The following is a 63,971-nucleotide window of genomic DNA, read 5'->3' as shown; positions in this document are numbered from 1 at the left end:
GCTGCCATAATTGAGGCAAGTCCAAAGAAAGCTGTCAGAGGCGAGGCGGGGCCGACCATCTCATCTTCAGTTCCATTGAGAATACAGGACTTAAAAGCGAAGTTGGAGGCTCAGCAACCTAAGAAGCCAAGCAACTTTAGGATTGTGAATGGGAAATCCAATGATAGGAGTCCTCAGGGAATCAGAGATGCACGAACGTTAAGGAGAGATGTGGAGTCGGATAAAGGTAATAGTTTCCAAAGTTCGAGTGGTAAGACGAGATTGTTCGTGCCCACAGAGCAAGCAAAGCCCAATACGCAGAGGAGAGAAGGAAAGGGTCTGACATCTAACAGGAATCTTCCGAGTGACAGAGAGCTCAAGAATTCGCAGAGAAGAACTCCTACAAACGGGGTGAGGGATAATGTCCTCAAACAGAACAACCAGAAGCAGAACTCATCGTATGAAAGATTTGGTTCGGTTTCAAAGGCTTCATCAAGTCCAAAAGTTGGCCCAAATAAGACAAGGACCGTAAACAAGGTTCCTGCAAGGGCTGAATCTACATCCTCAAAGACAGTGAGGACAAACACTCTTAGGAATCTTTCTTCTTCATCTTCTTGTAGCACAAAGAGTCTCAGTCAAAGGAAAGGTGCTGCTGGCAGAGAGATTAGCCCAATGCGGAGCATTGCTACAAATGTTCTCATAAGTAATGATGAGAGGTCCGTGAAGAGCAAAGTCGTTGATGACGTTATTTCTTTTACATTTACCTCCCCCATAAAAAAGTCTTCAGAGGCTCAGTCTCCTGTACGAACAGTTACAAGGATCAATAAATTTGCCAGAGGCGAGAGCTTGACCTTTTTGTCTCCTGCTGAGAGTGTGATTGGTGAGAGTTCCTTGAGCATCCTTTTGGAACAAAAGCTTCAGGAATTAAAGGATAGGGTCGAATCATACGAAGCAGAGAGGTCGTATACCTCCACAGTGAGCTTGAAAGAAGATGAGGATAGTCTGTCCACTTGTACATCTAGTGTTCGAGATTCAGTATGCACTGTAAGTGCACAAGTTGGAGCCGATGTGGATGAGATGAGTAGCCTAAGTGACTTTGATTCCTCTTCCACAGTCGATGGGAGGCAGAATTGCCAGGTTTGTCTCTTTACTTAAAGAAATTATTGGACTTATTCTTTCTTACTTCTTGAGAGAATTTTTTGATACTTGATGAGAGAAGGCTTGGAAAAATAGAAAAACAAAAGGAAGATGAATTGTGAACGGTTACCCTTAGAAAAAAATGAACAGGTAGGTGTCTTGAGGCATAAAACAATGAGCAAAACATCGAAGTGAAGATTTCCCTGTAAGACTAGCAGTATCAATTATTTTGAGAACTGATAATTACATATATTGGTGTTCTACAATAAAAACTCGAGGGATCACCTGTCAATGGCAAAAATGATAGCCGGTGGGGTACAAGTAAAAAGGCCTTTGTGTGTAAAGTATCTCTGGCAATGAGGAAGAGCTGCCTGTGCTCAAGCAAAATAGGAGAAATTCCTTGTCTAACAATGAGATAAAAATGAGGACGTTGTTATTGCTTTCCGAATTTCTGGTGCAAGAAAATGATCTATGAAAGGTGGGGCAAGGTTGCTGTTGTGGAAACTTAATGTCAATATCCGATTTCTCCAAACTGCAAGAGAAAACACAGTAGTCTTGTTTTCCTTAAAATTTGTGGTCTGCTGCTCGTTATTCTGTTATTCTTATATTGGTTCTACTTCTGGTCCCTTCCCCTTCCTCTCCTTCCTCTCCCCTCCCCCCCCCCCCCCCCACACACCACACACCACACACACACAAATAATGATTGTCAATGCTCTTCAATAATCTTTTGATAGGCTCAAGTCGCAGAAGCAAAGGAAGAGCACAGCATGATTACTACAAGTGGCAGAACTGGAAAAGAGGTTGATCATCAACTTCCAAATGATTCAAATCTCGAACCATTATTAGCTGCTGGAAGTAGCCATGACAATACAGTTACTTGTAGTGGTAAGTCTATACTTCGTATCTCCCCCATTGTTCTGTTGCGTTTGTATGTTAGTAAGAATGACATATCCTAAAGTAAGTCAAATGGCTGAAGACTAGAAGAATCTGGGTTTCGGGCTTTGTTTGATAATGGAGAGGTGTTCCAGGTTATAATTTCCTTAAAAAACAAAGAGAACAGGAGAAACTTAGTGGTTTTTTGGATTGCGGGCTATGGCAGGCCCCTCCATAACCCACAACCCAAACAATCTATTAAGGTAATCAGTGTCCTGCTTGCACTTGAGAAGTTACATTCTTTGGTTAGACGCGTATTAATCATGCACCAGGAAAAGGAAAGTACGAAATGCTCTCTTGTTTATGAGATTCTTTTGGTCTATCCTGTTTGAGAAGTTGTTCAAAAGATTTTGGCTAATCTGATTTGTGTGAGCGATGTGATTTTTAAACTCTTATCACATTTTATACGAATGTTATTTTTATCCTTCTATTGGTTTATGAATTATTGAGTGAAGCACTTTGTCTCCTTTTCTTTGAGCAATGACGATTCGCTTGATTTGCTCTCTGCAGTAGAATTTCTTGAAGTGGAAGATAATAGACCCAAACTATCCGAGACGACATCCTGCTCATCCGTTGCTTACATGAGAGAGAAATATGCTGCCCCAGCACTGTTAAGTGACATTAATTTGATCCGACCAAGCAATTGGGAAATTGAATACATCAGAGACATAATCTTTGAAGCCGAGTCAACTCTAGAAGACTGCTTATCGACTCACCCTGGTGAAATCATACCCCCATCCCTCTTTGATGAGTTGGAGAGTCGTGGAAACGTAGAGAGGAGCAACTCCGAAGAAGAATCCAGCAAGCTGAGACGGAAGATCCTGTTTGATTTCGTGAGCGAATGCCTAGCATTGAAGTGTCAAGATTTCTTGGTTGGCACCCCAAAAGGATGGGCTAGATTCACAGCACTGTTTAGGAGGAAAAGCTTGTTGGCGGACGAAATCTATAGGGAAGTGTCCCGTGGAAACTGCATCGGGGACATGATGGTGGATGTTCTCGTGGATGAGGACATGAGCTCTAAGTACGGGAGATGGGTTGACTTTAGGGTTGAGATGTTCGAAGAGGCCGTGGACATCGGACAGGCCATTCTTTCTTCGTTAGTTGATGAATTGGTTTCAGAATTCATCGTGCTCTCACGTTAGAAAAAGTAACTCTAATGTAATATATATCGATTTGGATTACTTTTAATTTCGAATGGCGCGGTCAATTGCGCCGTCAGAATGCTCAGCCAATGGATCCGTTATTTTTGTTCTATCTGCCTTTTTTTTGGCAGGTACATGGCATAAGCTTCAGGATTTTCAACTTGTAACTTATATTTCACTATCAAGTCTTTCCGTTTGGCTGGCATGGTTTAAGGAGTGAATGCATTGTTCAAACCGTGCTGCTGTTGGGCACGTCTCTTATGTTATTGCGGCCCGATCAACGGGATTTTAACTGCAGCTTAGCCCGTGTCCTCTGGTCTATCGCTTACCTTGCAACTTACCATACGTCTCAACATTGGGATCGTTCGTCCAACCCCATGAACTAACACTTTGAGGCTTGATGGTCCATATGTTTCTCCCTTAATTTGCCTCTCATGTATTCAACATCGATTCTTTATATCTTAACTACTTACAAGGAGAAGTTTTGTGAGGTGTTCGCGCATATGACTAGGGCAGATGGAGATAGACAAAAGAAATGGAAAATCACGCTCTCCACCCTTGAGATATCACTAAATGCGGAAAATTTTCTCTCAAGTCACGGGAGATTCGGCTACGACCTCCCTCCCATTGGATCTTCCAAAAAGTTGAGGAAGGAGGTCCAACATTGAAGATTCAGTGATTAGGAGATGTGACTTTACCTCCTATGATTTGACCGAAATATTTTCTCACTAAATGACGCTCTATCACATCCTTAAAAAAGAAATACACTCCAAATCCAAAGCACCATCCCATCACCTACGTTGACATATAGTTTTTTTGGTCCTCATCAATCTTTAATTACTTTTTACAGTTTCATCCTAATTCATATTTTTGTTCAATATAGTTCTCAACGTGTCACATAATTCACTACGGCTCTTGTCCAACCAATTGACGTGCAAACTATTTAGGGACGAGAGACTTTTTTTAAATTAACAAAATGTAATATAAGAGGATGACTGCAGGTACTCCGTCTAAGGCTGCTTTAAAGCCTTTGTAGCCACACCACCACCCGAGGTAATTAGCCACCAAACGGGTCGTCCGCAACTCTTCGGAGTGATGGTAGCTATTTGTACGGAACCATAAGTTTTTTCTTCAATAAATTTGCTAAAATAGATTTTTTTATAAATAAAAAATAAATTTTAAAACATAATAAATAAGAAAGGGGAACTACAGTAAGAAGTAAGAGAAGGGATGGCGTGCTACCTTAATTACGGTGGGTCTTAGTTAACAGTTGTAGTTGTCGACATTGAGCAGACTGCTTAAAATTGTTATCTTTTTCGTTATTACAAAAGTTTTATGTTTACAAAAATATTACATGGCGGTGTGTCTCTATCAATATCAAGATCTTAGAGGGGTAGCAGTTTGGATATGGTCGAGAGCTTCATCTCTTGTCAGCGCCTTGTACCATTTTAGGATTTTTTATCCTTAAAATGTGGCATGTCAATAGATTTACGAAAAATTGAAATGGTAAGATTAGAGTGGAGAAACCTTGGAAACATCGAGAATAAGGTAAAAAAAAAAAAGGATGAAAAAAGTGAAAGTACTTCAATGTTGGCGACCAAAAGAGCTTTTTTTCTTTCTTTTTTCTTTTTTCTTGTTAAGCCAACATGATTAATGGGGAAGTATCACGGTGCGTTTAAATTCAGAGTTAAAGTATTTTTTATTTTGATTGTGAAAAATGATAAATGAGTTAGGATTATAACTTTGACTTGGGAAACGTGTGCTTTTGTTGTATAGTATATTGAGTTAAAGTTAAAGTTAAAATCAAAGTAATTTTAACTCCCAAAACAAACATGAGATTGTCATTTAGTAAAATCTCAAGCAAGTGAGTTTGCTTTACCCTAAAATATATGAACTCTAGCCCAGTTATTCCAAGTTGGGGTTTGGGTAGGACTTCTACTATATAGGTAGGATAAAGCTACTACTTCTGTACCGTCGAGCTACATTTGTTGCACCAACTAGCTAATAAGGTCTAATCAATATATACGGAATAAAGTAGAATTGGAGTATTTAATGAAGTGCATTATTAAAAATAAAAATATAGATAAACGTACATAAAAGTTTACGATTCATATGTACAATGTTTTACCTATAAGTTATAATAATTATTATTATTATTAATGGTCAATGTACAAGAATATAGTATGAAGTATTATAATTAATATTGGTGATTTAAAAAAATACTAAAAATCATTTTTATAAATTATATGAAACTTTACTCTTTACTAAAAATTAACAAATTATATAATTTTTTCTTGCTATATATAGTATTTTATTTAAAACAATAATTAAATAAAAATGGTCACAACTTAGTAAATCAACTTATTTAACAAATTACTACTATAGAATGAGGTATAAGTTACACGAATGGACTAAAATTTTTATTGGATTAAAGTCATATATTCTTATAATTAATATTACGTAATTGCATGTTTTATCTTTATAGAAGTTGATAGGATAATGTATAAAAATATATAACATCAAAATAGTGGAATCCAGATATTGTTGTATTTAGCATTAAAACGTAAAATCCGTGTATCGCACTAGCCATTAAACTAGTGAAATAGCACAGGAGATTATATATCAACTAATTAATTAATTTGAATTCTCAAAGAAATTAATTTTACTAAGTCCGTAAATTTTTGTCTACTTTTATCATTAGTCCCTCTTCTATTTAAATATGGAGGTGTTACTCATCTTAACAATCAAAAATAGGTACTGTTCCGTCCAAAATCATCAACTCTTGGTTTCAAGACCTTAGCCCCTCTTCCCTTTGATTCCCATTAGGTGTTTATAAAAATACTTTTACTCCAATTCAAACACTAGTTGTAATTTCAACAATTTTAAATTTTACCTCCCGAACACTTTAACTTATTCTAATATCAAGACTTATTTGTAGTAATATATTTTAGCCCTCTTACATCAGCAATAACACTCCCAAATAAAACCTTGAATTCTATCAAAATGCTTAATTACAATATAGTCCCTCTTTGTTTTTTCTTTAAATTCATAATGTATATGTTGTATCTGTAGTCTCATCATATAATCGCCATCCATAACAAAGGAAAAAAAAATTGGAAGGATTTGATGAAAATTAAAATAAGGAGAGGACAAGGAGGAGTTAGAGAAATCGAGAATAGAACCTCGAGAGTAGGGTTTTTTTTTATGATTGACGTAGAAAGTCATATAAACTAGCAGCCTATTTATTGACCAAATGAGACAATGAAAATAGAAGCAAAAAAAAAAAAACTAAATCCAAATCTATCTCGAATTGGATCTAAATCAAATACAAAATTATAAGTGGATCCGGAAAATATTAGCGGTGTCCCAATATTGAGATATGATATTATTTATTTTTCTAAAATATAAATAATCTCTAAGAGGATTAATTATGTGATACGATATTATTGTATGCCATGTCTGACCTCAAGAGCCCGACCATCAAGGTTTCCCAAACGTTGAGCTCAATTATTGCTTGTAGCTGAGATAGACCATCCTCCACGATGGAGATGGCGCATCATTCGATCCAGTTCATGAGCTATTCATGAACCGCTCGGGTTGTGGATTAGCATGAAACTCATAATCTAACGGTTTCTAAAGAGTTTATGAACAGTTTATAAATTGAACCGTAGATTTTTCCTTTGTAGAAATATACATTTATACGTCTCTCCATGTCCATGTGTCTTTGTTTTTTTTTTTTTTCCGGGGAGGGGGGGGGGGTGGTAAATGGCCATTTGTCCTTATTATGGGTTGAATTTATATTTATAATATATAAAATAATTCACGACAGGCTCAACTCAACGCCAGTAGGCAGGCAGGCAGCAAATAACAGAAAGAAAATGATATGCTCGGCTCAGCTCAACCATTATTTTTGGTTCCTTCCTTCTGACAGACGATATGGGCTTCACTTCATCCTGCCATTATTAGTTATTAGTTTAATAACTCTACAAAGAAAAATAAAATTCAGGAAAAGCAAATATTTTCCTAAACGAAAGGGAAAAGGAAATATATATTATATGCATAGATATACATATTTTGATAGGCAGAAAGGAAAAGATATAGCAGCTATAAGTTTGAAAAAATTCATGCATTATAATCCAAAAGTAAGAATTTACGAACACCATAGCAGGGGTTAGATTAGGTTGGGAAATTGTGTTTTTAGTACAATGATATTTGTTCTCAATACGAAACATATAGATTCTAGATTTAATTTTTAGTAGAAAAGTTTTTCACATATATATATATATATTTTATTTTTCACATTTCTATTAGGTCTGTGAGCTTCCGTCAACTTAACTCCAGAATCCGGTGGCGTGGTAAAAGTTTTGGGATTGATTGTCCGTGTGTGTCTTAATCAGGTTTGAGTCTCCCCACCAGGCCTAGTGCTCCTAAGCAACACAGTCATGCTCGGCTTGAGGGAGTCGTAAGCGGAAAACCAGTCCATGTCTAGCTACCACTAGGACATTGATGTCGGGTTGCTCGCTGCGATGGTAGTTACGTTTGCCGAAACTGCTGAGGTCTAGGCCGGATGGTAACTGCCCACTAATTGTTAGGATGTATCTTAAGGATGATAGAGGCCACCGTAGCCCCTTAACAGTTATAGTTGTTCAATAGGATGTGAAGTAGGCCAAAATTGAATGTTGAGAGCTTATTCTACTTTTCGGGATATATGTAGCATACGACTACACGGGAATGGATTGAGAAAGTTCAAGAGGGCGGTCGCTTCTCTTATAATTTTGAAGTTTTAAAAAAATTTACGATTATTATTTAATTTTCTATGAGTTTAGATTGCCAATGAAAACTGTTTTTTCCACTATGAATATTTTACACAAATATCAGGTGCGTCTCATCTCAATAATAAAAATTCGTGAAATTTTTGTTTAATAAAGATGTTTTTTTTTCCGGTGGGGTTGTTTAACAAAGATGTTAAAAGTCGGGGAGGAGTTGGGCCTTCCCAAGCATTAGAAAACGATTCTGCATTAAAAAAAAAAAAAAGTTGATACCATTAATTTTGAGCTCTCCCTCGAGATGAGATTTTGAGTTAATTAAGGTTGGAAAAGGGGCCTTAACAACCTCGAGAAAGATAAAGATGTTAGAGGCTCAACTGAAAACGAAATAAGCTCCCACATTAACATGCATTACTTTTCACATGCCTCAGTTTCATCATCAATAGATAAATGGGAAACGACCGAACCATCCGTTTATTTTTTCGGTGGAAGTGGAACGGGAGATGATCCAAATCTAGCTGGGACACGGAAAGGGATGCAGATAGTGAAGGCACCTCACATGTGCCACTCCATGAAACACCAAATCTTATTCATGTCGAGAGAGTTTATCCGGTCCCGGATCGAAATCGGTCTAATTGAATATAATCGATTGCAAAATGAATATAGTCGATTGAAGTAAAGTGCGGTCGACAATGTTACATTTACAGTCGACTATATTCAACTGGACCGATTTCGTCCCGGGATTGGAAGAAGGACACTGCATGATTCCACACCAAAAAAAAAATAAAAGATAAGAAAAAGGGGGGAGGACATGGCATGTGATCTCTTCCCCAAGGTGCGTGAGCCCCCACTGCAAGTGTCAGGTGATCCAAAGGCCCAAAAAGCCCAATACTCCGGCTGTTGGAGGGAGTCACCCTTCCATCACGCGCCTCACCGGAGCGTCTCCCCAAACAGAGACCCCACCGGACTGAGACCCAAATATACATACATATATATATATATATATATTCATTTTCTGAAATAAATAAAAAAAGATTCTACCGAAAAATAAATAGAAAAAGAAGTTACATTTTCCTACCCAAAAAAAAGAAGTTGCATTTTTTTTGTAATTTGATGAAACCAAGTTGATTGAGTTAGTCTATTCAATTATAGTAGAGAATCATGAATTTAATATCAAAAACAAAAAGAGAAGTTAGATAAATGGTTGTTGATAATCTCAATATTATTAATTGAACATGGAATCTTTAGATTACGAGGTAAGTATGTGTGCCGATGCATTACTGTTCATTTCTCAAGCTGATTCAGTTAACTAGCGTGAATATACTATAAAAATGAAATAATAATTTACTACACTTTTTTTGTGAAATCACTTGCATCCTTAGCCATATGCCTGAGACTAGTCTTGTTCCAACGTGTGGCCCTAGCCGAGATGCTTCTAGTGGATTTCAAGTCCGCGCACTATAAATATTGTTTGTCTACTGAAAACTCAATTTATGTTGACCAATGTCTTCGTGGTTTTATTTGTTGAGCTTCAATATGCTCTCTTAAACGCAGACATATATTAGAAGGTTAGAGAATTGAGGTTCGATGTACTGAGATTCGTTTTTAATCCAAAACCAAGATATTTTATGATCGATTATTGTCGATGCGACTTTGATTTTCCTTTTCTTCGTAGTCTTTTCGAAGTTAAGGGTCACTGTAACTGAAAAGAAAAAAAAAAGCAAGGAAATTTATAAGTTCCACAAGTATCTATAATTTGGCCACATACTAGCTGCAGGATAGGGGCGAGACAATTTCAATCATGAAAATTATATTTCGATACGGTGTCTCCTCTCATGAATGATAATACGAGCTAAACTCGTGTCATCTAAGTAAGCTTGTTGGATATATCTAAAAAAAAAAAAAGAAATGGCGGTAGAACCTCAACGAAAACGCAGCCATAGGCACACTCACGCGATCACGCTCCGACTCGATAATCGGCTACCGCTTGATTCGATCTTGTCAAGACTAATTACATATTGTAGAATAAAATATTTTGTCATGGCTTTTTTTTTTTTTCCCGAAGCTACAGTTAGGTCAATTTCTCAGCTCCATAACCACCAGCAAACTAAAAGAATGCCAAATATTCTGCTTTCTTGGAATCAGGGGAAGCTGCAAAAGTAACATTGCCACTGCCTCCCTCCTGCCATCAAACTATCTTTTTTTAAAAAAATAAAATAAAATTAAAGCATGATTATCTTAATTTTTAATTGATTACTTAATTAATTATTCTTTTCAACGACTAAAATTTTTATATAATTGGATGCAGAGGCACCCTCCTCCTCTCTTCCTCGTAGCTGCTGCCCAAGAGATGGTATCCTATGGTGGAGCCATTGATCTGGTGCTTCTCACCTTCAGCATCAGCACATGCACGATCCAGTTATAGCCACACGATCTTAAACTCTGTGAAACTTTCATCAGCATTGCTTGTTATCGTCTAGCAACCTGAACGTGCAGATGGTCATCGTGTGGAATTAATTAAATTAGAAGCTAGACAACTGAAAATAATATATTACATCCTGTAACTTTTGAAAGGTCAGAAGATCTTCGAGAATGACCTATTGAGCTTCTTGTTAGAACTTGCTCAATGTAGTTGTTAGCTACGAAGGTGTAGAAAGACCAGATCTAGGGTTGATTCTTTTCGGTATGAAAAGTGAGTTACGAGTTGTAGAGAGAAAGCACGCACGTGTTTTAAAAAAAAAAAAACCGATGGGGTGCACGGTAGCAACGGTGGGCCAGGAATGCAGGGGAGCAAAACCCCGAGAAGGAGAGGAACGTGCCTCCCCCTAATTGGGTTGGTGTATTGAGAGTTCCTAAGTCCATCACCCTTTACCCATTTCCCACCCCTAACTTATACGATCCCGTCCCTCCAATTTTGCTTTACCCTTTTTAATTCTTTTCATGTCACGAGCCCCCACATTTCTTCATTTCATAAGCACATTTTTTGGACTTCCCGAAGAATTGCCCTCCGAAATCCGCAGCTCGTTCGTTACATCGACGCATCGATGCCCTGAGCTCGCTCCGCAAGCTTCCCACGAAATTCTGTAATCGTGTAACGTATATTGCAAACGACTCCATCGCCGGCCACGCCATCTTTGCTATAATCTCTGACAAATCCAGTGTGTTCATTGCATTTTCGATGGATTGTTTTCCCTGATAATAGAAGTTTCAGTTAGGTCGTTGTTGCAAAATTTATTGGTTGCATGTACGTCGTCTCTCATTATTAAGTGTTTGGTAGTTTTGCGATCCGCACGTAGAGCAGTGGTCAGGTCAACTTCATGGTGAATCTAAAGAGCCATATTGAATTCATGCACTAAATGAGGTTCTCGTTTTTGAAAAATTTCCTTCCCTAATAAATGAGGTTTGTTCAATGACATGCAAGTTTTGACATCCACACTATCAGAAATAAATTATATCGTCCTCTTCGAGGGACCAATATCGACATCTTGTAACGGCCGGCCGGATGACTCAAATTAATCCTTTTATATTATATCTTTATAAAAGGTGGCTGTATCTTAGAATTTTTTTGTAAATATATGTTTGCTTCACCATATGGAGTTTCTTTTTTATTTTTTTTTTCTTTTTTGCAAATTGTGATTGTGTACTTCAACTATAGCCTTCTTCAATTTAAAGTTAACATGTTACTTACTGCATAAAATTCATGAGTAGAAAGAAGCATCCTCTTATGATAATCTTGTTTTTTTACTACAAATAAGACACATGAATCTGGTATAAAAAAATAAAAAGAAAAGTTAAAATAAAATGATACAGATAGTCCCATGACGAGAATTGAACAAAAAACTTCTTGATATCTGATGAGAATGTGTGCATTTACGCTATATCATTTCTCAATAATTAATGATAGTCAATGTAAATATTTACTCAAATGGGATTGATTTGTTACAAATGTTTTACACATTATAGTGGCGCATCGATATTATTTTGTTTCTTTTTTAATGATATAGGCATGTTATTCAAAATAACCGAAATAAGAAATGTCAATGCCACAAAAAGGAAAAAGAAATCCTACATGGCAAAATATGGTTTCATTCTTTACCTTCAATGCTGAAAGATTCAATTTTTTGGTGAGATCACGACGTGTATTTTCAATTTATTGAATTATATCAATTCAACTCGAGCATAAGCTTGAAAACATTATATTTCAACTCCAAAATTTTTGTTCACCGGAAAAAAAAAGATTAAACACACTTTTTTTATAGAGGATAATCTAACACTTATTTTTCTTATTTTTTATTTTCATCAAAGTGAAAAGGCAGAGAAAACTGTAAGAGAAAAGGAAAAATATAAACAAACCCTGTATACTTTCTTTCAATTATAAAGGAGACTCAAAACTTAGTATAATAAAAAAAATCATAAATAACTAATAAAAGGACATGAATAGTTTCACTAAGTATCAAACCCGATACCTCTAGGTCAACATGCGAGACATGAGTCACTGCGCTATACCTCTTTTGATAAATCATGTATATTTTGTATAGAATTGTTATTGCAAGCAATTAGAGAATGAATGATTTGGTGGTTGAGTCAACCACAGTAAAAGCATTCAGATTGCAATTATGTGATCTCTAGCGAAGCTAATACTACTCCATTGTTTTTGGAAAAGTGATTCTGGAGCTCCCATTACTTTTTTCAGAATTATTTTTGTGCTTGCTGCAGCCTACAACTATAACAAAGGACCGCTTGAGTAGAGAAAAAGTATGCCCTCAAATATTATTTTCAAAATCTGGTTTTGTATATTTTTAATTTCTACTAATTAAGTTCTTAATTCATTTTCTTTTTGCATCCGCAACTAATTAGACATGCACAATTACGATCATGGGGCTCGATACTAGCCACCATGACGACATATTAGGTCGCATTAGTATTGAAGGTCAAAATCGGGAGAGACAAGTATCAATCCCATTCACCCATGATGGGTGCCGGTAACCTCATTCGAGGTCGCGGTAGCTGGTGTTGTATTGAGCCAATGCTACTAAAATCAAATGACAACATGTTAACGGGAGAGTTAGGCAACTTTAGAAATAATTAAATAAGAATAAGAAAACAAACTTAGAGATCTATTTGAAATAAATAAATACATATATTTTTTTTAAAAAAATAAATAGATATATGTGTATTCAAAAACTATATTTTGACAACCTTTTCGCTGCAACCAAATGAGGCCTTAGATTGTTTTCCCTTTTCAACGAGGAAATAAATGTGCCAGAATGATTATATGCCAAATGGGTGATGTGATCACGTTTGTAACAAAAATAATCACCACGATTATCTTTTTTTTACCTGCTAGATCATGTTACATAAAATCTTGGCCGTAAATGTGTCCAATATTTTTTAACATTAAGATTCACCATTGATAGTTTGACTATAGATATTTTTGACACGAGATATTCTCATTAACAATCGATTTTGCTCGTGAACGAGTCGAAAATTCATATCTCATTTAAAATTTAGACAAGCTGCTCACCGAAAATTATTTAAACCACATAATATTTATATCATGACTATTAGTATATGTTTCTTTAGAATTTGATACTGAGATCAGTTGGCTAGGGATGCTAAGCAGATTCAGAGCTTGAACCCAATTCCTGTGGGGTCCTCGAGTTTGGGATTGGACGGTGCGAGAATGGAGTTGGAGTCTATCCCACCAAGCTCTTTCTTTAAAAAATCTCAACATATAAATATATAATAAGGTGTACGAAGCCAAATATTGACATATAAATGGGAGTCTCCGGGAGGCAAATAGCTCGACCGACGTCGCCGAGAGGGAAGTGGGAGGAGAGGAATGAATTGGCTCAGAGCGTGCTGGCAGCAGAGAAGTGTAAGGGCAGGTGGTCGAGTAATAGTGCCGAGCATCGATGAGATTGAATTTTCTTTCAATTTTAGGGATTTGACAATATTAAATTTGACGTTTTTTAATATTTGTTAATTTTTTAAAGTAATTAAATTGTTTACTATTTGATTGATTGGTACATTCCGTCTCGTTCACGAGAGAAATCGATCATCGACAAGAAGATGTGTGGTCGAAAATGTTGATAGTCAAACTATGAGAGGTGAATTTTAATGTTAAAAGATTTTGGACACGTATACGGCCATGATCTTACATGAGATGAGCTAATGTAAGATCAGCTAACCGTTAAAAGATGAATAACCATGGTGATTGTTTTTGGTAGCAAACCGTGATAGAATCTCCATATGCCAAATAGCAAGCAATTTTACTTCTGTCTTATAATCTCACCATTGTGGCATTATGCAAAGCTATTCCAAGATGGATACCATATAAATGGTATTCCTATATTTGCCAATACTTGATGTGATTGAGTTTGTTAAGCTTTACTTCTTCCTTTTCTTAGTAGAGTAAATGGTTTTGCGCTTTGCCGATCTTCCCTAGCGTCATCCATCGTTATCATATAATGATTTTCCTCTTGATTTCCCTTTTATGCCAAGAATAATGGAAGCCGATCAGATAATCTTAACATAGCTCTAAATGGCTCTCGATATGGGCTAACGTATGTCGTAAAATCATTGATGGCCAATAAGAAATTCAGAATATGATGTGAATGTAAATCTGCATTTCTTCCCATAAATTTTTTTATTGATCAACAATTATCGTTGCAATGATATATTCAGAATCTAAGTGTATTATTGTAGTCACCATTCGATAACTCAAATAAGATCGAATTTCTCAGAACTTCCGTGGAGTTGGTGCAGTCACATCTTGAATATGTTATTGGTAATAAAAGATGTTATCATTAGAATTGCAACCTCAAATTATGAGAGGATTACATCAACAGCAAGTGTATGGGAACTCTAATCTAATATAATGGCAAATGGGCAATTTTTTTCCTGTTTTGCTTGTGAGGGACAGGATCAGAATCTCCCCAACTCACAAGATTTTATTTTATTTTTTTCCTTTTAAACTCTCAACACGCACTAAAAAGAGAAAAATATTAATATCTCGTACGGACAAAAAAAGAACATTGAAATAATGGGAATATTGTTGAATGACAAATTGGGTTTCTAATAAGTAGATTTTGGCTCCGTTTAGAAGTTCAATGGCAGTTTATATGCGTTTTTGTATTATTTTTAAGCAGAAATAATATTTAGTAAATTATTTGATTTTACGGTTAAAAATGTAATTTTTTTTAGCAAATTAGTCTGTGCCTACAATTATTACTATTTATTTTCTATTTTAAGCATTAATTTTAGTTTCAACAATTATTATAAAATTAAGTTAATTAATACTTATATTTCAGCAATTATTTTTCAATAATAGACCGAGGGTACTTCTAGTTTCACTCGAAAGAAAAAAAGGAAAATTGGGATTTTTTTTGCATTAAAAGGATGGATTAATTAACAAAGGAAGCAAAGCAAAGGCATAATCACAATCGTTCAACAAAAGAAAAGGGCCAAATTGGCAGTGTACCCATTTCTTCTTCCTTGTCTTCCCATTTCTTCACAAGAGGAACCCCCCCACTCTGCCCTCAGTGCTCTGCTCTGCCCTGCCCTGCTCTCTCTCTCTCTCTCCCCCCCTCCCTCCACCACACTCTCTCTCTCTCTCTCTCACTCATCAGCGTAGTCGTCATCATCCTCTGCATCAGTCACAGAGCAACAGCAGCAGCAGCAACGAAGAAGAAGAAGTGGAAGAAGTGAGGCAGAGCAGGGCAGGGGAAAAAAATGGATCTTGAAGCTCCGAGCTCCAACAATGGTGAAGAGACCGCCAACGTCAGCGCGGAGACCCACCAGTCCCTCGCATTTGAAGATTTCGACAGCAACTGCTCCACCCCTTACGTCAGCGCCCCTTCCAGCCCCGGCCGCGGACCTCCTTTTGGCGGCGGCGGCGGCGGCGGCTACTACTACAGCGCGCCGGCGAGCCCAATGCACTTCGCTCTGACCTCGGGAGCCGTGAAGCTCTACTCCCAGCCCTCTTCGCCCCATGAGAACGGCAGCATTGCTATGTCTTCCTCGTCCTCCTTCGAGTTCGGGCTGTTCGGCCCGTTGGGGATGGGCCACACCGGGTCGATGAGCTCGGCGGACGAGCTCTTCCTCGACGGCAAGATTCGGCCCATGAAGCTCTCCACCCACCTGGAGCGGCCGCAGGTGCTGGCCCCCTTGCCGGATCTGGACACAGAGGACGAGGACGACCCGAAGGAGTCCGATCCAGGGGCCAAGGGCGGCGGCCGGGGGAGGGATCTGAGGCTGAGGGAGAAGTCCCTGAGGCGTAGGACGAGATCCATGTCCCCATTCCGGAGCATGCCCTTCGAGTGGAACGACGACGGCGACAAGACCCCGCCCCACAGGATCGATCAGGACCAGGTGGCCTCGAAGATCGAAGAGGCTCTGTCGTTGGAGGCTTCGGAGAATCGCTCCGTTGGGACTCCCTCCGTTTCGGCTTCTTCGTCAAGGTCGAGCTCCGCCGGGAGGAGCTCGAAGAGATGGGTCTTCCTTAAGGACTTCTTGCGGAGCAAGAGCGAAGGGAGAAGCAACAACAAGTTCTGGGCCACCATCTCTTTCTCGCCGGCGAAGGAGAAGACGAGGACCAGCACCACCTCAGCCTCCTCCGCCGCCCCGAAAGAGAAACAGCCCTCCCCGCCCGGGGCTCCCAATCCCGACCGGCCGAAGCGGAACCCTGGTAAGAAACCCGGGAAGCCGGTAAACGGGGCGGCCGCTAAAAGGCGGGTCCCGCCCTCACCCCATGAGCTGCATTACACCGCGCACCGCGCACAGGCCGAGGAGCTGAGGAAGAAGACTTTCCTTCCATACCGGCAGGGCCTCCTCGGGTGCCTCGGGTTCAGCTCAAAGGGCTACGGGGCGATGAACGGGTTCGCCCGGGCCCTCAACCCGGTCTCATCGAGGTAAAAACGCCATGTCCGGGCTGTTCTTGGCGGGTCAGATTAGAAGGAAGGAAATAATGAAAACTGTATAGATCTATTTTGGTTGACTTTCTTAAGTAAATCAGATAAAAATTTTTGTTGGTTTGACTATGATCATCAATGCATCATCATCAGCACGATCACCATCACTACCTTCTATGTAATTTTACATGTATCTTCAGAAAGATCTTCTCATTTGTGTTTATTGGAGAAGATTTGATATGCCTCTAATTAATTGTGATGGGCTTATGCTAGAAATTCCCGATCTTCTATTTACTGATTCAGATAGTGGTCTGCTTTGTTGTAAAATTCCAATTTCACGGTCGAGATCGGCGGCTAATGCGACACGGTTACTTTGTTTGTTGTTTTCGACAGTCAATTGCCACGGACTATGTTAGATTGATGTCCAAAAAGGACCGATCCTTACTCCGGAGTGCAATCTCATCGTCCGCTACTTAAGTCGAAATGCAGAGTACCCCGAGCCATGACTCTCAGGACTAAACTTGCCAAGTCGTTGAGTATGCTAAAAGATCATGAATTGGATTACTCCTGACCTCTTTATAAAACCAAACGTCCCATGTGGGCAAGCTGAAAATGATGACCATTGAGACTTACCAGCACGGCATGCTGGATCGATTAACTTTCTTTAACCTGCGCGATCAGTGCGGGATTATGATCTATGAGCACTATGAGTAAACAGTTCCGTTGGTATTATTAGATCCAAATTGACACGATCCACATGGTTTGGGTGACAATTAGTACTCTTGTTAGGTGAGGGAGGACCCATCAAAGCCCAGAATTGCCCAAGGTTTTGCCAACAATTCCTAAAGGAACTTTATGGAGATTTGGTTTTATTCACATTGGCCCCATCCCAATTCTCTACCGCGTACATCGGCTTATGTTTTCATAAGACGGTAGTTGGGATATAAATTAGTGGAATATAAAGCATGACGAGACCGTCTCGTCCTTATATTATCGAGCACATCCCGTGGTTCCTCCGGTGCCGTTTCACAAATGTATCTGATGTGTTATTAGTAATTTGAGTAACGAGCGTGGCCATGAAGATGACATGGGATTTGAGGGAAATCGTGAAGAGTTGCCTTGCGCATCTGATCCCTTCATGAGAAAGTATCTCATCTCATGCATCCATTATATCACGTGATAATACAATATAATTCAACATATCAGTTTTTTAGTGGTGCCTGACATCTCATTATCATTACACCGACTTCATGCAATCTTTTGTGGATGAGGACCACAAGGATAATGTTGATTTGCTGTTGATCTAATTTGCTAGGACATGCCCAAAAAATCTGAATGGAGAAAGATTTGTGATCTTAGGTTATTTGGGGGATAGGGTCATGGTGTCTCCTGAGAAATTGACATGAAAGTGGGGTTTGAGGAGTTTGAGATGGACTCGAATGATTATGATAGTTTTGTAATGAAATGTGATCTAACATCTCCCCATCAATTTGTTTGCTTTGAGCTCTTTTTGGCTGCTTCTATTTGGGGGGCTCTTATCACTTTATTTTTTTATTACCTTTTTGCAGTTATTATAGTTGTTACTGCATAATCATTTTGGCAAATGGCAACGGATCTTAGTTGGGTGGTTGCAGAATCTTTATTGCTTTTTTCTTTCTTTTTTAATTATAAATTTAACAGCATCGTCTACCTTAATTTCTCGATAATTCTAAGACAGAAAGAAATGCAGTGCAGTAGAGTCGTTCTTGATTCAAGTGTGAGTATAACATAATCAAATTCGAGAATTTGAGTGTAAAAGCATCACTTTTTTTTTCCCCCGATCCGTCATGGTATACGTTTCAACAATAAGTCCGAACCTTCCATTAACTAACTCTTTTTTTTTTTTTGGTGGCAAGCCATTAAGTTATTTTACGCATGGAAGCCTAGGAGACAATAATCTCAGTTTGATTCAAAATGTGGAAACCGCAAATATGTTAGAATGTAAATTTAATTTATAATGAAAAAATAACTTCTAAAAAGGATAAGCTTGTTAGATACTATGTGAGAAGTTGAGATGTTACAACCGTCTAAGCTAACGAGTTTAATCTTTTAAATACGACGTGGATTACTTGTTCATTCATTAATATTAGGATTAATAACAAAAAAAATACTAAACTTTTCACATTTTAACGATTTTAGCGTGAATTTTTTTCTTTAGTCAATTAAATCACAAACTACCGATATGATGACAATGTTAGTACATTGTCAATTTCTTCGTTAATTTTAACATGAATTGCTGACGTGTAAATGACGATGTCACGTAATATACTGTGATTGATCGTTTGGGTTCCACATTTTTTAAAAATCCAAAAATATTCTGGAAATAAAAAAATAACAAAAAAAAGGCTGTAAGGCTGCAAGGAGGAGGAGGGGAGGTGGCCGGCAGTGGGGGCCTCGACGCCAGTCACCAACCCCCCATTGGGGTTGGGGGTTTTTCGATTCGGATCGGTGGATCCCTCATCCTCCTTGTGGCCTTTTTTTTGTTATTTTTTTTTTATTTTCAGAATATTTTTGAATTTTTAAAAGTGCGAGACCCACAGGCCAATCACAGTGTGTCACGTGATACCGTCATGTACACGTCAGCAATTCATGTTAAAGTTAATGGAGAAATTGACATTGTACTAACATTGTTATCAAATCGGTAATTTGTGACCAGAAAAAAGTATATATTAAAATCGTTAAAACGTGAAAAGTTTTGGATTTTTTTAGTTATTAACCCTTAATATTATTGTCACCACCTTATGTGACTCAAGAAACATAAGCATATTTGTGAATTTACTCATATGATTGAAATTTATCGAATCATTTTGGAATAAATAAAAAATATTTTTGGTAAGAATAAATAAAAAAAATCTAAGACATATTCGATCTCGTAAAGCCTAGCCATACCAAACTATGCCGGTTGTAGCCAAATTCCATCGAAGCAACTCTACAGGCGCTGGTCGTTTGGGGTACGTTAGGTGATTGCCTATGCATTACATATCTCAATTATACAAAATTTTACGAATAACGAAAAATTCATAATTAAGTCAGCACTTTCGACAATTAAGTAAATTGTCCAGAAACCGGTTGGAGCTGAGACTACTTGTATAAAGGGTGAGTCGCTCCTTGTTTTCAACTTCTGCCATTTGCTTCCCTATTCAAATTGTACATATACAATTTTTATTTATTTATTTATTTATTTTTGTGGTTGTTATGTCAAACTGTTCGTGACGTAAGAGAAGGATCAAATCGAATATATACTGAAACCTTAATATTATTTGTTTTCCCACGACATCAAATACGTGTCATCAAATTTATTGATGCATGTGCCTGTCCAACTATATGAAGAGGTACCAAGTACTCCAAATAAAAAGTGAGGGGGGAGAAATTATTATCTGCTTGTTGCAGATTCACAGTAAATAATACAGGATCCATTATTCTTCAGCTTCTTTTCGGATTAATTATTATAGGATCATAAACCTTCCTTTTTTTTTTTCTAAGTTTTTTCCCCTAGTATCAAAGGATTATTCGTGTTTTACCCCACTAATTCTTATGATATGGGCTATGTAAGCTCCTTATAACAGGTGAGTCCAATCACATAGACAACTTAGGTGGTTCGATAAATTTTACGATTACTCAGTTTTTGATTTTTATTAAGAGAATTGTGTTGTTTGACACCAAATCAACCCTTTTGGATTAGAAAATGACACTTAATAAAAGAGAAAAAAAGGGTACCCTGTTCAATTATTGTTCATAGGCCAATGCCTAAATTCTTTAGGTTGCGTTTGGTTTCATAGTAAGATTTTAAAATTAGATTTTGATTTTGATTTTGAGTGGTATAAATGGAGCCCACCTTTGACTTTGTATGTGTTATGTTGTTTTGTTGTTGAAAAAAGTGGTATAAATGGGGCCCACTCTTTGACTTTGTATAAGTTATTTTGTTTTGTAATGGATAGAGTTAAATTAGAATTGTGATTTTAAAATACCATCTTGAAACCAAACACGCCCAATTGTCCCGAGAATCAGGAAAATTGGTCAGATTTTTTAGACTGAACAGAACACTCCCAAGGATATGTTGTTATATCAAAATCTACCCAGAGAAAGAGAAGAAAAGACCGCATACTGTTCTGTTCTCAGTGGTTTCTGTTGTTCCTTTTTTTTTTTCTTGGTTTGCTCAATTTTCTCTTTTCCTGAACATTTTACTGATCAAAATCAGGATTCTCTTTGTCTTTATGTTGGTGAGAAGAGGGTCTCTGAAGGGCCGGCAGAGAATGAGAAAGAGAGAGAAATTGTAGTATTGCCTTGTTTGCTCCGCAGATGGGGGACTAAAAGGTCTTTTGTGGTCTTCATCAATCGGGTGGATCTATATGCTCCACGAGGTGAGACGACGCCCGATATTAGTGTCGAATCGTCAGTTAGAACAATGAAAATACAGTGAGTTTCTATAGAAAATTATCGGAGTAAATGAAAACTTGTGTAGATAATTGAGAGTTTTTGGGGAGAGGATTGCCTTGAGCAGTGTTATCAGAACCGGACCGGATGATGAACCGGAAGGGGTACGGGGTCATGGGTTTATGGGTCCAACCGAGGGTTCGATGGGTCGGACCGCTCGTTTATTTAAAATAAAATAAATATTCATATTATTAAAAAAATTATAATAATTAAGATAAAAGTATGATGATTTTAAAGAAATATAACAATAGTATAAGAAAGTATCTATATTTAATATTTCTTATTTCAAAATAAATATTTTATTTTAATAAGTATTTAAAAGTAGAGTTAAAAGAATAAAAAAGTGGTGGTGGCTTGGTTGGTAGTATGCTAATATGAAAAGTAAGAGGTCATGAGTTCAAATCCTTACACAACCAACCAATTTTTACATTAAATAGGAAACCCATAAAAACCCATAGAACCGGCCGGTTTAATGAAATTTTGCTTAAAATCGGCCGGTTCAATGGGTCCGGCCGTTCAAAGCTGCCCTTTCGGTTTTTAGGCGAACCGGACCGGACTTGGTGCCGGTTCCCGGTCCGACCGGTGGAACCGGCCGGTCCGGTCCGGTTCTGATAACAATGGCCTTGAGGGGCATGAACTCGAAGCAAGTACTAGGTAGGATCTCTTTACATGTCCAACTCCCAAACTCATTGAGTCACATTCTTACAATTTCAAACCTCCTATATTATAATCTAAATTGGTTATGTTTAGAGGTCGGGTTAAGGATAGGGATTGAAATATGATAAGATGGGATTTAAAATCCCATGGATAATGTCTCATTCTAGGGTTTGGGGCCTTGTATTATCATTTTCAAAAATATTAAATTAATTTTCGATTTTTTTATTATAAAAATCGGGAACACAGTCGAACCAAACTGTGTTGAGCGTTGGTGGCCCGATTTCGGTCACTGCCGCCCCGCGAGGTCGTTGGCGATCCTAGAGGGAGTCGGCTACATTGTTTAGGCACCGGTGGTTGGAATTGGGCCACTACCACTGCAGAAATGACCCACTATTTCTCTCTCTCGTCGAAGAGAAAGAGATGGGGCCGTGCCCCTATGCCTCTGCTCTCTCTCTCTCTCTCTTCGAAAAGAGAGAGAGAGAGAGAGAGATGGGAGAGCAATTTCGGCCATCGACTCCGAGACGAGATCATGGCAACCTTTGGGTATGCTAGTGACCTCGCCAAAGTGACGGTGGCTGGAGTTTGGCAATTGCTACCCCTCCTGATTTTTTGGCTTCAATGCAAAAAAAGAAGAAAAAGCTACAAGATTTTTGGTAAATTTAATGTTAGGATAGGGATAAGGTGAGATATAATTATTAAGAGATCCATGTAAGGGGTGGGATAAAAGTGGATTGTGAATGATATTTCAGTGGATGTACAAGATCTTGTTTGGATTGCCTGCTTGACTGATGCAATTTAGGCCATAACTGCAAAAGGCGAACATGATTGTATGAAGAAATTTTAACATGACTTAGTGTTATGGTGATAATTGGTATTTCAATTGAAGTGTTAAGTTTTTCAGTTCAAGTATGTAGTACTTTTACTATTTGTGATGTACTGCACAAAATACTAAACAATTGAATTGAAGTACTAAACACTTCAACTAAAAGTAAAAATAAAAATATACGTGTATTAATTACGATTATTAAAAGTACTAAATACTTGACTTATAATACTAAACATAAGAATTGAAAGTATCAAAAGTATTATTGTGACTTAGGATCTTTTTAACATGACACGACGTCACGGTGAAACGTATTAGTATTTTTAGTTTAAGTGTTTAGTACTTCAATTCAAGTGTCTAGTATCGTGATTATTACATATATTTATTACTTTTACTTTAAAGTATTTATATAAAATTTGGTAACGAAATTAAGTTTGATTTAATTTGATTTAGTTTGATTTAAGGGAATAAAGATAAAAGTAGTTGGGAAAAGTATGTGATAAAATTTGAAGAAAAAGATAAAAAAAAAAGAGTAATTATTGTATTGTTGATTTGAAGAAAACGTGTAAAATAATTGAAAGAATTTAGTATTAAAAAAATTAATTTAAATAATAGATAAGAAAAGTATAAGAGAGAATTTGAAGAAAAAATAAAAAAAGTAATACTTGTGTTGTTAAAGTAAAGTTAAATTAAGTTAAGTAAAATAAACTTTGTTTCCAAAAATAAATATATCTCAGTTCAAGTGTTTAATATTCATCACAAATAGTATGATTTAAACACTTGAACTGTGCTAAATATTTGAATTGATGTATCAAAAGCATCACTATAACGATATCGTGTTAGAATTCCCTGGTAACTTATTATCATGTTAGAAGGAAACTGAATATTGTGAATTGTAGATGATGTAGATATATGAAATTTATGGAAAATTCTTGGAGAAAAGGAAGAATAACTCATTGGGGTTGTTGAGTTGTTGAATTGAGAAGATGCTTTTTATGGCTAGATAGCGGAAGCTTTTTGTCTCCTTATGCAAAAGTTTTCATTGATTTCTCAAATATCGAGAATAAAGGCCCATTAGGAAGCTTTTTGCAGGCTAAAAAATAAAAATTAATTTTCGCCCAAAACATAAAAAATAAATAAATAAATAGATTGAGATTGAGAGAGAAAGAGAGAGAGAGAGAGAAGCGTGTGGGCCAAGGGAGGCGATCGGGCCCTACGGTTTCTGGGGTTTGGGGATAACGTAGTCGCGACCCATGTGCTGCCCCCCCCCCTTTTCTCAGAAGAGAGAGAAATGCCCTTCACGTTTCTCACTTCACTTTGTGACCAAAATTTTCCCTTTTTAAAAGAAAAAAATAAAAAAAGAAAATGGAAAAAGAATTTCCACTATTTTTCTGTAAAATTCTCCGTAGCTTAGAAAAGGAGCGAGAAAGAAAGAAAGAAAGAAAGAAAAAAGAGATGCTTTTTTTAAAAATAATTTTTTGGGTAAACTTCACAGACATTCTTCGTAATTTCAAGGACAACGACACCTCATGCTCTCAAAATTGGACCATACCATCCCTTTTTTTTTTTGGCTGATGTGGCAGGTTACAAGGTACCACCATAGAATATATGCTAACATGAAATTTTATTAATTTTTTAAAAATAATTTTAAAAATAAAAATAAAGTTGGATAACTCCCTCTCAACCGTGTGGGGGTGAAGGGCTTGGTGGTCGGTCGAAGGCCCTTGCCCCCATCCCCCAGGATTGGCCTCAATGGTGGGTGGATGGTCGGCGGGGTGGCCCTCCCCCAACCCCCATAACCGAGAGAGAGTCATCATTCATTCTCTTTCTCTTTGTTTTTTTTTTTATCCCCCTTTTGGGTTTTCCGTTTTTCAATTTTTCTAACGATTTAAAATAAAATAAAATAAAAACTAAGAAAAATTCATATTAGCATATGTGCCATGGTGGTGCCTAATAATTTACCTTGATTTTTTTTTGTTAGTACAACTTCATATTTAGAAACCCAATGACTTATGTCAAAGTTTAAGCTAGATCTATCCATTAAAAGATAAACATTTCTCGACTGTGAATTTTCTCCATCCATTGAGAGATCTTTTTATGATTACATATCACGTGATTTTCTTCTTCTTAGTTATAATGGATTCAATTAGAATTCAAACACCTCAAGATACATTTTTACGTTGAATCACACGGGATTCACGGATATAAGATATGTAACATGCTATTTCTTTCGGGTTTCTAAGGCGCTTCAGTGTGCTTAATCGGTTGGGGCACGATCCTATGTGTCGCACTGTCATTTTGGGTTGGGCTTGAATTTCGTCGAGCCATTCCGAGCACATTTCGGCTCGATAATTGGGCCTCCTATAGTTTGCCCAAGCCCCGGTCCCTCCAACTTGAATTAGGAAGGGGCTGGAGGCCCAAATAAGATATATGATTTAAATTCAACTATATATATATATATATATATATATAAACATGTATTCTTATATTTATATAATAATAATAATAATTATTATTATTATTATTGACACTTCTAAATGATGGGCAGTTTTTGAATCAAGCCGATGCATTCCCCTGCCCAGGCCCAATGTATGAATATGGCCCGCCAGAATATTGTCCTAAGCCCGGCAGCTTCAGGGCCAAACCTGTGCCGAAGCCCGCCTGTGTTTTGGCTAAATTGGTATGCGGCATCTCCGCACGACCAAGTTTCACATGTAGATTATGCGCCAGATATACTACTAGCTTCTCCCATCCCATAATCCATCATGAATATCCCGGGGCAAATGGTTTAGGAAGCACGTCCATGGCACATGAACTACTTGTTGGGCAAGCTTTGGACGGTCGAGATTCTGCAGCTACCAAGTAATGTGCCCATAAGCTGGTTATTGGCAATCGAGTGGATGGCTAGACCCATCTGGTTGTTTTGCCTGCGAGTCCGAGCTTTCGGGCCCCTGGAATTCCCTTAATATGTTATAGAAAGTATCTAGATCGGATATATTTTATGGGCTTGATGATATATATGTGTACTATCTTCCTTGTCCAAAAAGACTATAGTTCAAGAGAACTATGCTGAAAACTAAGCCTGGAATTCAAAAAGCTTCACTGGGACATACAAAATCTTTCCATCTCAATCCATACAACAAACTGATTATTGCTCATCGGGTCCTTCAAATTGAAACAAATTGAATTAGACTATTCGAGCGATTCGTTCTGAAGAAGAAATAGAGTGCGATGGAGAGGAAAAGCTGTTGTTCCGGGAGCTACAATGTCAGGAAGACTTGTGAACCAAGCCCAAAGGCTGAGCCGAAGAAAGAGGAGGTCCTAAAGCCTAAGATCGAGAAAAAGGCCGCTCAGGCGATTGTTAACGTTGTGGCTCCGAAGTTCGAGGTCGAGGTGAAGAAGGAAGAACCGTCTAGGTTAATGTTACCAAATAGATATATGGTAAGGGGTTGGTTTGGATGTTAATGGGGGCAAATATTAATGTCTTGTTATAGTTGAAAAGGCCTATATAAATATAACATGTTCCTAATGACCCATGTTGATAAATAAATGAAATGAATATCATATATTTTCTATACTTCGTGTTGTTGACAATTATCATTTTTTCCTTTACCTATTCTTGTCCACGAAAGTCAAAAGAAATCGCAAATTTGAGGGCCCGGAACTATTTTTTTGGTAATGGTATATATATTAAGTATATAATACACACACACACATATATATTTCTTTATGATGCCAGTATTGGTTACTTGTTCTCCTGACATTTCTTGCACCAAAAGAAGACTTTATCCAACAAAACGGAGAAAAGAGAAAATTTATGAAGCTGAGGGGTTTTTTGAACAAAAGATGGCCATTGTTCGTGGAACAGTTTCCGAGTTTATCAACGGATAGATTGAAACACATATTCTCGACATAAAAAAACACCGACAACTTACATCAATCCTTAATTTCTTGGATTTTTTTTATGATTAAGCTCAAAGATTTGATTCCAAGGCTAAGGATGAAGCTTCAATTTGCAGAGTTGTTGTAGTTTCCCTTTGATAACGACCTATACTCTTTATTATTTTTTAAGGTCATCAATATACTTTATTATTTCTTTTCTCTTGGTATTGAAAGTTGAAACATTATATTATTCGATAATGATGGTTAGTTTTTCTAATTTACAAGTAGAAGATAATTCCTTCACCAGATCTTTTTATTTAGCACAAACACATGTTTAGTTAAATCAGAAAATTAAGTCTCGAGCTTCTTTAAACTAAACTAAAATAATAATCTAGGGGAAAAAAAGAAAAACCATATATATACACTTTCGGCACATTACTAATTGTGCATGGGCTTCTTTCCTTAAGCCCATGGATTGGTACCAACCATCATATATTAACAGAAATGTTTTTATTTATTTATATTATAATAGAAATGTTTTTTAGTTTGGTCAACAATCGAACACTTTAAACAAAATACAGTAGTATTATTATGTTTATTATTTTGAATAATTAACAAAATTTGAAGACCTTTAATAAGGGGAATATTGGGCTCCCAAAATGCTCCTTAATTACCGGAAATTTTTAAATCAAAAGGGATTCTTGCTGATGGTTTAGTTGTACTTGCATGCGATCTCAATCTTGTTCTTTATTTGCTTTATTTTATATTTGGGTAAAAGCTAATATTCGATCTTACTTGTAGACATGTCTCCGGCGATTGAGATGAATATATAAATCAAAGAAGAAACAGAGTATACCCAAATCCCAATCGCGATTCCTCGCGATCATATGGATTAATTAAGATATTTTTGGAATAGGACGTTTTTTTATTATAAAAAGAAAGAGATTTTTTTTTTTGCGGAGAAAAGTGTACATATGTGATATATCCATTGGCTTTAGAAAAAAAAATTAACAAAAAGGGGCCAAAGACAAATATCTGGATGAGGTTACTTTTCTATGAACATCTCGATTTGGTTGACCAGTAGGAAAAGGTCAGTTCATCGTGTGGAATTTCTAAGGAGCAAGCGTTTTGGACAGGGATAGTGTCCCAGAAACTACCACCAGTGGCCTGTCTTCTTCATATACAAATGCACGACATACCTGCTGAAACCCAACTGCATTTAATTTTTCACTTTTGTTTTCCTAATTTAGTTTTTTCTTTTTCCCTAGTATGGTTGACTATGTTAAAAAAAAAAAAAAGAGGATGGGTTGAGAAAAATCTCACGGACAAGAATTCCATATGACACTTTCTTGCTACAAGTTTGATAGAAGAAACTTGGGTTCGGAATTGTTTCTAGTCTAACTTATCTGGGGGTTGGTCGGGATCGGTTGAGTTTGGATCGCGAAATGACAAATTGATACGGGTAGAGTTGAACTCCTGTCCTTCGGGCAATTGGATCATGAACGTTGAGAATGAGATGTTCATCTCATAAAATGGACAAGAAGAAGCCCTAACTAATTCTCCTATGCTTGCATGATCTTCTTCCCATATTGTTGCTCTTTTAACTCCGAAGTAAAAGTTTTTAAATTTGCACCTTCAACCCATGGTGTGATATAATCTCCGAACATCTTTACCGTGATTGAGCCCATAGAACAGTTCGTTTATGTTGAGAAAAAAATGATTAGTTTCAGAGAGCACAGACATCACGAGCTGGAGTTCGACCACAACACTCAACAATGGTTCATTAGAATATTCTCGCCGGAAGCAGTTATTGTGTCTCATGGTAATTTCTTCGTTATAACGGCACGCATCCGTACGAAATATTTTGATACTTTGAAAATAATATTTCGTACTTGTACGAAATGAAGTGATAAATATTTAATTGACTGCATGTATATTTTAGATGACTGCATATATGTGTAGTCGATTGGTACAAAATGTTATAAACGAAGTCTCAACACGTACAATGCAGTCGACTGTATTGTTCATGCGGTCGATTATGTCGGTGCTTTTGTTTCTCGCGAGTACAAAACTTTGTTCTACGACTAGGAAAACATTTCGTACCGGCAGCTGCTGAGTTGGACCCAAGAAAATCCCCGTGTCTCATTTCTCGCGTCTTAAGTTAAGAAACCACGAAAAACCGGCAAACAATATAAACCATCGGCTCAACCGGTAATCAACCGATACCGCCTGCCAATAGATTCTCAAAAAAAAAAAAAAAAAAAAACCAATGCCTTCATAAATTCGTTAACCCCTCTTCCCCACTTGCTTCCACCCACAGCAATACCAACTGCAGAAAGTTAGTAGAGCTCCTTTCGTTATTTTTTTTTTTCGTTGTCTTTGGTGTTGTTTGCTTAAGTCGTCGAGCACATAGCTGTCGGTCGGGCACGGGGTTGGCGGGTTGAGTGCGTGACAGTTGCGGTCGGAAGGTTTGATTATGGCAGGAGTAATGGCAGCGGGAGAAGAAAGGAAGGAGAGGAGGATACTGGTGGCGGTGGACGACAGTGAGGAGAGCATGTACGCTCTCTCGTGGTGCCTCGCCAACGTCGTCTCCGAGAACCCGGCCAACATCTCCAAAGACACCGTCATCCTCCTGTATGCAAAGCCTCGTCCTGCTGTTTACACTGCCATGGATGGCACCGGTGAGCACCTAGGCATTGCTATATCTTCCTAGTTGTACGTCCTATCCTATCCGATCATGTCAAATGTTGGTAGTGCTGGCAGGGTACTCGTTCTCGTCTGACATAGTGGCGATGACGGAGAGGTACAACAACAGAGTGGCCGACTCTGTGATGGAGAAGGCCAAGAGGATGTGCGAGGAATTCAGCGATGTGAGCCTCTCTTAACTCTCTATTGATCGACTAATAACATTCTCTTCTTTGCAAGCTCAATCGATCACCATCATGATTGAGAAAACATGTTCTGATTTGATGACTATTCTTTCGTGGTTCGGAAGGTTAAGGTAGAGACGAGGGTGGAGAACGGGGACGCGAGGGATGTGATCTGTCAGGTCGCGGAGAAGCTCGATCCCGACGTGCTGGTCATGGGGAGCCATGGCTATGGCATCATCAAGAGGTGACTTACTAACCTATTTCTCTTTGGACACAGTCACGTTTGGTACATGCAAATGGAATGGAATCAAATTTTTTTATTTTTGGTTAAAATTGAAATATGTTGGGGGAGTGTCTACAGGGCTTTGCTGGGGAGCGTGAGCTATTACTGTGCACAGAATGTCAAGTGTCCTGTGCTGGTCGTGAAGAAGCCCAAATCCTCTGTTAGTAACTGATGCTGTCTTACATTTCCTCTATATTTCTCGATTTCTTTGCCCCCTTATCTTTCTAATAGTTTTTGTAAATTTTATCCGGTAAATATCTTGCATGATGCAAGTGCTTCATGTTTGTACAATGAATGTTTCTAGTGGAGATTTCTACTACATATGCATTCATGCGTTCTTCTGAGCAAAATCTGGGAAATATTAGACAAGATCAAGGGAAAGGGCATTGCCAAGAACTGCTTCCTCGAACTGATGTTTATAACAAGACCATGTTCTCTTGATTCTTCTGAAAGTGGCTTAAAAGCAGTGAACGACGCAAGAACTCAATAGGTCACCACTCACCACTTCAGAATGCCCACTACTCCTACAGCTTTTCTTATCCTAATAAAACAGTTCATTACAACTCAATAATATTCGGAGGAAACACGAAAAATCTCGGAGACGTCAAGCTTAGAGATGGGTCAGCATATTGCTCTCGAGTCCTGGACTATAGCTCGTCCTGCAATGGGCAGAGGGGAGAGAATAAGCAACAAATGGAACAGATGAAGCTGCTTTTAAGTTTGTACTTAAGAACGTAAAACTGGTCCTTACCTTAACATCATCCTCCTCCTTGGCGTCAGCAGTTTTTGTTTCAGCATCAGAATCATCTCCAGCGTCGTCAGCCTCAGCGTCGTCATCTTCATCCTCAATCTAAGATGCATGAAAATATTCACGATTAAAACCCGACAAATGGGAGACAATTAGCCTGATCAAGATAGCGCTCAAAAGGCTTACATCAGAATCAATTGGGTCTTCCTTGGCTTCCTGATAACCAAAACCGAGTAGAGTTAGAATAGGCATAAATTAGTTTTCATAACATAAAGAAAAGCCCGCCCATTATTCCCAGATACTGTTCCCAAAAAAAAAAAAAACCAAAGATGTAAATTATTTTCAAGACCAATACCTCCTCCTCTTTCTTCTTCTCTGCCTCATCAAAAGCTGCCTTCTCAGCCTGCAGAAGATCACTTTATAATTAATTTCAGCCAGTAAATTTCCCAAGGAGTGTCTCTGAGGGGAAACTACTCACGTCCTTGTTCTTGCCCCATGTTTCCTCAGCAAACTTCTTCGCATACTCAACATCATCGCAAATCAAGACATTGTCGAACATGGTTCCAGATTTCACCTGCCAAATCATACATCTTACTCATCCGAACACGCACACGCACACGCGCGCACACACACACACACAAAAAAGGGGAAAAAGAAAAATAGTGCTGGTGTTCAGCCATATGAGGAAGATGTAGATATTTATACCTGCCACAGTTCAATTCCGACATACTTCAAGTTGGGGTAGACATACAGTTCAGGGTCATCCTTGTACTCTGTCAAATTATCTCATGTTAAACCATCATAAACTAAGAATGCTCCACGAAAGATGTAACGGAAACAATGATGGTGCACATAGAAATAGAAGAATAAAAGTTGCTAAACCTGGGTTGTCAATCATTGGTGCCTTCCACTTCCCCTTGTAGTTGGGGTTCTTAATTTTCTGCCAATATAAAACAGAGCAATGTCAAAGGGACTGCGAAATCCCATCAACAGGTCATTTTAGAGAGTAACATACCTTTGGCTTCCATGGACCTTTGTACTCAGGGTTGGGAATGGTAGGGGCTGTCCACTCCCCATCCTCCTCATCATCCCAGTCTTCAGGCTGAAATTACCGAAAGGCCTCACTTAGTAACAATACCAAACTCGGAGGACAAGCTAAGTCAGCAGCGCATTAGGTTCTCAAAAGAATTTAAGATGTCTACCTTCTTGGCATCAGGATCCGGGATCTCTTCTGGGATTTCATCGTATCCCTGCAGACACATAGCAAAGCCTTTTAGTATAAGCAAAATACAACGAAGCCAAAACAATGATGAAAAAGAATTCAGGCATAAATACCTCTGGCTTCTGGTCTTCCGGGTCATCAATATACTCCTTGTCATCCCAGTCCTCAGGCTGCAATCATAATTGCAGTTAGATCACAATCCCCAGTATCTTTAATCTAGTAGCTTCAAAAGAGAAGGTAGATGGAGTAGTTATCATATTTAATTACTTTCTTGGCCTCAGGATCCTTAATCTGCTTCGGTGGAAGAAGATCCCAGTCAGAGTACAAGCTACCAGATTGTTTCTCGACATTGTCAATCAGGATAGTGTAGGTAGCATCTGGGCGAAGGACAAAGGTATAAACATGACTGAGCTGATCAGTCTCGCATGGCACTTCTTTCTTGATCAAGTGGTTAGTCTCTTTATAATTCAGAATGGCATGGACTTTCTTGGTGCTGTGGCCACAGATATCAGGTCCGAACATGATACTGCAATAGATATATCACACCAATCAGCAAAAGTCACCAGCAAAATGGTAAGTTAGAGAATAAGGCACTAAACCGAATTTTTTCTGAGCTATATTTGGTTACCTGTAAGGAGTATCACCACCAAATTTCTTTTGATCAACTTCTCTGCTAAGAAGCTTCATGTAGCCACCACCACAATCAAGCTGTTGCTCATGCTTAACAGAGAATTGGAAGACTAGTGTCTTGTCTTTGTTGCTGAATTCAGGATACTCAGCAGATATAGCATAGAACCTGTAGTCTTCACTTGTTTGGATACCTGTCACAAGAAGAGGTGGCAACAAAGCAAAGCCAATCAAGAGCAGTCCTCAGATTAAAAAATGTGGGAGTTTACAGCTTGATGCACAAAACTCGTACCTTTGTCATTAGGGTCTCCATTCCATTTACCAGATGTATAGTTCCACTCTCCAGCCATGTTTTCATCTCTCTTCCAATCTGATATAACCCATCGCTTCTCCCAGCCATCTGCACCAATTAACATGAGAAAGCAGAAATTAGAAATGCTCCTAAGCTGAACGAATACCAAGACATTGGCTCTAGGTAACCTTCTCGTAAGTATCAAAGACACGAGATCAACTTCAACTCATTCACCAATTTATATCAGGAACCAATTTGAATTGCCCGGCAATTTCATCATTCATAATGTAAGCCATGGCACAGCATGAACGTCAAGTCTAAACTCTTAATGTTAGCAAGTTTAATCATGTCATTTATGCACTTTTTAGATTTCATTCTCTAAAATGTAGTCCAAACTGTGCACAATGCCAGCAAGTGCGTGTTAAGTAGAGCAACCATAAGAAATTCGATGGGGCATCCCACAGACTTTTGATTCAAACTCGTTATTAGATACTAAATTTTTGGCAATGAGCAGACAACCACTTCGAAAGGGTTTACCGTCCCATCACATGAAAATACATTTTCACGAAAAGCTAAAGAGCCGAACAAGTTCCAATGGCTACTGCATAAGCATGGACTCGACTCCAACATAGCACATGAATTCAGCCGAAAGTGAGTATATACAGAGAAATGGTGGAATGAGCTAACAGAGAGACTACATGATTTCCTACTCGGACCTATCAGATCTGCCACCAGAAAGCACTTTCAACAACTGTCCTTCCACAGATGAGATCGAGTACAACCAAAATGCCGACAATCGATGAACGACGGTCACAGAGACATATCGGAACTGCAGTGTACTGAAGCCAGTGAAGCGAAGAGTGAAAGTGGCGAAATTGGGAGCAGGTGTATGTAATACCTTCGAAGCGCTCCTCGAAGAAGACTCCGGCCGAGGCAATCACAACCAGAGACGAGAGAGCGAGACAGAGCAGCAGATTCGGTGCTTTTCGCCTCTCGATCGCCATTTCTCCGCCGTAGAGAGAGAAAGTCAGAAGAGAGAGAGAGAGAGGGAGCGGGAGAGATGGAACTCGGTCACTGTGAGTTGCGGCTCTTTGGCACTGAAATATTGGTCTTCCATAGTTCGTCGGAGGGTGGATGTGGCCAACGTTGACGTCCTCCGAGGACTCTCAGAGTGACGTGGACGAATAACTAACTACCATGTCATCTGTGCATGTCATTTCGGACACATGGCGAGGAGGTACTGGTCCAAATGTCGTGCTCGCGCTGGACGTTCTAGTGAAACGTGTCACGTGGTGATTGGTTCTGATCGACCGGGGCCCACTTTGCGTAAAGGGCAGTGTTATGATGATCTTCCACCGCCAGCTTTCATCATGTTTATGTATGGGGTAAGAATTCTACTTGTCAAGAATTTGAATTCGGGGCGCAACGAGGGCACGTGAGTTTTACCTGATTAATTCTTACGGTTCACATGTAGGTCTCTTAATTTTATGAAACAGTTCATTTTTGCGATAACAAACGTCTTTTAGATAGCATGGATCCAATATATCAAAAATTTTGAATAGTAATTATGATTCTTATTTTTCTATACCACAGTTTTCATTTCACTATCACACTACTACAATAAATATCGACTATGGCTGCATAACGTTAACTAGCACGGCTATGCCGGGCTAAGCAGGAAGGGCAGTTATCATCGTATGTCGACTTTTTCTAGGTCCATATAACTTGTAAAAGAAAAGATCTTATCCTTGAAAAAAAGAAGATTCTATTTCTTTTTTCCGAAGATTCTATTCCATTCCCCAACATTAGCATCTCTCTTGGAAAGAGAAGATTCCATTTCCATTGCCATATCCATTGGATCAGATCTAGAACGCCCTTGCATACACACAGAAGAAAAAACAGAGCGGCTAAGTCTCCTTTTGTTTTTCCCCTCGGCTGCCGGCGAGGCTCCTGTTCCCTCGGAACCGTCCGATTGTCCCCTTATGTTTAGCAGAGGACCCATCCATTCCGGCTACAGGGTAGGACGGAGGCCTTCCCCGGAGTCTTGATCTCAACAATGTAGTTTATTGGCACACCACATTTCCATCTCACTATAGCATATCGAACCAAGCATTACAACGGAGTTGGACAAAGAAAAATACATGCGTAGATTTATTTATTTGACGTGAAATTACAAATTAACAAGAACGTATGCAGCCGCGTCCTTCATTTACATCTCCAACCCACTAATTACAGCAAATCGAGAGTTTCACCTGTCGTAGCTGCTGCATCGATCATCGTACGTGTAAAAACAAACCCCCAAGGTTAGACTCACTGACGTTATTAACCTGCTCGTGCAGCTTCAGTTTCGGTGAAGTTTAGAGCAGCTTGAACAGCAGGCCTCCGTGGGCTGCAAAGAATGGGGCGAACACCAGCGACTCCACTGCCATGAGCTTGATGAGGATGTTGAGCGAAGGGCCCGAGGTGTCCTTGAGGGGGTCGCCGATCGTGTCCCCAATCACGGCTGCTTTGTGGGGGTCCGAGCCTTTAGGACCGAGTGACTTAGCGTGCTCGGATCCACCCGCCTGAATAAAATCGTGTTGCAAAAGATGGATCAAAAATTGCATTGCAGAGAGATAAGACCATGTTTAGTACATCGAAGATGGAGTTAAAGCAAATATAAAGCGTGCCTATTAGTCCATACCGAATCTAAGATATTTTATCCCGAGATATATGTAAGGACATTACCTCGATGTACTTCTTTGCATTGTCCCAAGCTCCACCGGTGTTAGAAGCCGAGATGGCGACCTATTAAAACACGAACATAGAAAACAATATATTATCATGAGCAATCACAATTCAACAGATGCTGCGTAGAAGAAACAATGACTAAAAGTCTAAACCATCAAGGAAAATTCGAAGAATGGCTTGCATAGTAGCAAGTGAATTAGAATAAACAAACTGCAGACCGAGAATAATAATGAACTCTCGAGTATACACTACCTGCACACCCGAAACAAGAGAACCAGCAAGAACTCCCGCGAGAGTCTCCACTCCGAACAGAGTTCCGGCAATCAAAGGAGTAAGCATCACCAAAGCACCGGGCGGGATCATTTCCTTCAGTGAAGCATCAGTCGAGATCTTAACGCAGGTTGCATAATCAGGCGTTGCTGTCCCCTCCATGAGCCCAGGAATAGTGTTGAATTGCCGGCGGACCTCTTCGACCATCTTAAGCGCAGCGCTCCCCACGCTCTTCATGGTCATGGCAGAGAACCAGTAGGGGAGCATTGCCCCGACAATCAGCCCAATAAAGACCTTCGGGGTCAGCACATCTACTTCTTTGATGCCTGCACGACTCACAAAGGCGCCAAACAAAGCAAGAGAGACAAGAGCAGCCGATCCAATAGCAAAACCCTGGCACATAAAGGCAGAAGACGCGGGAAGACTCGTTAATTCAAATGGTCTGATAAAAATCAACCGTCAGGAGTCAAAATTGTCATAAAAAGCATCATTGCTCAAACAATGTTAGCTTTAGAAACCGGATCGCATCAGATGGTTGGACAAGTTCGACCGGGAACTGTTTTCCTGGTTGATCTCTTTTGGAGAAGAACCAGATCAGCAAATGAACCAACAGTTCAGCCCGGTCAACATTGGGTTCAGTTCTCTGAGCTAGGCTTGAATTCATAAATTAATTTGTTACCTTGCCAATGGCAGCTGTGGTGTTTCCGGCAGCATCCAAAGCATCAGTTCTCTCACGAATCTTGTGGCTCATTCCTGCCATCTCTGCAATTCCACCAGCGTTATCGCTTATGGGGCCATATGCATCTATGGCAAGACCCGTGGCAATGGTGCTGAGCATCCCTAGAGCAGCAACTGCGATACCATACATTGCAGCCAAGCTAAAGCTCACATAAATGGCTAAAGCTATTGCGAATATGGGAATGATGACCGATTTGTAGCCCAAAGCCAGCCCGAATATCACATTTGTTGCTGCTCCGGTCCTGCACGAATCTGCCACATCCTGCACCGGACTGCAAATGTATATATGCTCAACTGTAAGCATCACTAGTAGATGCAAATCCATATATTTAGTTCACAAAAAACTAATTGCCGAAATATGTAACTTGCAATATTAATTAATTTGTTCGTATAAAAAGACTGAATCAATGTGAAGAATGAATCACCTGTAAGCATTACTTGTGTAGTACTCTGTTATGTAACCAATGACAAGTCCAGCCCATAAGCCAATAGCAACACAGAAGAACAAGTGCCTATCGAAAATGCAAAAATCGATCAAATCATATCTCGATTAAATGAAAGTTAGAAAAGATTCGACCCAAAGATGATATTCAATGAAAAGAAACCATACCAGTTCTTAACGACCTTATCAGTCCCGAAATTAAAGATGGTGAACTCCGACGGGAGAGCAAAGAAGCTGACCATGGCAATCCCAGCAGTCATCAGGACAGTCGAGATGAGGAGCTGGCGCTTCAGGGACGGCTCAATCTCACTCACGTTCTTGATCTCGAAGAGGTCGGTGGCAAAGAGTGTCGTGATCAGGCAGACCACAATCCCCATGGCACTCACGATGAGAGGATAGGACATGGCAGAGAAGTCATGGCTCACTCCAAATGACGAGATTGATGACACGAAGAGTGCTGCACATGATGACTCGGCATAGGACCCAAAGAGATCTGAGCCCATACCGGCAATGTCCCCCACGTTGTCTCCCACATTATCGGCAATGACCTACAAAAGTATTAATAGCATGTGAAATGAGTACTAATGATACAATCAAAAGCTTACAGTTCCATTGAAAAATGAACAGACATTAATAAAACGTGTGGATCTCCCTTCATAAAATCGTCCGATAGTCGAACCTCTCGAAAGTTCGATCTGACATATTTTTCCTTATTTTCCACAGAAAACTAATAGAAAACTGAAAATTCATGAACATGTGTTTTTGAACAAGTATCTGTTTGATTAACATCTGTACTGAGGATTGATAAGATGGTCGATTGCTGCTTAATCAATATGGAAATGTACAAACTAGTCCATAATTTCACACCATATCATAAGCAAACTAGCTGAAGAGATTCACTACTCACGGTAAAGCTGCAGACATAAATGAGAATGGTAAAAAAGAGAAACATTACCGCAGGATTTCGTGGGTCATCTTCGGGGATATTCTTCTCGACTTTCCCGACGAGGTCAGCCCCGACATCAGCTGCTTTAGTGTATATACCGCCTCCAACTCTCCCAAATAGAGCCATCGAAGAACCTCCGAGACCGTAACCCGTGATCGACTCGTAGAGTCCCTCCCAGTCATCACCATAGTAGAGCTTGAAAAGATTGATCGACACATAAAGAACCAAGAGCCCATTTGCAGCAAGGAGGAATCCCATCACCGCCCCGGACCTAAAAGCCGTGATGAAGGCCTTTCCTACACCTTTACGTGCCTCCAAGGTTGTCCTTGCATTTGCATAGGTTGCAATCTTCATGCCAAGGAAGCCCGAGAGGACGGAGGTGAGGGCCCCGAGCAGGAAGGCAAGAGTGCTGAAGAAGGCGTTTGCAAGGGCAGGTTTGCAGAGGTTCGTGGGATTGTAAGTGCAGGGCTCGGACTGCGTGCTGAAGCCCTTCACAGAGCCGAGGAAGAGGAAGATGATGAGCCCGAAAGCAACCATGAATATGCTGAGGTACTTGTACTGAGTGAAGAGGAAAGAAGTTGCCCCTGAAAGAGAAAAACATCAGTGATCGGAACATTTCTGATGTTATTCAGCCGAATATAATATTGAACCCAAAAACATAAAAAGAGCATGAATCTATTGCTAAGATTATTAGAATAAAACATCATAAGAAAACAAAAGGAAAGATACATCTATGTCCTCGACTAATTATGTAATTCTTTCGATGCTCAGAAGGAACAAAAATACGATGAATCTAGTAACGTTAAATATTAAAACATCTGAATATATAATTGCAAAACATACAAAAGGAGGAGGTAAGATTCAGTATCAAAAGATGGAAATCATAAAGAACATCCAGTAGCCTCGGGGAGAAGCTTGCTGAGGGCATCCTAACACCAAAAACACAGGAATTATCGAATCCAAACTGATCATGCGATGATTATATGATCTTATATTTACTGCAGGGGAATCGATCGAAGTACTTCGATAAATGATCTTCAACACCCACAATCTCGAAACCTTGATCCGCTAGGAAAACTTCGAAACATCATAATCTGAAGTCCACTCACAAACAACTGTCCTGTCTAGCAGGATTTTCTACATTTCCAAACCAGAGTGAAATCTCCACAAGCGAGAAACTTTACTATTAGCTCATCATTTCCCCTTTCCAACTGTATAATGGAACAGAAAACCCGGAAAACAGTTTCAGGAAAGCAGAACGCACCAACACAACACTCTCGCGAGAGACAGAGTAAGAGGAAATTTACCGACGGAAATGGCATTCTGAATCTCGGCACACTTGATGACGGCATCGAGATTGTCGACCCCTTCTTCCTCCTCCTCAATCAGCCGGTCCTTGTACCCATTGTCCGCCCCGGAGCTGTCGGAGACCTTCACCCGGGACACCAAGAACCACTGAAGCAGAGCAAACCCAATCCCGACAAGAGCTGCCGCCGGGATCAGCACCTGCGTTGCCGCCTCACTCATCGAACCCATGTCAGATTCTCCCCTTCAATTCTCCTCTGCAGTGCTCAGTGGCCTCCAATGCTTGTACCCAAAAACAAGCAGACAGTACTAAGGAAGAGATAAGGATGACCCTTTTTAACTTCTTCCGGGGTCTGTTAAGAGTTATCTTCGAGAAACTGCAAAGATTTTTGCGGGGCAGAGGAATCCGCTGAGGATGAGGAAACTGATAGTTGGGGGGGACCGGCAGACCGAGCCGGTAGGTTTGAAGATCAGTTGGGTTAGCGTCGGTGCGATACGTTCTTGATATATACTGCGAGCAGAAACAGAGGAATCCCCCCATTTTTGTTGCTATTTCCGAGCTTTTTCCTTGATAGAAAGTCGTCCCCTTTTTTTTTTTTTTTTTCTTTTTATGAGGTTCTTCGATGACTTTTTCTCGTACTTGTGTTGTGGATAAAGTTCGCCATGTCAGCGTTTTGGATGGGGGATCGTTAACGGAAAATAAGGTTAATCTGCCGGTGGAGGCAGTGGACGATGGTTGCAGAAGCAATGGCACGCTTCCGGAGTTTCGATTCGTATCATGTTGGGTCACCTCGGATCGATGTTTTTGAATTGGTTGTTACAGTCGCGTGAGAGTTTCATAAGGTTGAAACCGGGGCGAAACAAAAGCCGATGCCCTCTGGGCGTTGGTGTTGTTTCGAATTATCGGGTTTCCTTTATGTGAGTGTAACATGACCAAAATGAGTCCAGCATTCAGTGATTGAGATTGACATTTTCTTGGCATAGGTTCCATAGTTCCATTTCCACGGCATAAAGTAGCTTAGGAAAAGCTAGGAGAATCCTTTTTTTTTTTTTTTTTATCTTTAGCCATATCCATATCCTTTCCTAACCCTATCCATTTTCTTTTGGATCCGAAGAAGCTCGCGACATAAAAAGTTGGTCTGATAATTACAGCAGGGTCGGAATCATTGATTGAATTCCTTAATTAAGAACGCATCAATACATGAACTCGTTCTCTTATAAGTAAATATTCGTGCATTAGCGAGTTCAACTTGTGAGATAATACTTCCAGCATGGGCTCGATCTTGATTTGCACGAGTCATTCAACCCTGACCAAGCCATACATGGCTGCACGAAGTTTCGGATTCGGAGAACCTTCTTGAGGGTCTTATCACGGCTTTCGTGGTTAATGATAACTAATAAAGGATTCATTCGCAGCTAGCTTATCGACGTCCAGCCTAATTTCCCATTATGAATGGTAAAGAGGATTTCTTAAGTCGATCGAGAATTAGTTATTTTTCTTATTTATTTAAACACATGAAAAGTCTCCATACAACAATATTCGAGCTACCTCTAGCAGACCTTAGACATTTATTAGATAATTAATTACTTTTTCATACCCAAGTCATCTTTAATTTCTTTAATTTGATTGATTTCCTATGACCCCCTTTCCGTGTCAATCAAGCTGTCCGCCATCAGCTCACCTAAAATGTTTGAAATGTTGTTATTCTATTTATTTATATGTTGTCGTAACTACGAAAATTCAAAAGGCCATCCCCCTTTGTCGATTAATATCAATTAATAATTCTTCCCGAGGATCGACGTGTAGTAGCAATACTCTTAACCTGTACGTACCTTATTTTACAAGAAAACCAAAATAGACATGAAACAAGAATAGAAAAAACTTGTGTAATATATTTGACATTTCACATCGTTGGTGTATTGTAAATATAAATATGTTCCGGTTTGCTTTTCACGCTGCATACTTTTTATTTGTCCGATATATAACGGCTGTATCATTATTATTTTTCTTTTGAGGGGCCAAAATGTTAAGGAACAAAATATTAAAATAGTGGGTGGATAGTACAAAGTCCATGCATGTTTCCTTAGCAAGGAAGCTTGCGGGTTTCTTAGGGTCAACTGAATATGCTAAGGAAAGTGCGTAGCATAGCAACAGTTTTTTTTTTTCCAAATCATCTTAAGCATTTTTTCGAATTAAGAATAAAATGGAATTCATGAAGAACATGAGAAAAATAATCTCAGATAATTTTATCTCACCATATAAGGTGAAAAAAGTACTAACCATTATCATAAATGAGTAAATAAATATGCTAAGTATAATTAGAAAGGCGACAAGACAGGCAATTTCTTCACTTCGTTATTTTGTTTTCCTAGTTTTAGGTGTATGCAAGTTTTATAATGAAAAGGGATAAGAAATTTAGTTAAGAGTTGTATTAATTAATTGTACGTTTCGGCTATTTTTCTTAAAACTCTAATATGAAATAAAATAGCTTTTTTAAAAAAAAAAATTGAAAGAATTTAATTAGTTTTGATAAAAAAAAAAGAAATGAAGAAGAATCTGTCAAAGAAAAAAGCCACCACGGCATGTAAATTGTAGTCTTTTCCCTTCTTTAGGCAGGAGGATAACTGATGAGGCAGCAGATACTCAATTGGATAAAACTCATCCATATTCCCCTTCTCTTTTTAATTTTTTTTTCTTTTTATATAAAAAAATTCCTCAATAAATTTTTTTTAAGACAAGGTGCATTCTTAGCCTACTAAATAAAATTAAATTATAGATAGGTATTGATTTGGTCCTAACTACGAGATATTTTAAGTGGATTTGGACGAAAAATTAAATTGTTCCTCTGAATATTAAAGAACTACATATAGAATTAGGCAAATTTATGAAGCTCATATAACTAACCAGTAACTACAGCAAACAGCTATGATCATTTGTTTTCCAATTCATGTAAGTAATTTCAAGCGATCCATACCGTCATTTCAAAATTGTCAGTATGTTCCTCTTTCTTCCATATATGTTTTCAGCGTGCACTTTGATATCCAGAAATCCAATGGGTTCTAACTAATCTAGTCGAACTAAGTCGGTCCACTAAAGGGTAAATCTCTCATAACGTGGATTTTCTCCATTCACAAGATTCTAATTCGATACCTTGCTTAAGTGGAAGAAGCACCGAACCGCTTAACCAATCCACGTTGGTTCTTTCTTCCATCTATTTTTGAGTGAATCTTAGGTGGTGTTAGATAAATTAATTGTTTAATTAGTTAAGAGAAGACATGCATTTGAAGAAGGGGGGAATGAATAAGAATGAGAAAAGTTTTGTGAGAGATAAAAAACACCAATAAGTGAAGAATGACTTATTTCATTAACTCAAAATTCTCTACTTATTTCATTAAGTAATTTTACGCTTAATAATTAAGCAACTTAGATCTTTTGTCTCTCTTCTTTCCCTTTTTCTTACATTCATTTTTTATTATAACTAACTTGTAACTAACTTTTAAGTACTTATTTAATTAAGTTAAAACAAACACACTCTTAGGTGGTATTTGATAAATGAAGTACTTAAAATTAAGTATTTAATTAGTTACGAAAAGAAATGTATAGGAAAAAGATAAGAATGAATAAGAGTGAGAAAAGTTTTATGAGAGATAAAAAGCAATAATAAGTGAAGAATGATTTATTTTATTAAGTCAAATTTTTTTACTTAATTAAATAAGTGATTTTTTTCTTAATAATTAAGTATTTTAGACCTTATCTCTCATCTCTCATCTTTCCCTCTTTTTTACATTCATTTTATCTTATAATTAACTTGTACCTAACTTTTAGGTCCTTATTTAATTAAGTTGAAACATACTTTTAGTCTCTTTTTTCGATGATTCGACTATCACCGCCTTATGACATATTCCATCTTCCTTTCTTTGTTGAATCAAAATCAATTATAATACATAAAAGAGGGGAGCGAAAGAAAGATGCGCTACGTAACTCAAATTACAAAACATTCAGCTCTACGTTATACTGACGTTTCGATTCCAATTAAATGAACTTTATCAATATTTTGTTCGTGGCCTCAAAAAGATAAATCTTGTCTATGTCATATTTGGTGTATTTTAGTTAATTACTCATATCATTTGTGTATAATCATGCATAATTATTTTTTTTGAAAAATTATTATTTTTTGAATAATTGAAGAAACTGTGGTAATTTTTTCAAGATTGATGTGCTAGATGTCCTGGAAGTACATGAAAATTCACTTTTTTCATCATTTTTTTACCTATATATATATATATTTTCTATATGCTCTGGTATCTAAAAGTCAATAGGCTGCTAGCTAATCTAGTTGAACTATGTTGGCAATCAAGAAATAAAGTTCTCCAAGTATAAATTTTCTTCACTCATAAGACTTAAATTCGAGATCTTATTTAAGGAAAATAAGTATCGAACCGCTTGAACAGACCTATATTGATTACCTCTATAACTCTTTTTTTTAACACTCTAATTCCTGTATAATATCTCACTCATACAATGATATAAATTTACGCTGCAACGAGTGAATATCAATACCAATAATTCCGAAAAGAGGACAAGTATATAAACTCCTTCGCATGGAAGATCTAACAAATAAATGAGAAATCAATGAGGAAGTACGGACGCATATTTATAGTAAATATTTTAGAGATATAGAGATATTTTTTTTTGGTGAAAGGATATGGAGATATTGAATCTAAAGCATGTGATTCTCCTTCTTCCTCGTCATTGTCAAGAGCATTAATTGTATTGGCCTAATTAGCTCCTTTCAGCCAAACAACGAAAACACCCTCCAGGACAATGATGGGACATTGACGGTACTAACACGGGTATGAAATCATAATTAATAGCCGAATGTCGACTTATGGTCTTTAAGAGTAGAATTTCTTGTTTATACTCATCCTATTAATTGATTGATCTCTAACGCTTCAGGAGAGAGAAAATATCAACCCCATTTCGTAAGACTAGCTTGCTTTTTGATTTTTTAGTTGGATTAGTGATTCAACTCAATTTGATTTTATATAATGATTGTAAGTGTTGATGAATATATCAACGTGTGATAATATATACGTATGTATTTATAGATACGAAAGTAGATATAAAATTTATTATTAAAAAATTAATTATAAAAATTATTAGAAAAAAATATGAGTGAAAAATTATTATTAAATGGAAGAAAAAGACAAAACAATAATAATTATATTAGAGGTTATTACAACATATATCTCATTGTTTTACCTTTTTTCAAATTTATCACATGCTTTAAACATTACTAAAAAAGAATTATGGTTTACATCAATCTATCGCGCTGTCAATTTGTCCGTTAAAGACATAAGTGGGTTCCAAACTTATCCTATGATTTTATTTTTTCTCAAATTTATCTCATGATTTTAATGTTTTTCTCAAATCTATCCATAATAAAGAGGCACAGTGACAAAACTGGACCCCTTACATTCCACGTTAGCAACACTGTTAAATGATGACGAAAAAATTAACGTCATGATAGATTCGGAACTAGATGTAAACCATGAGCTTTTCTGGATAATTTTTATACTATAAAATGGATTTGAGAAACGAGTGATACTGTGAGATATCTGGCGTAATAACCCCATTATATTGTTGAAATTGGAGAAAAATAGAGTTGAGTTGAGTAAAGTTGAGTTATTACTGAAAAAACAAATGAAGCCGCTATTTGGAATCAAATATTGTAAAAAATGATTTCGGTTCGGTTTATCAATTCAATTATAAATGAATTAGGTTGTTTGGAAAATTAAGGAATTTAAGCGAAATGAATTGAATTATCATGTTTGGAATGTATTTGTAATGAAGTGATTCATGATTTCAAAATTTAAAACTAAGGTTGTCAATTCTAAGAAATTATATTCTATCTAAATTTTGTTGATTTTAGCCCGAGCTGAATTCCAATGTAAATCTTGCATTTTAAAAACAAATCTTGTGTTATTTGAATTCTAAACAACATAATTTAATTGAATTATTGTGACATGAATTGAATTATTGCATTTTGGAGGATTCCAAAACAGACTAGAGGAGTATTATATGAGATCTCATAAGCACTTTTTTTTCCTTTTTATTTTTTATTTTTCAAGCAGAACATCTTTTGGTGCGAATTTTTTTTCAAATAACGGTTTGGATTGAATTTGATGACCGCAAACATGATCTTCTCTAGTAAATTAATAGGCGCTTACGGAAACTATTTCTGTTTATATATTCTTATATTCCGGATATTAATCTATTACTTATTCTACTTTCAAGGGTTCTAAATTAACATATTTCACTTACTTTAGGTTGTTCTAAAATTACCAATTTTCTTTCAGTAATTTTCCATAAGAAAAACACTCCGAAACCAAGCCTGGACGAGTATCATTCAATTTTGGTCTTGTTGCAATGCTTCAGCATTCCCTATATAAATGGGAAAAGCAAAAAAACTGGATCGATTTTGGCCATGATGATGATCCTATCTTCATTTTCACCCCCATCGTTAATCTTGAGCGAAATGAAGTCAAATCAATCGAAAGCCCCAAAACTAGCTATAAACTGCCCGATAACTGGCGCACAGAACTAAGGGAGCGTTCACCGGACAATCCTGCCATTCTGCAGAAATCTCAGAAGCTTTGCTTGCTTCCCGTCCGCTGAACAACTCCCCTGGGAACTAGAACATTCAAATGGCTTAGTGCTTTCTCTTTGCATCGATGGCTGAATTCCTTATCTTGTTTTCACGTACTTATATGTATATGCATGATTTAAAATGACTCCTGCATTTGAATGGGTTTTGGGCACCATCCAACCCGAGGCCATTATCGTCTGCCGCTGGTGGCACTGCAGCGGCAGTACCCACCGCCAGAGAAGCTGCGTATCAGTGGGGCGAGGTCGACCCTGGCTTCGGTATCGGGGATGGTAATGGCTTTGGTGGACGCTTATCTCATCTATTTTATAAGAGTCCATAACATTTGGAAACAATAGAACATTCTTCCCATTGAGCCATACGATTTCAGTTGAAAAAGACTGACTAAAAATGATACAGAAATTTTCATTACATGTTCAAGAATTGTTCATCAGTAGAGAAACATGACTTCGGAACAGAAGGGCATTTCTTGTCTCTTTTGTTGTAGCTCATCTAATTTTTTGAGAATAGATCGGGAAACAGATCTCAGATTCACACTGCTAAGTGCTAACCAGGGTCCAGGGCTCCCACGCTGCATCAGAAACCAGTGAATCTCACGGGATCTAGGATGTGAGAGAACTAAAATGCCGTGTTTAGCACATGTTAACGCTTCTAACATCAAGCTGGACGATTTTTGACGTCGATTCCTTTAATTTCCTTCTTACCAAGCATATCCTTACAGACCGCGCTTTGCTCTTACTCACAGTGAGCTTTCATACCAAACACATTCCTTTCCTTGGAGACTGAGCTTTCAGGAAGCTCTCAGTGATCGTGACCATTCACGGGGCCATTATTGGGTCTTGGGTTTGGAAGAAATGCAGTCACCAAGTGGCTCTCAATCGGGAAAAAAGACATATATACCTTCATTGCTTTCACCAGAAATTGGACCTTGAATCACAAGCTCAAACCAAGGCACTGAAACTTGAATCGAGGAGTCCTTTATTGGCTTCATCTTGCCACTCTTGAATGACGATTGTAATTTCACAAAACAAGACGGAGCTCAAACTTAAATCATAAGCTCAGAGCAGTCCCTGCAAACTTCTGTTCTCAGCATCATAAAAGGAACAGCAAGGGAACTTGTTCTTACCTTCTGTCCTCTACAAGACGGCTCCGACAATTGGCGACCACTAAATGGCAGCAGCACCAGAAGCAATCTGTGATCCGTCATGGTGGTGGAGGTAATGGTTTGGCGAAGATATTCTAGAGGACATCATGGAATTATTTCTGGAACGTATTTTCGCAATCAATCTTCATACTGTATTTCGAGGATACTATATCAATACAAACTTACGAGTTGCTTTGAGCTCCATTCCCAGCACCTTGCTTTCTGCGCAGTAAGAAGGGCCAGGTTTTGGGCCGAACAAAATCAAGTATTCCATATTGCCAATGATATATACACTTAGCATCAATTTGAGGAGGTAGACTTGAAGCATTTATAGCTCCAAATCCTGACTAGCCCAGGAAGGCAATGGTGCTCGAAACATGATCCTTTCTCCGGTCTCTGGGTGATCAATTGACAAGCTCTCAGCATGAAGTGCATGAAAGTCGTACACTTTCCCTTCCCATTCATATACGCCCTTGTACTTAACGTCTCCCCTAATGGGGATCCCGAGATACTGACAATGGAGTCGTATCTGATGGGTTCTTCCACTCCTAGGGCTCGCTCTCATCAGAACCTCATCCTTCTCACCACTCGCTCCATCACCTACCAAAGCTTTTTCTTCAACTACTATCATGTCTTCTTCGATGTTTACTTGGTTGGATATTTTGCTCAGCCTCTTTTTTCCGTTTACACACAACACTTCTAAGGAAGTCTCCATGTCTCGCACAAGGGATCCGCCAGGGAGACTCCGGCCCACATCTGATGCAGCATAGACTCGCCAAGCCCCAAACTTTGATCTCCCATGCCCCGACCTTACCGTGATCTTCTCCCATTTGGGGACCACCCCGACGCACAGGGCTATGTATGTCTTCTTCACCTTGTGCTCTGTAAATGCCTTCACAAGCTTCGAAGCCACTCTGTGCGATTTGGTGATAAGCATAACTCCACTCGTGTCTCGATCGAGCCGGTTTGCAAGGTGAAGTTCGGGCGGCGCAGAGTTACTCCCTGAAAGTGGAAGGGCGAGAGTTCAGGATCAGTGTCTTAGGTACTCACTTGACGGTATTGCCGCATCGACAAAACGCTGTTGAACTACGAAATCCATAGTAAAGACTAACAAAGAGAACTTTCTAATTTATAAGACCGAGAATCCTCAATCTGATCAAACAAACACCCGGGAAGATTCAAACATGCTGTCTCCAAGTTCCTTACTTTCATCAACTACAATCAAGAACATCAAAAACCCAGCTAGCAAATTAAGAAATTAGATGCAGAAATACCTTCACAGACCCCGCCGGCCTTGGCAGACTCGCCGGAGTCACCGACAAACCGGGAGACCGACGCCAGCACGCTCTCACAGTAAATTCCCGGCGGCTTGTTGACGGCTATGAGCCACTCGTCCTCGTGCACCACACGGTCTCTCTCGAGAACGAAGAGGCTCGATCTGGAAGAAGCCGACATCGCCCTCGCAAGCTCTATGGGCTTCGATACCGCAGGCAGCGGAGGCGACAGCGGCACCGGGTAATTATTCGGAGCCTCGGGGGCACTCGCGGAAATGGGCTGCCCCTGCTGATGATGCCGGTGGTGGTCGGGCAATGACATTGCGGCGACGGCGTAGGAGAGGTGGGGGGCGGCGGCGGCGGCGGCGGAGAGGGGCTTGGAGAAGCGGTCGCTCGCCGCGGAAGAAAAAAATCGGAGACGAATAGCCGAACACATCCGCGTCGGTAATCCGGCACGCGAACTGGGTTATTTTATAGGATTGATTGCAATTCAGCCCCTAAAGTTTTATTTCCATCTCAATTTGATCCTTATTCGGCCATTGGATCAATTGGAAGTGATATCGGCTTTTGAATTTGATCATCCGCGTTGACGAGTACAATACACACACACACACATATTTTGCTGGACGAGTACAATAGACTACAAGGCGGCACGACATGAGCAATTTTCAATCAATCCTTAAGTAAAACTAAAAATGAATAATTTTACAGACTTCCGTAAATAATAACTCAAACTTTGATTGAAACTTATGCGGAATAAGAAATAAAACGAATAGAATAACACTGTCGCCATCCACTTATTCATTAGCAATCGTTTTTGTCCATGACATATTTTTGTCACCAATTAGCCCCCAAACGTTGGCATTCCGTCTACCATTTATACCATTCCGTTAACCTCAGTGAAGGAAAATTCATGGACAACATTACATTTTACGTCACTTTTTCATTATGGAAGAGTATAAATGGTAGACGGAATGTTAATGTTTGCGACTAAATGGTGACAAAAATATGTCAGGGACAAAAACGGTTGCTAATGAATAAATGGATAGCGACAGTGGTAGTTCTACTCGAAATAAAACATATCCGTTCAATATTTTCTCCAATGCCTGGAATGTATATCTCAGTTGGATCTCCCTCCCCTATATAAGAGGATCCCATGTCGTATTAGAGGAAAGGCTCGCACATATTGCTGGAGATAACAACTTGTAATTAATAACCGCTATTGAAAAACACAATTATTCAACATAAATCAAGATAACTGATGTGAAACGTGGAGTTCCTTCTATCAGTAGCTCTTGCATTATATATAGGCAATTTTATTTGTAAAGCTTATATGATTTATTTAGTATATGTAGATAAAATTAACTAATTAACCGAGCCTCCAAGATGAATTCCAAATCATTTCAGTGTATGTACATAATACTTCAACTGTACCTCATTGGTGTCAATAGATAGCTCAAACCGATTTCAATTACGTTCCTTCAATCATACACCTTAGGGTGGTCATCAATAACCACCCTAAATTTATCAGGATACCATAAACTCAAAAAACAACAATGTAATAACAATAATTGAGAGGTCCATCTCTATTCTTTATATTTTCCTTAAAAAAAAATAGGTCGTCTATCAAGAAGTTCACAATTAACATAATCAAGATGTAACAAATTATAATATCATCATCTTAAAATCGTCGAGACACTGATTACAGCATGCCATATCTTTTTCTGTACAAGCGCCTTGAGTGGTCGAGCAACAATAAAGATGTACACAATTAAGATAATCAAGAGCGTAAAATCTGTCATCTTCTAGTAGCAATTGAGAGATATTCGTCTACTATATGTAGAATGTTGGGAAAGGATCACCAAACACCTATACATAGCAAGTTAATCTTTCACGTCTTGTGTGATCAAAATAGGATCTAAAAGCATATAGTGAGGAAAATTGAGAGACACCGAGATTTAACGTGGAACATAGGGAAAAATCATGGAATCAACTCCGACCCAACTTCACTAATCAATAGTGGTTATACATTATTTTTCATTAAGGGTAAATCCTGGATCAACCAAATTCAAGAGATACACTCTCTTAGATCACCAAAACCAAAATTCGTTACCTGGGAAAGACAGTTTACAAACTAAGCCAAAACAAAAGCTACAGAGCTCAAATTAAAATTACGACCCTTCAAAACCTAGTCCCAGAAGTCATGAGGCAGCTATCTAAATTTCGTCTTAATTGGAGTTTGTTTGACGTCCTAATCGAGGGTTGATATGCGACTTGTCGCTGCCCCGATTCTGCTTTGTTCTCTATTGTTCTCTGCTCTGTTCTACTGATTCTTCTCCTGCTCCTTGAAGCTCACGTTTCTGCTTTTATGCTGCCACCATTCCTCAGCTTTTTGCTAAGAAGATCAACCCTTCATAGATCTATTAAAGCCTAATAAGAGCCCAAAAATTTGAGCCTATTTCTTCCTCCAAATAGCAGGGATGAACCCAACATAGAACTTCCGGACTTAAGGAATTTGTGGACTTTCGTGGGGTAGGACTTTGATTTCAATGTCACTAAATGATTAAGCCACCAATCACTAAAACGGACTATGCCATGTACAGGGAAATATAATCTAAATAAATGGGTAGCGGTAGTTCTGTTGGCAAAAATCAAATACGAAATATTAGTCCGTTTGGTTTTAGGGTCGATTTTAAATTTTAACTCTAACTTTAACTCTACTCATTACAAAATAAGAATCAACAACACAATTATTACTTTTTCAATTTTTTTCAATTTTTTTAACCATTCAATTTAATTTTTAATACTAAATTCTCTCGACTATTTATTATTTTTTCACACTTTTAAAATTTTAAAAACATGATTAACCCTAAAAGACTTTCATAAGTATGGATCTTTTTTAGAGTAGAATACCACTATCGCCATCCACTTATTCATTAGTAACCGTTTTTGTCTATGACATATTTTTGTCACCAATTAGCCCCAAATATTGGCATTCCGTTTATCATTTATACCGTTCTGTTAACCTACGTGACGAAAAATTCATGGACGGCTTTACCTTTTCCGTCACTTTTCCATTATGGAAGGGTATAAATGGTAAACATAATGCCAATGTTTGTAGCTAATTAGTGGCAAAAATATATCATAAACAAAAACGGTTGCTAATGAATAAGTTAATGGTGACAGTAATAGTCTATTCATCTTTTTTATTTTTGTAAGTTAGAACATTTAGACTTCCGTGATTGATTGAACGGTTCTGTGAACTTTTGGACCGCTCAATGCTTGCCTGATTATGTTGGCCAATGAAATCGGGTGTTCTAGCAATCTATTCCATGTGCACTTGTAAGGACCGATGATCTATTTATTTTTTAATAAAACCCTATCATCGATACAGGCACTCGTACTTTTTTCTAATTTATCCTAAATATTGTAGCCATTTCGTCATATGAAAGTTCTCGTTATCGTACTCCGTAATATTGTTCAACTAATATCTTGGCTAGTTTAATATCTATATTTTTGTTTGTCAATGGTCATATATTCTTTATTTTTCAATTTTGGGGAAAAATATGTTTATAATAAAGAAGAAAATTTGAATTAAAAATTCACGCAATTCATAGAATGGGTTTGGGATACTTTACTCTCTTTCCTGAATATAGTAAAAAGTGAAAGTTACTTAGCATGTGTAAAATTTTCACTTGGGTCTACACAGACTTGAGCTCATCTGCAATCCAAAAACTTAAGCTAATAGGTTATTGGATCCAAATCTCATATAAGCTTATGGTTTCTTTTTAAATTTTTCCATGTGGGATAACGTATCTCAACACTCGCCCTCACGTGACAACGTGTAGTCCAACACATGTCACGTGCCCTTAAACACCCGCCCTTAACTACTGATCACGAGCCATACATCCTCTTCCGTGCTCATGCAAGGGGGAACAAATATCAAATTAGCCTCGAGCTCCACACTCGGGCCTAACTAGAGGTGCAACTTTAGCTACCTCGAAATTGGATCAGGCCATTCTTTGGCCCGATTAACATGAGGCGCACTCTTGGCTGCCTCGAAACTGAATATGGCTTGGTGTGAGCCCACATGAGCATGCGGAAGCATAACCCGCTCTGATACCATGTAAAATTTCCACTTGGGCCTACACAGACTTGAGCCTATCTGCAACCCAAAATCTTAAGCTAATAGGTTACTGGATCCAAATCTCATATAAGCTTGTGGTTTCTTTTTTAATTTTTCCATGTGGGATAACATATCTCAACAGCATGAAAGACGCATTTCTAAGATTATTTCGTTTACAATAAAATGTGTTTTTATGTTAAATTTTATGTCTTTTCGTTAAGTTTTAAGTTTTAATTCGTTTTCCCCTTAGATTTTCATGAATGACTATTGAAAAGAGGTAGAAAAGCATAGGCTAATGGGGTCACGACGTGGCAGCCTTACTCTAATGGTGATGTGGCGGCTAGGGGTGATCGCATCCGGGTACCCTGTATTTTTCATAATACCGGGACCCTACCCTGTAAGGGACATGTTTCAAGATTTTGGAACCGGACCCTATTCTGTTGAATCATGGAACCAGAACCTACCCGGAACCTGTATTATACCACAGGTTTCGGGTACCCTGTTGGAACGTGTAAATTTTTTCCTTTCGCTAAATAAAATCGAAAATATCACATACATAATCAGTAATCATGCCAAATAGATTATCAACAAAATTCAGATTAATCCACAACAATGAAATAATAATATGTCTCATCAATCCATCGACAAAATTGAACATCCATAATACGATCTCACACAACAAAGTGTCTATGTTCTGATTCATTAGAGGAGATAATAACTTTACTCTTTCCTCTTTTTTTTAATAAATAACCGGTTCCGGGTACCCTGTAGGTAGGAACCGGAACCGGAATCGATTTTTACAGGTTCCTAATTTTAATACCCGGAACCTACCTTATTTTCAATACGAGCTACCCAAAACCTACCCGTTAGGGTAGGTTCCAACCGATTCCGGGTATACTCGGTACCCGTGCACACCCCTAGTGGCGGCCGGTTTCAGCCCATCACCAAATTTTATCCTCCTTTCTCCCTCAGAACAAATTTGCAAATTCGAGTGCGGTAGCAGATTAGGGCTCCCTACCACCGTTCCCAGCTCTTCTTTGACCATCTTCCTTTTATTTATTTATTTTCAATTTTCTCAGCTTAGTATTTTTAAAATTATTTTTCTATTTTTAAAAATTTAAAAAGTTATTTTGCTAACTGAAAAGTTAACGGAAGTTTGAAATGTTATAAACAAAACAAATTTGAAAGAACCAGTTTTAATTCATAAATTTTCATTTTTGGCGACTATTTATTTTAGAAAGAGGAGATAGTTGAATTTTTTTTAAAAAAAATTGACCCGATTAGTTTTAATATCTAATGAACATGTTGTCAACATTCCATTTATATTTATATTATTGCAAAAGAGGGAAATAAAATTTTAGTATAATATTTGTTTTCCAAAAATGTCCTTGGTACGTATACCTTGATTAGCGTGAGCCATCAGATAGTATGTTGGAATAATAACTTCAATTTAAACAAGAAAAAGAACTGAACTCATGCCATATTGCACTCCCCGCGTTCTCTATTCTTTGTTTTCTATAATTTGTAAATTTTCTTTTAAGTTTTTTTTTTTACATTTTAATGATAAAAAAACATCTACATTCCTACATTTCAATTTCATTCCGATTTTATTCCATCGACTATGTTCCATCCAAAACTGATGGAAAATCCAACATGGCTTTTCTAAGGGGAGAATCACGCTTACGTGGAAAATGAACCATGTCGGTTTTTCATCAAATGTGGACGAAAAGATGACAGCGGAATAGAATTGGAATGAAATCGAAATGTTGAGCATCCTCAAATAATTTTTATAAGATGAATTATATTTGAAACAAACGTTAAATGTTGTATAACGTAATAAACTAGTCACCAAGCCCGTGCATTCCACGGGCCCTTACTAATTTTTTTTATAGTTATTTTCTTGTAAATAAATTTGAAAATATTATGTAATTGTCGTTGATCATATTTATAGTTTATATATTATATTTTGGATTAAGTAATACGTTATTGATAAAAGTTATTTATTTAGTATTTTATATCTATGTTTTTATATTGTATAATAATGCGGGTAAAGGAAAGGTCGATAAACCAAAGAAGGCCAAAATTACCCAAATGCTTATGCGGCGGATTTTCATAAAATGAACCAGGCCTCTCGTCAAATGATACCGCAGAGCCTACTTTGAATACTTATAATAGAATAGAATAGAATAGATAGATTAATGCAATTCAAAACTTTTTTTCCGGTTACATAATGCAATTTAAAACTTAGTTGAAATAATTATGGATTGTTCTCCACATTGTTTTGAAACCCGGCATGGAACCGGCCTCTTAGCCTGTTCGTGGCTAACCAGCTCAACTATTTTTTTTATTTGTTATTTTCAATAAATCATAAAGAACTAAAAAATAAATGAGAAGTGCAAATATTCCATAAGTGTTCTAAAGTATAGTACTCCCTAATGTGTTCTATTATAATTTATTATAACCTAATAATTAATTTATTACTAACAATTAACAACTTAACGCATTAAAACATATATATATATATATATATATTTTGTGTAAAGATTACAAACAATATATTACAAGCAATAATAAGATTGAGAACCGATAACCTGAGATATTCCAAATTTTAATTTGAAAAAGTTACGATTAATATGCATGCACAATTAATTGAATAAAAAAAACCGTGTATATTTCCTAATTTGTATACCAACATTTCTAAAACAAAATATCTTGTAGCAAAAATTGAGGAAAAGAAATTATTTTTCTTGGAATAACCGATTTGTTTTGCAGTAAGAAATGGGTTTATCAGGCTAATGGGTCAACCGGATTTGCCGAATGGGCTATGTCATCTCGAGTTTCTTCATCTGGTCAGCAATAACAACACGGACACTTCAAGAATGAATCTATCCACACTTATCAATTCTAACTTCATGCTTCAAGCAAAGAAATTATCATAGAGAAAAAAAAACTAAGAAATGTTAATTTGACTAATGTACTTGTTTTGTACCCTAAAAAAACCTAGGAAACAGAGAACTATGCCTCTCCCGCCACCACCATTCACCGATAAACCCCTCTCCTATCATGAACCCGGGCCTCCTCCTTACCCACTCAGTCCAAACATGTGTAGGACCCACAATTAAGAGAGCCTGGAACGATCCTCCATTGATCACGATTGGAAAGCCTAACTGCTGTGAAACAGATTCGGTTATCGGAATGTAACAGAGGTATTACCTGAACTGAACTGAGCTGTGACGGTAAGCTCGAGAGTTTACCTGTGCAATTAGCACCTGAACTAAGCTTTGAAATAGATTCGGAAAACCTATTGCTTCTATTGATCCAAGATTCAGTTACCTGAACAGAGGGACAAACTCCCAAGTTAATTAAGACTACCGCAGGGAGGGGGGAGAAAATGGGGTATAGGATAGCCTCAGTCAGTTTAAGGCGGAAGCGGAGTCGAATGAACCCAGTCTCGATCTCCTCAGCAGAAATCTTCGGACCTTTTCCTATGATCAGCTCAAAAACCTACGATGAATCACAACCGAAAATGTAGAGCACATAAAGAGTCCTTCCAAAGTGAAAGCTTTCCAGATACACAGACGTGCTGAATTTTCGCAGCATTAGGAATGTAAGAAATGAAGCCTCAAACGCTATTATGCGTGTTTCTTATACACAAATTTAAAGGCAAATAATTGGAACAGGCTACGCATGTAGAAGCAATTTGTAACAAATCTGATGCAGAGAATAATCCACTTTTTCGGTTCTCTTGGAGAGTCCACTATCAGTTAGAGAGCAAGAAGAAGCTAGAAGAAGTCACAGGGACAAACTGAGGCGTGAAAGAGAGGATTGAAATCAGGAAATGTAAGTTAATTAATGCAATTCGAGACTCAGCTGAAGCTAACGATTGATGTAGGAAATTTGAAAGGGCAATCAACCAGGTGCTAGAAAAATGCTCGAAATGCCCACCGGGAAAGTTCCCGTTAAACAGATGGAGGTTTTCTCGTTGCATGAGGTTCAATGACCTACTTTAAATACCTATATATAGATATAGATTTCTATTTTACTAAAATTGTCAACATACAAACAGAAAATAATTTTTTGTTAAATTATTGCGACAGTGCGATTAATTTTTTAAAAATAAAATTCCGTACGTAGCACGAGTCCATCTTATAGTGTGTATATGTGTTTTGTACGGATATGGATTTCGTCTTCCATAATTTTCTAATTAAAATGAAGAATAACATTTAATATTGCATAATTTAATAATTAGTAGGTGCAGAAACATGAAGCGGCCATACTAAATGGCAAATATAATTTGAATAATTTAAGATTCCATACCATTTTTGTATATCCTACGCTGAGCATACGCGGAATTGATAGAATCCGGCCAATTATAAATAGGCGTTCCCTCTGTGTCGGAAATGCACCTGCAATCAAAAAAATGTTACTTATATCATTTCTTTACTTTGCGCGCCAAAACTCTAGTTAATTTCAACTATCACTTCATTTCGACGAGGCTCCCCGCCATATCGGATTTTTTTTTTACATATTTGTCTTACTATTTTTTTCTTCTCTCTTCTCGCTATGTAGGAACATAAATTCTTTCTTCTTTTTTCCTGGGTATAGCAAAAATAATTGAAGGGAGACTCATGTTTGAAATTTTTTTAATCTTTTATTTAATTCAATTTTCCAAGGAATAACAAGACGAAATAGAACACAGCGTTTTTCCTTCCATTATTTCCCCCTAGGAGAAATTAAGCTGGGCCAAAAACTGCAAATGGTTGTGAAATTCTGAGGCAGCCTAGGATTTTTAAGAATAGAATAATTCGCCAATTTTGGGTTCGTCAATTTTGGGAAATATTGGGTGAAATGTTCTCTCTTGTTCGAGCTCTATCTTTTTGCAGGCTGTAAACAGCTTTCCTTGTCCTTGGATTGATCGATAACGTTGTAGTAGTGATTTTTGCTCCATAAGACATGCGTGTCGTACCCTGCTAGGAAGCTCACCTTATATTGCCCACTCTTGCCTCCTTTCATCTTATATATATATTCTCATCTTCTCGTTCTCATATTTGACTAGGATTAAGGATCGTATTAGAATGACCATCTCAAAGACCACGGTTTTTGGCGCACTAATCTTTTGGAATTTCTCACTACTGAAATTATATGCCAAGATTTATGGTCGGTTATTGGCCCACCCTGCGGCTTGACATTCCAATGGGTTGCTCCTTTATAGAACACTGGATTCGACACTCTACACGTCCCCAAGTTCTCATACAGCATCTCTATAATTTTCTAGACTCCATTTTCCCCAATCATCGACTTGAATGATCTGATTCAGTCCGCAATATAACTGCATAACACCTAGTATTTATGTACTGAAGAGTTGAACCACAGTGCTTATAAGTACAGTGTTTCTGACTTATATTGAGGAGGAAATCAAATCATTCGAGTCAATCATTGTGGGAAATGGAGTCTGGAAAAAGATAGAGGTGCCGCATGAGAATTTGAGGAGGTGCAACGTCACGGATGCAATGTCTTAAAAAGGAGCAATTTCACTGGAAGGTCAAGCCGCAGAGTAGGCCCAATGATTGATCATGGATCTTGGCATATATTTTCAGCAATGAGAAATTATATATGACTTGTGTACCAAAAAAGATGGAGTTCTAGATGGTCTTCCCGGGACAGTCCTTAGCCCTAATAGAGCATGAGAACGAGAAAATGAAAATATGTAAGGTGAAAGGAGGCAAGATTGGGCAATTCAAGGTGAATTTCCTAGAGAGGGACGACAGACATGTTTTATGAAACAGATATCACAATAGTGACGTTATCGATCGATCAGGGGACAAGGAAAGCTATTTGTTTCAAATAAATAGCGGGCTACTGCAAAGAGAGCACGAGCAAGAGAGAACATTTGACCAATTTTTTTCCAAAATTAGCAGACCCAAAGTCGGTGAATTATTATTATTATTATTATTATTTTCAGAAAAATCCTGGGCTGCCTCAGAATTTCACAACCATTTGCAGTTTTAGGCCCAGCCTTCAGACCAGTACGGCTAGACCAGGAATCGGGGCGCCGTCCCAGTCTTTCTCCAGAGATAGCCTTGCGAATTTTTTATCTTTAAACAATCGATTCCATGGCTTGCACACACATTTGCAGGAAAGGATCAATCCTATTTGCAGAAGACAGCAGACAACACCTCTCCAATGAAATTGGCGATATTGGCAATTCTTGAACGAGGTTGCTCCGTTGGAAAACCAGAACAGGGCGCATCTTTGAGTTAATTGGGATGTATTCATAACTTGAATTGCGAACTTGAATCTTTCGAGTTTTGTTTTTTTATGCCTACAAGATTTCAGAACTTTAGTTTTTCTTTTATATCTATATATATTTGTATATAATTTATAGTCCAAAGGTAGAACCTTTTTAATTTCTTTATATATTTGGTTTCTTGAAATTTTTTATGGGCATTCTTATAAATTTATTTTGAGGTGAAACTTTCTCGTTATTATAATATTAGATAATAGATCACAAATAGGCGTTTCGACGACCAGATGAAAATCATCATATACCATACTCTGCAGTCTGCACTGATATTTTTCTTGTAATATTACGGCTAGGCTGATATTTATATCCTACATTGTCATATTTTCTTTATTTTTCAGTTACTGGGAAAATGCTTTTCACTAACAAAAATAAATTCCAAATAAATTCACGTAATTCATGGAGTAAGTATCTAACTGCACCTACTGAAAAAAAAAGTATCTAAGAGCAGGTTGTCAACATTCCATTTATATGCATATGCATATAATTAGCATGAATGTTAAAATACGATACAACATGGTAAGGGTAATTTCAACATATACTAGACCCACAAGCCTTCCAACGTGATCCAAAAAAGGGTAATTTCAACATGATTTGAGTAATTTAAGATTCCATACTATTGGGGATATAATGCAACAACGCACGCTCTCACTTGGTATCTAAGATGCCCCAGTTTGGATACTTAGATATGACTACTCGTGTCCATTTCTTAAACATTTAGGATTTTCATTTTATTATACTATGCCCATTAGCCTCCTTGTAACCGAAAAAGAAAAAAAAAAGTTCCATATTATTTTTGTAAATCCTGCCTTGAGCACACGCGGAATTGATAGGACTAATCCAACTATAAATAGGCGTTCCCTCTAAGTTTCCCTCTAAGTCGTAAGTGGAACCACAATCGATAAAAATGCATTTTTCGATTATAAATAAAGTCTAGTAAAATGAAAGAGAAATCTTAAATAACTAATAAATGGCACGAATAGTTTTACTAGATATCAAACCTACAATCTCTAAATCAATAGATGATGACGTGAGCTACTGCTCTATACCCTCATAAAAATGCATTTTTTGTATCATTTCTTTCCGAAACGTGCGAAGTCACTTGTAAATTTCAACTATCGCATACTGTGCTGGACCCGTCCACGAGGCTCAGCACCAATTATCTGGCTTTTTCACACATTTGTCTTTCTATTTTTTCCTTCTTTTCTCTAGCTACAGGAACATAAATTCTTTCCTCTATTCTCTTGCGCATGGCAAAAATAATTGAAGGGAGACTCAAATTCAAAATTTTTATCTTTTTATAGAATTCGTAAATTTGCAGGAAAAAAAGGGACATAATAAAATTTTTTTAAAAAAGCATTTTTTTTCCTTCCACTTGCCCTTTCGGAGATACTAAGCTGGGCCTAAAAAAACAAATGGTTATGAAACTCTTAGGCAGTCCGGGAATTTTTCAGTAAGAATAATTCCCCAATTTTGGGTTCGCCTGTTTTAGGAAAAAATTGGATGAATTGTTCTCTCTTATTCGAGCTATCACCATAGCAGTGACCACCACTCTTGAGATTGAGGCCGCCAGCAAATCCAGAAGTCGGCGGCGGTTGTCAGCGAGGCCTCCACCATCAAAGTCAGATGGAGATTGGATCCTCAATTTTCATGTGATTTTGATAGTGGTGGCCTTGCCGATGAACTTTTCTTTAGGGGTGGTAGTTGCCAGCGAGGTCACGACTCCTAATATAGGACAGGTCGATCAACCAAAGAAGTCCAAAGTTACCCAAATGCTTATGCAGCGGATTTTCATAAAATGAACGGAGGCCTCCCATCAAATGCTACCGCAAAGCCTACCTTAAATACTTATAATAGAATAGAATAGATAGATTAATGTAATTTAAAACTTTTTTTCGGCTACATAATGCAATTTAAAACTTAGTTGAAATAATTATGGATTGTTCACCGCAATGTTTTGAAACCCAGTATGGAACCGGCCTCTTAGCCTGTTTGTGGTTAACCAGCTCAACTATTTTTTTTTATTAGTTATTTTCAATAAATCATAAAGAACTAAAAAAATAAATGAGAAGTGCAAATATTCCATAAGTATGATAAAGTATAATACTCCCTAATTGTGTAAAGGTTACAAACAATATATTACAAGAAATAATAAGGTTGAGAACCAATAACCTGAGATATTTCGGATTTTAATTTGAAGAAGTTACGATTAATAGACATGCGCAATTAACCTAAAATTTGAAAAAGAATCGTGTATATTTCCAAATTTGTATACCTCATTTCTAATACAAAATATCTTCTAGCAAATATTGAGGAAAGAAATTATTTTTCTTGGAGTAAACGATTTGTTTTGTAGTAAGAAATGGGTTTATCAGGCTAATGGGTCGACCAGATTTGCTGAACGGGCTATGTCATCTCGAGTTTCTTCATCTGGTTGGCCATAACAACACAGATACTTCAAGAATGAATCTGTCCACAGTTATCAATTCTAACTTCATGCTTCAAGCATGGAAATTATCATAGAGAAAAATCTAAGAAATGTTAATTTGACTAATGTGCTTGTTTTCTACCCTAAAAAACCTAGGAAACGGAGAACTATTACCCGTGCAAAGAGTACCTAAACTGAGCTTTGAAATAGATTCGGAAAACCCAATTGCTTCTATTGATCCAAGTTTCAGTTACCTGAACAGAGGAACAAACTCCCAAGTTAATTAAGGCTTACTGCAGGGAGAGGGGGGGTGGGGAACAAAAAAGGGTAGGATAGCCTCAGTCAGTTTAAGGCGGAAGCGGAGTCGAATGAACCCAGTCTCAATCTCCTCTACAGAAATCTTCGGACCTTTTTCCCATGATCAACTCGAAAACCTACGATGAATCACAACCGAAAATGTAGAGCACATAAGAATCCTTCCAAAGATGAAAAATTTCCAGATATACTGACGTGCTGAATTTTTGCAGCATTAGGAATGTAAGAAATGAAGCCTCAAAAGCTATTATGCGTGTTTCTTATACACATACTTAAAGGCAAATAATAGGAACAGGCTACGCATGTAGAAGCAATTTGGAACAAATCTGATGCAGAGAATTATCCACGTTTTCGGTTCTCCAGGAGAGTCGACTATCAGTTAGAGGCCAAGGAGAAGCTAGAAGAAGTCACAGGGAGCGGCAGAGGCGTGAAAGAGAGGATTGAAATTAGGAAATGTAAGTTAATTAATGCAATTTAAGACTCAGTTGAAGCTAAGGATTGAGGTAGGAAATTTAAAGTACAATCAACCAGGATCATGGAAAATGCTTGAAATGCCTACAAGGAAAGCTCTCGTGAAACGGACGGAGGCTTCCGTTGCATGAGGTTTAGGGACCTACTTTAAATACCTATATATAGATATAGATTTCTATTTTACTAAAACTGTCAACATAAAAAAAAATTATGTTAAATTATCGCAGATAGTACGGTTAGTTTTCTAAAAATAAAATTTCGCACATACCACAAGTCCATCTTCTATTGTATCTATATATATACATATATATATATATATATATATGTTTTGCATGGATATGGATTTCGTCTTCCATAATTTTATAATTAAAATGAAGAATAACATTTAATATTGCATAATTTAATAATTAGCAGGTCCAGGAACATGAAGAGGCCATACTAAATGGCAAGTGTAATTTGAATAATTTAAGATTCCATACCATTTTTGTCCATCCTGCGCAGAGCATGCGCGGAAGTGATAGAATCCGGCCGATTATAAATAGGCTTTCCCTCTGAGTCGTAAGTGCACCCGCAATCAAGAAAATGTTACTTCGATCATTTCTTTACGTTTGCGTGCCAAAGCTCTACTTAATTTCAACTATCGCTTCATCGTGTTCGATTCGTCCACAAGGCTCCCTGCTGGGCTTTTTTATTTCTTTTACATATTTGTCTTATTATTTTCTTCTTCTAACATAAATTCTTTCTTCTTTTTTCCTGGGTATAGCAAAAACAATTGAAGGGAGATTCATGTTTGAATTTTTTTTAATCTTTTTTTTTAATTCAATTTTCCAAGGAATAACAAGAGAAAATAAAACACAGCATTTTTCCTTCCATTTCCCTCTAGGAGAAATTAAGATTGGCCAAAAACTGCAAACGGTTGTGAAATTCTAAGGCAGCCTAGGATTTTTCAGAATAGAATAATTCGCCAATTTTGGGTTCGTCAATTTTGAGAAATATTGGGTGAAATGTTCTCTCTTGTTCCAGCTCTCTCCGTTGCAGGCCGTAAATAGCTTTCCTTGTCCTTTGATTGATCGGTAACATTTTAGTAGTGATTTTTGCTCCATGAGATATGCGTGTCGCAGCCTGCTAGGAAGCTCACCTTATATTGCCCACTCTTGCCTCCTTTCATCTTTATATAAATATATATCCTCATCTTCTCGTTCTCATATTTGACTAGGATTAAGGATCGTATTAGAATGACCATCTCAAAGACCACGGTTTTTGGCGCACTAATCTTTTGGAATTTCTCACTACCGAAATTATATGCCAAGATTTATGGTCGGATATTGGCCCACCCTGCGGCTTGACATTCCAATGGGTTGCTCCTTATAGAACACTGGATTCGACACTCTACACGTCCCCAAGTTCTCATACAGCATCTTTATATTTTTCTAGACTCCATTTTCCACAATCATCGACTTGAATGATCTGATTCCATCCGCAATATAACTGCATAACACCTTTTACTTATGTACTGAGGAGTTGAACCGCAGTGCTTATAAGTACAAAGCGTTTCTGACTTATATTGAGGAGGAAATCAAATCATTGGAGTCGATCATTGTGGGAAATGGAGTCTGGAAAAAGATAGAGGTGCCGCATGAGAATTTGAGGAGGTGCAACGTCACGGATGCAATGTTTTAAAAAGGAGCGATCCCAATGGAAGGTCAAGCCGCAGAGTAGGCCCAATGATCGACCATGGATCTTGGCATATATTTTCAGCAATGAGAAATTATATATGACTTGTGTACCAAAAAAGATGGACTTCTACATGGTCTTCCCGGGACAGTCCTTAGCCCTAGTAGAGCATGAGAACAAGAAAATGAAAATATGTAAGGTGAAAGGAGGCAAGATTGGGCAATTCAAGGTGAATTTCCTAGAGAGGGACGACATGCATGTTTTATGAAACAGATATCACAACAGTGACGTTATCGATCGATCTGGGGACAAGGAAAGCTATTTGTTTCAAATAAATAGCGGGCTACTGCAAAGAGAGCTCGAGCAAGAGAGACCATTTGACCAATTTTTTTC

The 63,971-nt window shown here is 37.9% G+C and overlaps 6 protein-coding genes across 8 annotated transcripts; 3 read left to right on the top strand and 3 right to left on the bottom strand.

The window, feature by feature from the left end:
* Positions 1-7: 7 nt before the first annotated feature.
* LOC116214343 lies at positions 8-3,396 on the top strand (the record flags this gene model as incomplete). Its single annotated transcript, XM_031549763.1, is given in 3 exon segments — positions 8-1,116; positions 1,851-2,001; positions 2,560-3,396. Coding segments are annotated over 3 exon segments (1,892 nt in total), but the record flags the coding sequence as incomplete, so codon positions are not given.
* Positions 3,397-15,392: 11,996 nt separating this feature from the next.
* LOC116215582 lies at positions 15,393-17,196 on the top strand. The gene has a single exon (XM_031551342.1). The coding sequence runs from the start codon at positions 15,692-15,694 to the stop codon at positions 16,871-16,873; it is 1,182 nt and encodes a 393-aa protein (XP_031407202.1). The 5' UTR covers positions 15,393-15,691; the 3' UTR covers positions 16,874-17,196.
* An 11,795-nt stretch (positions 17,197-28,991) lies between these two features.
* LOC116213856 (universal stress protein A-like protein) lies at positions 28,992-30,178 on the top strand. 2 transcript variants are annotated; one of them, XM_031548953.1, is made up of 4 exons: positions 28,992-29,385; positions 29,459-29,574; positions 29,700-29,818; positions 29,936-30,178. In XM_031548953.1, the coding sequence occupies exons 1-4, from the start codon at positions 29,181-29,183 to the stop codon at positions 30,027-30,029; spliced, it is 534 nt and encodes a 177-aa protein (XP_031404813.1). In that variant the 5' UTR covers positions 28,992-29,180; the 3' UTR covers positions 30,030-30,178. The 2 variants fall into 2 exon arrangements, with proteins under 2 accessions (XP_031404813.1, XP_031404814.1); XM_031548954.1 differs by having other exon boundaries at positions 28,999-29,385; positions 29,468-29,574.
* Positions 30,179-30,243: 65 nt separating this feature from the next.
* On the bottom strand, positions 30,244-33,848 carry LOC116213854 (calreticulin-like). The gene is made up of 14 exons (XM_031548950.1): positions 33,645-33,848; positions 32,747-32,854; positions 32,456-32,648; positions 32,095-32,353; positions 31,941-31,997; positions 31,808-31,855; positions 31,621-31,707; positions 31,488-31,545; positions 31,311-31,378; positions 31,084-31,179; positions 30,961-31,008; positions 30,792-30,821; positions 30,609-30,707; positions 30,244-30,516 (listed from the first exon to the last, which is right to left on the bottom strand). Exons 1-14 carry the CDS (start codon positions 33,748-33,750, stop codon positions 30,505-30,507), a joined length of 1,269 nt encoding a protein of 422 aa, XP_031404810.1. The 5' UTR covers positions 33,751-33,848; the 3' UTR covers positions 30,244-30,504.
* Positions 33,849-34,869: 1,021 nt separating this feature from the next.
* LOC116213853 (pyrophosphate-energized vacuolar membrane proton pump-like) lies at positions 34,870-39,640 on the bottom strand. The gene is made up of 8 exons (XM_031548949.1): positions 39,180-39,640; positions 37,882-38,456; positions 37,095-37,474; positions 36,910-36,996; positions 36,426-36,756; positions 35,729-36,139; positions 35,474-35,533; positions 34,870-35,310 (listed from the first exon to the last, which is right to left on the bottom strand). The coding sequence occupies exons 1-8, from the start codon at positions 39,406-39,408 to the stop codon at positions 35,104-35,106; spliced, it is 2,280 nt and encodes a 759-aa protein (XP_031404809.1). The 5' UTR covers positions 39,409-39,640; the 3' UTR covers positions 34,870-35,103.
* A 6,547-nt stretch (positions 39,641-46,187) lies between these two features.
* LOC116213855 (RNA pseudouridine synthase 1) lies at positions 46,188-48,742 on the bottom strand. Of its 2 annotated transcripts, XR_004158132.1 has the most exons (3): positions 48,264-48,742; positions 47,176-47,991; positions 46,188-47,084 (listed from the first exon to the last, which is right to left on the bottom strand). XR_004158132.1 is itself a non-coding variant. In XM_031548951.1 (2 exons), exons 1-2 carry the CDS (start codon positions 48,697-48,699, stop codon positions 47,318-47,320), a joined length of 1,110 nt encoding a protein of 369 aa, XP_031404811.1. In that variant the 5' UTR covers positions 48,700-48,742; the 3' UTR covers positions 46,188-47,317. The 2 variants fall into 2 exon arrangements, 1 of the variants encoding a protein (XP_031404811.1); XM_031548951.1 differs by having other exon boundaries at positions 46,188-47,991.
* Between the last annotated feature and the right edge of the window lie 15,229 nt (positions 48,743-63,971).

The sequence above is a fragment of the Punica granatum genome, chromosome 7, assembly GCF_007655135.1.
Source record: "Punica granatum isolate Tunisia-2019 chromosome 7, ASM765513v2, whole genome shotgun sequence".
NCBI lineage: Eukaryota > Viridiplantae > Streptophyta > Magnoliopsida > Myrtales > Lythraceae > Punica > Punica granatum.
This window is presented reverse-complemented; position numbering and strand designations above follow the sequence as displayed.

What these genes read in the sequence shown, in the direction of transcription:
- LOC116213853 (XM_031548949.1), bottom strand. Translation starts at nt 39,408, where the DNA reads ATGGGTTCGATGAGTGAGGCGGCAACGCAGGTGCTGATCCCGGCGGCA. An exon ending in TCAGAATGCCATTTCCGTCG is followed by an intron (nt 38,457 to 39,179) that starts GTAAATTTCCTC and finishes TTTCTCTTTCAG; the next exon opens with GGGCAACTTCTTTCCTCTTC. An exon ending in TACACAAGTAATGCTTACAG is followed by an intron (nt 36,757 to 36,909) that starts GTGATTCATTCT and finishes ATACATTTGCAG; the next exon opens with TCCGGTGCAGGATGTGGCAG.
- LOC116213856 (XM_031548953.1), top strand. Translation starts at nt 29,181, where the DNA reads ATGGCAGGAGTAATGGCAGCGGGAGAAGAAAGGAAGGAGAGGAGGATA. An exon ending in TGTGCGAGGAATTCAGCGAT is followed by an intron (nt 29,575 to 29,699) that starts GTGAGCCTCTCT and finishes GTGGTTCGGAAG; the next exon opens with GTTAAGGTAGAGACGAGGGT. An exon ending in GGCTATGGCATCATCAAGAG is followed by an intron (nt 29,819 to 29,935) that starts GTGACTTACTAA and finishes GAGTGTCTACAG; the next exon opens with GGCTTTGCTGGGGAGCGTGA.
- LOC116213855 (XM_031548951.1), bottom strand. Translation starts at nt 48,699, where the DNA reads ATGTGTTCGGCTATTCGTCTCCGATTTTTTTCTTCCGCGGCGAGCGAC. An exon ending in GGCCGGCGGGGTCTGTGAAG is followed by an intron (nt 47,992 to 48,263) that starts GTATTTCTGCAT and finishes TTCCACTTTCAG; the next exon opens with GGAGTAACTCTGCGCCGCCC.
- LOC116213854 (XM_031548950.1), bottom strand. Translation starts at nt 33,750, where the DNA reads ATGGCGATCGAGAGGCGAAAAGCACCGAATCTGCTGCTCTGTCTCGCT. An exon ending in GGTGGTGATACTCCTTACAG is followed by an intron (nt 32,354 to 32,455) that starts GTAACCAAATAT and finishes TATCTATTGCAG; the next exon opens with TATCATGTTCGGACCTGATA. An exon ending in AAGACCCAATTGATTCTGAT is followed by an intron (nt 30,708 to 30,791) that starts GTAAGCCTTTTG and finishes CATGCATCTTAG; the next exon opens with ATTGAGGATGAAGATGACGA.
- LOC116215582 (XM_031551342.1), top strand. Translation starts at nt 15,692, where the DNA reads ATGGATCTTGAAGCTCCGAGCTCCAACAATGGTGAAGAGACCGCCAAC.